We start from the raw sequence: 61,287 nt of genomic DNA on the forward strand, positions 1-61,287 counted from the left end.
GAGCAGTTTTAGAGCTCCAACAGCTGTGGATTCAATACTGGCTGGATAGGGCCCTAAATACATATTTCCAAGACAGTGAGAAGTGCAACTAAGAATTAAAGGTTTTATAACACAGTAGTTTTCTACAATACAGGAGATATTAATTGGTTGACATAACCATAAAAACCTTCCTTGCAGGATGTGTATGTGTTCATAACAGAAAACAGTAACATTGTATGAATAAGCAAATGATATTCAATCACGAGCACTGCAATTAACCATCTGTTCACATTTTCTAATGTAGTGTTGTTGCTGAACGATTTAAAATGGCGGTTTAACAGATGGCTGTCTTATTCATAGACACGTTTTATGTTATTCCGAACATGTAAAGCATATTTAAAATTAAATCTGAATGTTCAATTATTCTAAGAATGTCTTTTAAAAGTACAGGTGATTGTCCCTGATTAGGTGCACTGCTTTGCACATTAAAGTACATATTTAATAATACTGCATTAGGTTCCTGCATTATTTAACATACATTTTATGATTATATTATTTTTTCACTTTCCTTTTTAAGTGAGTTCATTTTACCCTTTGCTTGGCTGAATTCTAATGAGATAATATTTTAACATGTTGGTAATTGTTTTCTTTTCTCTTTTATAAAAACAAAAAAGAGGCATTGTATCTTTTCACAGAGACATAGGAATTGTAATAATGTAACAGACCAATGATCCAGCCAGTCCATTATTTTGTCTGACAGTGGCAAATGCTTGTGCATCAGCGAAATATTTTGTTAAAAAGCAGGATTTGGTAACTAAGTGTGCCATAATATACCATATCCACTCCTCAAGGACCTCTCCTTGACCATCACCTTTACACTTTATTCCTAGACAACTTCATCCAGTCATTACAGTGACTGTGCTGATGACTCACAGAACTACTTATCCACCTCTAATATTTTCTTCTCTTCAAAAACGCCCTCTGTGTATCTCTTTGACCTCTCTTCCTGGATGTCCCACCTACAATTCATACTCAACATGTCAAAAGCTGGAATAATCTTTTCTCCCAAACCCCTGGTGCAATCACGTGAAAAAGGTTGGGTTGGGCTGGGAGAGAGGGAGGGAAAGGAATGAGAATAGGTAGGATAGTAAAATGTTGGTGGAGAGATGTCATTCATTCCCCTCAGTGGTTGCACTTCCCCTACCTTCTCCATTAACTGCTGACAACTCCACTTTTCTCACTGTCCCACAGCTTCACCACCTATCAGTTTGTTTTTATCATTCTTTATTATTTGTATGATGGTAGTGCCTAGAGACCTCAACCAAGATCAAGCCCATTGTGCTAGGCACTGTACAGACACAGCAAGAGACAATCCCCACCAATAACAGTTTACAGTCCTAATAGAAGAGACAGATAAAGGAAGTATTATTTCCATTTAACAGATAGGGAGCTGAGGCACAGAGAGATTAAATGACTTGCTTAAGGTCTGCAGCAGAGATAGGAATTGAACACAAATCTCCTGAGTCCAGGCTGCTGTCTTAAACACAGAAACATCCTTCCTCTCTTCAACTCTTCTTCCTTCCACCCTGCCACATTGATGCTGTTACTAAAATCTACCACAACATCTCCAAAATCTGTCCCTTCTTGTCTGCTTTTACTTTTCTCCTTTCTGCTTTTTCTCTCATTTTTTGGCTCCCATACCTGTTTCCCACTCACCAGAAGGCTGCATGCTGCTTGGGGTGGAGGATGTGTCATGTAATATTCTCCACCCCTTCTGCTCTTTTCCTTTCCCCTCCTCCCATCACCCAGCATGCTGAAAAACACAGATAAACTCTGAAGCATGAAGATTGATAGTCTTTGCAATTTTATTTTAATTTGTGTAACTGCAAGTTTATCCTAGACAGATAAATAAGTACTCCTTTAAAAATCTTACTAAACTATTTGTCTAAAGATATCCTGTAGCAATGAATTCTATGTTATATAGACCAACTAAACATATAATTCCTTTTATCTATTTCAGATTTTCTGCCTTTGATTGATTGATTGTCTTTTTGTACTTGCATTATGGGAAAGGTAAAATAGGAATACCCAATTAGTCTTCTTTACACATGATTCTATATAACTCAGTCATATTTATTTCTTCGTCTTCCGATATTAAGAAAACAATTGTCTGATTTCTACTTTGAGGTTTTTATTTTTCAAGCTATTTTTTTCTAAAAATTGAGTTCTCTACTGAATGTTTTTTGGGTACAAAAAGGAAAGAGAAAGAAAATCAGAACTTTATAGAAAGGGATACTCATACATTATTGTTCCATTATATTGACTACAATAGCCTTGCAGTATCTATTTTCCCTTTTCACTCCTTTTGTTTCACCACTTGTTTCTAATTGTTTTTAGCTTATTTTCTCTCTCCTTCAATATTTGACTCTTTTTTGGTTTTGATAGTTCTTATTCTTTCATTTGTACTATAGTTTCTTCTTTCTTGAGCATGTGTCAGATTATACCTTCATTTCTATTTGGTCTCTTTTGTTCAGCCTCCAATAACAATAACTTATTTTATATCACCATCTTGAATGATCCCAGTGTATGATACAGATTGCTGCATATACATGGATCAGTCATCAGTACTGAAATGCAGCCCCCCCATGGGGTTAAGTATGAATGCCATCCTGCGTCAATAACTCAACATGACAATTTTCTGGAGGACAAGTAAACAGAAGTTTGCAAATTGAAGTTACAGGGGAAATTTTAGGTAACCAGAAAGTAGTTATCCATTGCCTTGATTATTTTTGGCTCTTTGGCCTCTGTTTTTGTGTCTTCTCTGTGTTTTGCTCACTCTTTGATTTTGGTCTCTTTCTGCCTCAGCCTTTTAAAAGACATTGATTTTTTTGTCCTTGCATATATTATTCCCCCCCCCCCGCCTACACTGATGCTCTCAGCTTCCCCACTTTTGTATTGTCAGATTTCCCCTTTCTTTCTGTATCTTTTTATATAATCATTTTATCATTTTCCAGATAAAGGAGACATCAGTTGTAGAGGACACTTCTGCTCAGTACACAAATTCTAAAGTCTTAATTCATATTTTACTCAAAAAAATCCTATTGAAGTCAACAAACTAAGCACTGAGATGAGTTATTTTTTGCCTGAGTAATGACTGAATTAAACCTAAGTAAAGATTACATGATTTGGCCCACAGAACCAGATTTTTAAAGGTATTGAGGCCCCTAAAGATGCAGAGGTGCCTAGTGGGATTTTCAAAAATGTCTAGGAGGTAAGCTCCCTTTGAAATCATAACGACTAACAGCCATAGACTGGGTTTATTTTTTAGAAAATGCCTTGAATTATTTGAATTAGATTAAGATTTTAATACTGGAGAAATATTTTATTTGTACTTGAGGACCACCATTAGTGATGCATCTGCCTACTCTTTCTATGTAGCTGAGATAGCCCTATCCACAAGTTGCCACCCCAGTGCCTCTCCTTGTAGCAAAGCATAGTGCTGGAGGCTCTCTGCCTCAGTTTACCCAACAAGTATTTCCTGTTTGCTCTGGTGGTTTATGTGGCTCAGCCATCCATAAGGTCACCACAAAAATTCAATCCCAGCCCAAACTAACAGGCAAAAACAACAACCACGGCCAAAGAAACTCATCCCCCCCCCATACTCTAAGTAGAGGAGCCTTTGCCACACCTGGTCTTAATTATTAGCATTTCTGAGGTCATTCATCCTCTTGGTTTAGCTCTCCACCCCCCTCCTGTCAGGACACTATTTGCCATAGCTTGGCTTAAGACCACCCGCAACGCTTGTGTACATCCAAATAGTCCCCTATCAAGGTCTACCTTCCCTTTAGAGAGGCTTAAACAGGCAGCAATCCTACTCAACCTTGGATTCCAACCCACCTTTTCTCCACATGGAAGCTGTTCCTCTTCACTGCTTCCTAACCAGCCTCCTACTGACTGAATTCTCCTCTTTTGAGTCCCACCCTTCCTGCCTAACATCCACTACAGAAGGAGGAGGGCTAATTAGGCTCACAACAGTACCTTCAGATTTTGTAAACCCTATCTATCAGAGTCCCTGAGAGCAAAATTTAGGGTTTTTTTTCTCATCTTCTATCATTTATTTCTTATTAAATGCTGAGAAGTGAGAGTACCCATCTGGCTAGATAGTTGCCCTTTGATATCCTTTTCCCTTCTTTGTCAAGTCCTTTTGCTTCCTTTATTATGAGATGAAAAATCCATTGTTTTTACTTATAGAATTCCTCAGATATTTTATGATACCCGGTAAAAGTTTATGAAGTTGTAAATATATGGGATTTAAAGATTTTTATTATAAAGTACTTTCTGAAAATATGTATTTGTAACTAGAATGGGTATTTGTACAAGGTATTTTTTTATGACTGTTAGAAGATAAAAGTATTTTCAATAATGTGGTGATTTTATAAACTTGTAACAGCATGCATTTTTGGAAAATGGGCATCAAGAAAAGAACACATGGACTACTGTTTACAAACACAATCCCTGCAGACCACTCTGATAAAAGAAAGGAACCACTGATCTAAGAGGACGGGAGTCCTCTTGCCAACTATGCCACCTCCATTCTCCAAGGATCATCAACAACATTTATCTAGAAAATCTTGCTTGGCCCATACTCTTTTTCAAAATGTACCCCTTCCCTTATACACACTCACTCTCACTCTCTCAAACATAAGCAGCATTTTGCTGTTGATTGCATCCCATTCCTCTCATCTCAGGACATCCCAGAAGCTGTAGGAATATTATGTAATGCTGTATTGTATGGAATGTAACTGTATATTTGTTTTTAATAAATGGGAGTGAGGAAGAACATGCAATGTAACTCTTAAACCAAAGAGAGAATGGGGGAAGGAGGAAAGAAATGAAACATGTACTGTTGACTCTTCATTCTGAAGGTGCATGGACACACAATTTTTTTTCCATTTTCTTTCCCAGGAAGGGTGTGGGGAGAGGGGGTATTAGTCTCTGAAGCAGAGCTATCAAGCAAGGCCAATTCTGTCATATACAATAGGTAGTTCAGGTAGGTGAGATGCCTCTAAAAGACAGCAAAGTACTGGAAGGTAGCAAAATATGTAAAGTCTGTTCATTGATTGAGTGATTGCCTGACTCTCTCTCTCTCCTCTCTCTCTCTCTCTGAGGGAGAGAGAGTATATGGTTTAGCAAGAAACCTGGTTTCAGTTTTAAATATGAATTTATGACTGACACAACTCTCTCTCTGTCTCCCGGGGAAGAGGATGGGCACTTTCCAGTCACTCCAGTGTGTATATAGAGCAGAAAAGGAAACTGCAGGCAGTAGTAAATATCAAGGCACAAGGACATTTTTTTGTTAACAGATAAATCTGAATAGATATCATTTACCCATGTCCTGCTCCTATTTTTTTAAAATCCCCCGTAACAGCCCAAAATGCTTCAGCATGCAAATGTTAGTGAACTGTTTTGTGGCAATAGCTGTATAATACTGTAGTCTTTATTTACAAGGGCTAAATCCTGCAGTGGGATGTGGCAGTCTCATGAAAGGAGATGTGAGAGTTGTGATGACACAGTTTAAGGTGGAAAAGGTGTGTTAGAGACAGTTCATAGGTGTGGCAGTGTTTGGGGGTGGGGGAGAAGTGTGCTGGAGGGTGATGGTATTCAAGAGAGGGAATGTGTAGGTGTGTGCAATGGTGATTGGATTGTGTCCATGAGGTGAAGATGACTGTGCTGGAAGGGGGCAAGTGACTGTGTCTGTTGTGGGACAGTGCTAGGGGCGGGGAGAGGGAGGACTGTTTGTCTGTCTGCTTGGGAAAGACGGATAGTGTTGGAAGGGGGCTGATTATTTATGAGGGAGAAATAATGACGTTGCAATGGATGATTTTGGGGGGGGGGGGGAATAATTTTTGAAGGGGGCAAGCATGTATGTGTGAGGAGTTTTAAGGGGAACAGATGATTGTCCAGGGAAGGAAGGTGAGTATGTTGGAAAGGGGGAGCAGCTGTTTGTGTAGTAGGTGGGGAAGTGATAGACTGTTGCAAAAGGCAAGTGACAATGTTTGGGGGAAGGTGACTGGAGCCATAGGGGAAGATCACTGTGTGGAAGCGGGCAGGTGAGTGTGTGCATGGAAGGTGATGGTGTTGGAAGCGACTGTTTGAATATGAACATTTTTCCAGTAGGGGGGAGGTGACAGTGTCCTTGGTGTGTGGGGTATGTGCCTAGGTGTGTGCAGAGGGGTAGGGCTGCCACCTGTCCAGGTTTTCCCAGGATCACCCCGTGGCTGAGGCAGCTGTCCTGGGCAATCTGAAGGGTGCTCAGTGACCCGCGCCAGCTATGCAGTTGTGTGGGCTCAGGATCATGCCCGATGGACCTCAGAGGTGGCCGCCCCGGTGTGTGTGAGTGGGGGGGGGGGAGGAGGAGGGGGGTGACTGTGACCCTGCTACGCGATGGTGACAGTGCCCCGGTGGGGGCGGGGGCGCAAGGGTGACACCCCGCGGGAGCGAGGGCGGGGGCGGGGGCGGGGGCGGGGGGAGGCGTCTCGGTGTCTGTGCCGCGTGGCGGTCGCAGTGACTGTCTCGCGCTCGCGGCCCCGCCCGGCTCGCGCCGGGTAACGGTCGCTCGCTGGCTCGGTTCGGAGGCGGCTGTTGGCGTCTGGAGCCGGACCGGCGCGAGCCGCCCTGACCGCGGGACCCCGCCCCCGCCCCGGTCCCCTTCCCGGCTGCTCTGAGGGCGCAGAGCGGGGTCCCCGCCCCCGGGTCCGGCTCGGGCCAGCGGGTGTCCCGGCGGGAGGGCCGGGTCGGCGGGGGGCGGGAGGGGGGGATGAGCTGCGGCGGGGCGAGCAGCATCCCCGGCCCCGGCGAGCCGCAGCGAGACCCCGCCGCCGCCGCCCCGCTGGAGCTGCCGGGCGCGGAGGAGAGCGCGGGGCTGCGGCGGCTGCAGCCCCAGGCGGAGCCGGCGGCCGACGACCCCACCGAGGCGGGGCAGAGCAGCGGCTCCGGCGGGACCCCCCCGGGCCCCTCCGCGATGAGAAGGGGCGGCTCGGCCAGAGCCCGGGGGCAGGCGGGGGCCGTGGGCGGCGACAAAGCCGAGACCGGCTCCGTGTGCGGCAGCGACAGCGGCAGCGACAGCAACCCCGGCGGCGCCGGCCCCATCTGCAAGATCTGCTTCCAGGGCGCCGAGCAGGTGAGAGCCGGCCGGAGAGACCCGGCGGGGGCGGGGGACGGACGGACCCAGCCCCTCCGGCCAGACAGACACCGCACCGGCGCCGCCTGCCTCTCTCCGGCGCGCGCGGGCCGGGGCAGGTTGCTGGAGGCTGCGGGTCCCAGCCCGCCGCGGTCAGCACCCTGGACAGGGCTCTGAGGCCGACCCCGCGCTTCGACTCTCTGGAAAACGAGCCCCGAAGCGGCCGAGTCGAGCAGCTTCAGCTTCGTCAGGCCGCCCTGGGGTGGCTCGTCACTCAGCAACAGCCGGGGGGCCAAGGCGATCGCGGGCCGGTGCACTGGGCACAAGAGCGGGGGGTTGCCCCACGCCTCTGGGAAGAGCTTTGCCCGCCTCCACGGCCAGCCCGGAGAGGCAGGGAACTACTGGTCTAGTGGCGTAGGGTGCAGCCTCTCCCCTCGAAGACTTCAAGGGGAAACCCACGTTCTCCAAGCGTCTCGTCTTCTACCTCTTAATTAGCCATTGCGAGTTTCCCAATACTTTGATGAAGAAAACCTAGGGAAAGATTTCACGATTGGTCATTATCATAATATCGGAGCCGGACACTTCCGCGAGCATTTTACTCTATACCTGGCAGCTTAGTCGGCCAGCTCCCTCTCGGGGCCATTATGACTTTATAAACGGGGGAGTGGGTTGGTTATACTTTATTTTCTCTATTAAAAAGCAAGAAAATGGAAGAAAGAAAGAAAGAAAGAAAGAAAGATATTATGGGTATGGTGCAGTTAGACTTTAATATACGAGTCTACTAGCTTTGTGTTTTATTTTAGAACACAGATGAGGGCAAGTGTCAGTATGTGAGGTAGAACGATTACATTTTTGAAGGAATGACAGCTTTCACAGTAGCAGCCGTGTTAGTCTCTTTTCTCAAAAAGAAAAGGAGGACTTGGGGCACCTTAGAGACTAACAAATTTATTAGAGCATAAGCTTTCGTGAGCTACAGCTCACTTCATCGGATGCATTGGGTGGAAAAATCCGATGAAGTGAGCTGTAGCTCACGAAAGCTTATGCTCTAATAAATTTGTTAGTCTCTACGGTGCCACAAGTCCTCCTTTTCTTTTTATTTTTGAAGTAGCATCACAGAACTAAGAAAGCTTCAGCCAACCCCACAGTCATTCATGTATTTGTTATAGGATGTAATTCTGATAGGAAAGACAGATTTAGATTATTTTTTAAGTGTTCATTTTGTAGAGAATTTTTATGGTGTAATTGCATACAGTACAAATGCTACTGTAAGCGCCCAGTTCACTATGATGTCATACATTTCTTTCTTATCCATGATTAAGAATTACTGTATTTTCTCTACATCTAACCATCCATCTAAAAGTTACTCAAAAGAGATAATAAGGTGACCATTGGCATAATAATTACAGATGCAGTGAGTTACCTGTTGTTTGTAATGTGGTAGAATATTTAAGGTGGAAATGATATCTTTAAAAGAGCTCTAACTTTTGAGTTTTATTCTAGCCAAAAATATAAGATAGTGACTAAAACAAACTCATTGTTCCAGAACAGATAACATGAAATATTGTATAAGAAAACCAAATAAATCCCCGCCATTTATTTTTGTCTTGTTTCAGGGCGAATTGTTAAATCCTTGCCGATGTGATGGGTCAGTACGGTACACACATCAATTGTGCCTCTTAAAGTGGATCAGTGAAAGAGGGTCATGGACCTGTGAACTCTGCTGTTACAGATACCATGTTATAGCAATTAAAATGAAAAAACCTTGCCAGGTAACATTTTTACATACTTACAGACCAAAAATGTTACTTAGTGTCTATATTTCAGAGACTTGCAAATGTTAATTTATGGCACACGGGCAGATTTTATAAAATATTGGTTTATTCTCCTCCTTGACATTGTCTCAACAGATCACCTCTGTGAGATTGCATACCCTGTTGTGAGACACTGGACCCCATTTCAATGTGCTTAGTCCCTGGGGAAGAGTACACATCAGAGTAGGATCCAGTCATTTGGTAGGGGGAGGCTCTTCTGGCCTAAGACTACTTACAGAAAAAGTTCTTGCCTCTACCCTGACAAGACCTGTTTGGATCTCTCGCCTGTAAGCAGAGCAGCGAGGTCCTCTAAGGACTCGGGGTGCACCTTTGATCCATCTTCTTCAGCAACATGCAGGAAGTGTTAGGGTTAAACTGTTATCCAGTAATATGCATTAGTTCTCTGGATCTGGTAAAGACAAAGATTGGCTCCACTTATGTCCTACCATTATAGATTCAGAAATCATCAGGCCTCCTTGGACCTAAGCCAATCTTATCCTTTGGGTCCATATTTCAGACAGGCTAAATACTCCTTGAAGTTCCTGTACAACCAGGAGCCAATGCCCTCCTACCAAAGAGGTAGCATATTCTCCAGTGTCTTCGTAGTCATGTGCTGATTGCATCTTTGCAGATTTCAACAATCTGAAATTTGATTAATACCTTTACAAAATTTTCAATATTGAGTCCAGTTCAGATGAGATACTTCATTTGGGAGAGGTGTATTTCAGTCATACGTCAATTAGCACTATTCTTCAACCCACCTCCTGAGAAGCGTCACTACTATCTAATCTCTCACAGATGGGATCTGGATAGATAGTGTCATGAGAGAAAAAGATGGCTTATTTACCCACATAACTTTTGTTCTCAAATGTATTGCCTCTACAGAGCCACACCAATCTTCCCTTTCCCCTTCGACTTCAGAGATTTACAGGATGTGCCCAGAATTAGAGAGGAAAAATTAGGAGTTGGGTTTTTTGTAACCCTTAGTTCCAGAATGTTAAAACAGCCAGCCACGAGAACATTTCTCCTAGCATCCAACTGCTTTGTATGGTTTCTTTTGCTGCATGGCATGTAATCTCAAAGTGGGCCTCTATGGAGGCAGTAGATTCAGGGAACAATATTTATGTTGGTAACCTCTTTTTCAGTATATTTTGTCATGGTGCATACCTAACCACATGCCAGCTAACTACCATCAAGGGGCCCACTCCTGGAAATATGCAACATGTTGACAGGATTAGGCACGAAAGCATAATTACGAACTGAGAAAATTCATATTTACTTTTATTATCATCCAACTGGTTTGCTGTCAGTGGGAGATGTAGATTAACTGGAGAGATGCAAGTTGTGCATTTTTCCCCAGCATCCTGTCCTTTCAGTGAGCCAGATGTAAACAAGCATAACTCTAATAGTAAATGTTAAAGTCAGTGGAATTGCTCCTTATTACAGCAGGGAAGAATTTGTCCCAGTTCTGATGCTTGCTTTGTCTCTGCTCCAATGATTCTTTCATATTTATCATCCAGTGGAGCGGGGGTGTGGGTGTTGATACATGCATGAGAATGACTCTGTAGCCTGGTGGTTATAACATGGATGTGGGAGACCCAGGATCTAGTCCTCCTGCTCCAATGACTTTAAAAATTATCCAGAGTGGAACAGCTTCAATAGGAGATATTAAGGGAGCCCCACATCAGAGTATCCCATAGCCCAGAGTCTAGAGTACCTACCTGAGAAGGAGTGGGTATCAGTTTAAATCCCTTCTTCCCATTCAGGTAGAGGGGAAACTTGAACTAGGCATCTCCTACATGTCAGGTGAGTACCCTAACCACTGGGATAAACATTATGAGGGAGGGTCTCCTCTCTTGCATTTTGTGTAAGCTTCTCTATAGGGGCCTGATCTTATAGGCAAGCCCTGAGCATACTTACTGGATTGGGCCCTGCAGGCAATTAGATGGAGGAGTGCCCATCTTCCCCTAGTTTGTATGTTGCTTTGGGGCTATAAAAGAGAACAGGCGGCTACTTTTTCTAAAATGTTTTATATTTTAAACTGTTATGCATGATCATAGAATCATCATTTGTGGATGGAAATGCAAGAAATATCAGTCAGTTAACATTATAATTTGTTAGTTTTCAAGAAAGAGGAGTCCTAGTGGTAAATTAATTTAGAAGCTGATTTAATGTTAAATTGAGGAAAACATCTTAAATGTTATGCAGAAAGAACCAGCAAGATATTTTAGACATAGCCTGAATGTGAGGACATAAAGCTAGATCTGAGTTGAAGATGATTCCCAGGTTACATGCCTGAGTCACAGGCAGGATGGTGGTGATATTCAAAGGAGGTCGGTGTGGTTGGTTGGGAGAAGAGAGAGATTAAGTACTCTGTTTTAGCCATGTTGAGCTTGAGCTGATGATTAGACATCCATGAGGGCATGTCTCTCTGACACCACAACATTTTAGTTCAGATAGAAGACAATAGGTCTGGAGCAGAAAGGTAGATTGTGAGTGATCAGCATTGGGATGGAATTGAATTTATGTCTGCAGATGAAATTACCAGAGATAAGCTATAGAGGGAGAGCAGCAGGAGACTTAGGACAGAGCCCAATGGAACCCCTCACAAAAAAATTGGAGGTCAGGGAATTTTCCAAAGGACAGGCAGAAGAAGAGATTAAATAGGTAGGAGGAGAACATGGAAGAAGGACAGAGACATGGAAGCCAAAGGTAGGCAAGATTTCAATAAGAATATGGTTGACAGTGTTAAAAGGGGCTGAAAGGATGAGGAGGAGGAGGAGAATAGAGTACCGATTCTGAACTTTGGTTAGGAAGAAGTCAGAGACTTTGTAGAGAGCAAGGGAGTGGAGTGCAAGGGGCAGAAGCCAGATTGGAGAGGCAAGGGGTGCTGCAGATGGAAACCACATATTTGGTGTTTGTTATTACTACTTCAAATCAGGGGGTGCAGTAGCATCATCCCCAGCACCATTAGTTCCAGCACAACTGGTCTAAAATGAAACTGGAGAAGGGGAACTCTAGATAGTGAATGTAAACAGTATGCTCAGTGATCTTAGAGATGAAAGGGAGAAGGGGCAGTAGTTGAAGAGGCAAGTGGGTCAAAGTTAGGGTGTTTTTAAGATGAGAAAGACTAAAGCATGCTTGTGTTGCCAGAGGAGAGTAAGAAATTAAGGAGAAGAGTAAGGGAGGGGATGAGAGGTCATGAGGGAGATCAGGAGATGGGATGGGGTCACTGGGGCAAGTGGAGCCAGGACATCTTTGTGGCACTCACCACATCATCTCATATGGACAGCTAAGTGGCTGGATCACTTTGTGATTCTCTGTTCTATTAATTTCCTCTGGGGCACCTGGCATTGGCCACTGTCAGAAGACAGGATACTGGGCTAGATAGACCTTTGGTCTGACCCAGTATGGCTGTTTTAGGTTCAACACAATGGTTGAGGGGAGCCCACTAGCTTGTGTCTGACTAAAAGCACAGCGTGTGTTTGTCTAAAGCATATCTTCCAGAAAGGCATCCAATTTTTATTTGAAGACATCAAAAGATGGAGACTCCACCACCACTTCTCTTGATAGTTTATTCCAGTGGGTAATCACCCTCACTGTTCAAATGTGTGTCTAATTTGGCTTTGCCTGGTTTCAGCTTCCATCCATTGGTTCTTGTTATGCCTTTCCCTATGAAACTATAGAGCCGTTTAGTACCCAGCATTTTCTCCACATGCTACTTATACATTATGAACAGTCACCTCTCAATCATTTTGATGAGCTAAATTGATAGAACTCTTTAAGGGTGTGTCTAAGCTGCAGTCAGCAGATATGGCTGCAGCACTTTTAGATGCACCTTAGTAGATTTGATCTTGTGAGATAACAATAGCAGTGAGGCCACAGCAGCACAGGTGGCTGCATGGGCTAGCCCCACCTGCTTAGGATCCTGGGTACATACTTGAGTGGCTGCCACCCATGCTGCTGTGGCATCACTGCTGTTTAATCTAGCTAGCTCAAGTATGTCTACACATCCTGTAGTCACATCTCCCAATTGCAGTGCAGACATACCTAAGTCTCACATTGTAAGGCTAGCCGTGTTAGTCTGTGTCAGCAAAAAGAACGAGGTGTACTTGTGGCACCTTAGAGACTAACAAATTTATTTCAGCTTTTAAAGTTTTGCCTAGAGGGAAATCCTCTGTGTTTTTGAATCTTTTGTTACCTGATTCCTTCCCCACTCTGAATTCTGGGGTACAGATGTGGGGACCCACATGAAAGACCTCCTAAGCTTATTCTTACCAGCTTAGGTTAAAACTTCCCAAGGCACAGATTCTTTTCTTGCCTTGGGATCGCTGTCACCACCAAGTGATTTAACAAACAAACAATCAGGGAAAGGACCACTTTTAGTCCTATTCCCCCAAGCCTACACCCCCTTTCCTGGGGAAGGTTTGAGCATATATCCTCACCAATTGGTTACAAAGGGACTACAGACCCAAACCCCTGGGTCTTAGAACAATGGAAAAATCAGACCGGTTCTTAAAAAGAAGGATTTTATGTAAAGAGAAAAGGTAAAAGAATCACCTCTGTAAACTTAGGCTGATAGTTAACCTTACAGAGTAGCAGAAAATTCAAAGAACACAGAGGAACCCCCTCTAGCCTTAGTTTCAAAGTTACAACAAAACAGGGATAAACCTCCCTCTAGCAAAGGGAAAATTCACAAGTTGAGAAAACAAAGATCAACTAATATACCTTGCCTGGCTGTTACTTACAAGTTTGAAATGAGAGACTTGTTCAGAAAGATTTGGAGAACATGGATTTATGTTCGGTCCCTCTTAGTCCCAAGAGCGAATGGCCACAGAAAACAAAAACCCAAAACAAAACTTCTCCCCACCCAGATTTGAAAGTATCTTTGGTCCCCATTGGTTCCTTTGGTCAGGTACCAACCAGGTTACTTGAGCTTCTTAACCCCTTACAGGTAAGGAGGAATTTAGGTTACCCCTATAGTTATGACACCCTGTAAAGTTATTTTCCATCATGATTTTACAGAGGTGATTTTTACCTTTTTAAAAAAAATAAAATCCTTCTTTTAAGAACCTGACTGATTTCTCTATTGTCCTAAGACCCAGGGGTTTGGGTCTGTAATCACTTTGTAACCAATTGGTTAGGATATTATTCTCAAGCCTCCCCAGGAAAGGAGGTGTAAGGGCTTGGGGGGATATTTTGGGGGAATAGGAACTCCAAGTGGTCCTTTCCCTGATTTTTTGGTAAATCACGTGGTGGTGGCAGCGTACCCTCCAAGAACAAAGAATTTGTGCCTTGGGGAAGTTTTAACCTAAGCTGGTAGAAATAAGCTTAGGGGGTTTTTCATGCTTTCTTTTAAAAGCTTATGCTCAAATAAATTTGTTAGTCTCTAAGGTGCCATAAGTACTCCTTGTTCTTTTTATTGTAAGGCATTGTATCCAACCCTTGAATCTTTTTTGGCTGTTTTCTGCACTTCTGGTGTCTAATTTTTTAAGAGTGCTAAAAAACTGAACTGTACACAGTATTCCAGTACTGGTCTTACCAATGCTGTATACAAAGGTAAAAATCATCTCCCTATTCCTCCTTACATCTAAGGAGCATGTTAGCCCTTTTTGTCACAGAATCACAATGGAAGCTTATATTCAGTTGCTTGTCTACCGTGACCCCTAAATCCTTTTCAGAGTCACTGCTTTCCAGTATACAGTCACACATTCTGTGGTTATGGCCTGCATTCCTTGTTTGTAAATGTATAACTTTGCATTTGGCTGAATGGGCCCAGTTTATCAAGCAATTCAGATAGCACTGTAAGTTTTTCCCTTCAGTGGATTGACATGAATCCTGTTAGTGATCTTTCCATAGATTCATATACAGTAACCTTGCCATGACTGACTTCCTTTAGAAAATCAAGTTCAGTGTCTTCATTGTTTTGCCAGGAATGTGACCTACCTGAGCAGCAATGATCTGTTCCTTTAGTCAGTTTCCAATTTAGCTTTCCAAGTCACTTTTAAAAGAAAGTTACCCAGAATGGAACAGTTCTTTCAATCATCTCCATGCCCTCCTCTCATCCCATACCTGCCATGTTTCAGAGAATGTTCTCAAGGGCAGATCAGTCGCACCAAAGTCAATATTACTGCTGCAGCTTGCAACAAAGGAAATTTTCATTGTTTCAATAATATTTCACTTATATTGATGCCTTTTATCCTATAATTTCACAGCAAACCAATAATCCTCCAAACACCTCTGAGGAACAAACAAGTATTAATATATCCATTTAACATACAGGTGAACTGAGGCACAGAAAAGTTAAGAAATTACTCAAAATCAAATGAGCTAATAGTTTGGTAAAACTCCGAGGTAAAAGTTCTTCTTTCAAATATACGTATTCAGCTAAACTGACTTTAAAGTGTTACACATACATATACCGCTACAGCTCTGGGGGCAGAATTTGGTCCTAGTAGTTTAATAGGGGACTCTTACCAAAATGGTAAAAAAAGAATAGGAATTAGGTACAATATCAACTTGCTACAAATGAAACTTGGGAAGAGGCACTTAGTTTCATGTGCTTTTATGCTTTCAGAATGTTAAGTGTTAGATGGTACCTGTCCCTGTTCAGGTGTGCTAAGTGAGTAGAGGGCACAAGGTTTTCCTCTCCTTATGTCCTTCCAAGGGTAGATACAATCAATCAATCATAATCCTTGTGCTCAGGGTGGGGAACCATGGGAGTCTTAATGCCTCCAGCAGCACTAGATCCCAAAAGTGGGCAGGAAGCTCCTCTTCCACACAGACCCGCAAAACTGAGCGTACACTACCCTTTTCAGGGAAGCCACAATCTCTCTGAAATCAGGTGGTAGCATGCCTCACTACCAGCGCCAATGTGGCCTGCAACAGAAGAATCACAATTTGTCCCTAAGTTATTAACCTCTTCCCAAAAAATAGTCCTTATCATGGATCTGCTTGGAATCCTAAAATATTTGTTATGAAGAATTTAGATCAGATTTTAAAGATGGTATACTATTCTGCTTTAAAGTTCATGTTATGGATCATTTTAATAGCAAAGAGATGAAACAGAAGCCACCTTAAATGAGTATACCCAGCTGACAAAATAACCCAAATGACTCATCCAGTCTTGAGAATATTGATATCCAATTGGCATGTAAAATCAGTTTTTTCCCCGTTTAGACTTTTAGTAATATAGTGTAACTATAATGGTACTTTTTCTAGATTTGTCAAACTGTTGTGCAGCAGTTTCACTTGTTAGTTTCCTCTGTCCATTATGATCATATAATTCATTTTCCAATTCATCTTCTTTATCATACCATAGTTGTGCATAAGGGTTCTATCCAATTCATACATAACGTAGTGGAAAGGCTCCCATTGACTTCAGTGGGAGCTGGATCATGTCCACATGACTGACATTTATATAATGTTATAGGTGTGCATAGCTCTTGTTACAAGGATTTAGGTCTCTGGCCAAGAGAGCACTTAAGCACATGTTTAGTTCTGTTTATGTATTTGGCATATATGACTCATCCTCAAAAGTGACGACTTAGTGTTCTACAGTATCCATGTACAAATATAATTTACAAATAGAAAATACTAAAGTAATGAATTAATCTTTATTGTGCTGCAAGCAGCAATAAGTGCAGTAAAAGGGGCATTTAGATATGTGCCAGCATTGTCAGTACATATGCAGATGAATTGATGCTATTGATTTTTTAAGGGTTTGGAGCTACATCTTTGGTGGAGAAGTGAAAGATTTGTGAGGTTCCTGTGTGGAGCTTATATTCAAAATCACAGTGGTACCTACACCCAACATTTTGGTGCCATGGGCATTCACAAAACCTCTGCGTAGCACTGCTTAACCCTATGGTACTTAAGTTTCCACTGAAAGTCCCCATGGCACCTAAATTTCTGCTGGTGGACATAGAATCATAGAATATCAGGGTTGGAAGGGACCCCAGAAGGTCATCTAGTCCAACCCCCTGCTCAAAGCAGGACCAAGTCCCAGTTAAATCATCCTAGCCAGGGCTTTGTCAAGCCTGACCTTAAAAACCTCTAAGGAAGGAGATTCTACCACCTCCCTAGGTAACGCATTCCAGTGTTTCACCACCCTCTTAGTGAAAAAGTTTTTCCTAATATCCAATCTAAACCTCCCCCATTGCAACTTGACATGTACGCAGCTGCCTTACTCCTGATACTGCCAAGCAGCTTGACACCTAACTCACAGCTAAACACTGACAGGATTCACAAAGAAGGGTCTTCTCCACCTGTGGGGCCTGATCCAGTAGATTTGCTGAGGTACTGCTTTAAAGCACATCTACCGACCCAAGCCCTACATAGAACATTGGTGGTGGTGCTGCCATTTCCTCTTATACGCAATAGTCTGCTGATTGTTCCAACTGGGAAAGTGAGCAAAACTGATAAATTTAATGGTAATAAGTCGTAGGACCAGATGGTATTCACCCCAGAGTTCCTTCAGAACTGCTTCTCTGACACCTCAGTCTAGGACAGTTCCTCAGGTTTATTTCCTAAAGAGAATGGCTCAGGTGTGGGAATCTCCCTCACATCCTTCACAGTGAAGACTGATGCAAAGAATTATTTAGCTTCTCCACAAGAGCCTTGTCTTCCTTGAGTGCTCCTTTAGCACCTCAATTGTCCAGTGGCCCCACTGACCGTTTGGCAGGCATCCTGCTTCTGATGTACATAAACTAACAGAAAAAAAAAGTTTGTCTTTAGCTAGCTGCTCTTCAAATTCTTTGATACACTAAGACACCTGGACTCCTCTAGGGGAAAGCAGCTCACAAAGCCCATGCATACTAAAATGAAGTGAGAGTACTAGAAACAAGTTTTCACTAGCTGAACCTCCATCATTTGGAACAACCTTTTGGAGAATGTCTGGCTTATGCAGAATCTGACCACTTTCAGACCACACTGCGAAAATATCACCTATAGTGAAATAGGGAAGGGGGTGGGGTGGGGGGAACCTTTATACATGTAGGCCATTATTGTCCACTAATCCATCTGTATTCAGTTGTAGAGGAGAGCAGCAGCCCCAGGGAGATGGTTATAATCCCTGATTCTGAGCTGCCCAGCCCTGGCAGAAACTAGAGCAGCTGGGAGGCTAATCTAGCTTTCATTACTGGCATGTGCTGCTCAATCATACTTCCCTCCTCCTAAGTCAGGCACAAGGGGTAAGTCACAGTTGGCACACATTTTAAAGCTTTTCTCTGAGATTTTGACCATCACAAGAGAAGACCTTAACAACTATCTTTGACAATTTCAAGGCCATGGTGCAAAGTGGCTATAACAGAGTGGAGAATGCCACCCATATATTTAAAGGAGACCCTCCTTTACCAAAATATGGCAGAAGAACAGAAGATTCATGAAGTCAGCTAATAACGTCTTGCTGCACAGTTCTCATTTGCCTGGAAATCACTTAGATAGCACAGAAAATCGTAACATTGATAAACAGAAAAAAACGAGGAATTCTTGTGGCACCTTAGAGACTAAAATTTATTTGGGCATAAGATTTTGTGGGCTAAATCCACTTCATCAGATGCATGGAGTGGAAAATACAGAGGCAGGTATAAATACATAACTCATGAAAAGATGGGAGTTGCCTTACCAAGTGGGGGGTCAGTGCTAACGAGCCAATTCAATTAGAGTGGAAACAGGTAGACAGGCGTTGATTTATTTGCCATGTGACCTTGGGTAAATTGCTTAACTTCTGCATCTCACTTTCCTCATATGTAAAATGGGAATAGTGACACTTGTCAACATTTGCAAAGTGCTTTGAGATCTATAGATGAAAAATGCTAAATGAGTACAAAGTAGCATAGGCGGTGCTGGTATTGATGTATATGTATAAATAAGGCTGTCTAACACTTTCCATTGTAAGGTTCTATTTTCAGTTGCTTATAGTTTTGTCAAATGTTAATCATATGGGCTAAAGTTTTCCATGCTGGGTCAGCAAAAATGGTTGAGCCATTTCCAACCATTTCACTGATGAGCTCTAGCATCTGTATGCTTTGAAGCAAAGACTTGAAGTTTGACAGGGGCTTCATTCTGATTTTAGGGATGCCTCTTGTTATTTCCATGAAAATCTATTCAGGTTTGGTCAAGTTATAAACTTCTGCAAAAAAGACCACAGTTCACATATGCTCCATAGACATTTGTTAGAGGCTGTCAGCTTTATTTGCTGAAGAGTATACCTTCAATAACCCTATTCCATCCCAACACAGCTCCTACCTACTGACTGGATTGTGCATGTGGCATCCTCCATGGAGGAACTGAGCATGCTCCATCCTGGTGATGCAGAGGCTGAGCACAGCTTTTTCTGCAACTACTTCTCCCAGCTGCCCAGGACCCTGTGACACAAACTGACAGCAGCAAGACTGTTTCTCCTGAACTCTTAATTCCTTCCTGCTAGTGCCCAGGCAGATTGAACTGTGGTGCTACAGAAGGACATCTCCAGAGGATCTGAACTAGTATCTAGAGCATTCAACCCAATAATACTAAGTGAGCATTACCTCTACATTTAAAAAAAAAACAAAAAACAAACCAACCACCAACTAGAACCTAATAATCTAGATTTGAAATAAGTGAGATTCTATCATTCCAGCAAATAGAACACTTAAATCTTCTGAGTGGGAAGAGAGTCTCTTTATGATTTTATTTTAGTATAGTAGTAGTCACTAACTGGACAAAACCACACTAGTGCCAGGCTAACTGCTTGCAGAAAACATTTCACATTAGCACTGGTTTCAGTTGTGAGATGACAAATTTTCATGTGTCTATATTGTCAGTAGAGAACATATTCCATTTTTTCTGCTGAATATTATAACATTAATGGCTGTCAGTGATTATACCAAAGTAGCAAAAGTTGAAGATTTTACTCTTAGCTTTGCCATTGTCTTTGTGGCCACCTCTATCTAAGGCTAAGAAACAATAGATGAATATTAGTTAGCTATCTAGCAATTTGAAATCAGATTCCCTGATAAAATTAAGAGTGTGAGGGGAGCAGAATTTTGTTATACGATTGTACTCTTCTACAGTTACATACATGCTGAGGTAAATGTGAGGTATTCATTTTCAAATTAAGGACATTAAACATACTTCATGGTACCAAAATAAAAAAACTCAACCTCTGACATTTGTTGTGATTCATATCTGATGTCCTTGTAGATACCAGAGATCACAGTAAAGTTTCCTGTAGGCACCACACAGCTTCTGAAGACTTGTAGTGCAGACTTGGCTTATGGGGTAGCAGAAATTTTCAAAGACTGCTTCACGAACCAGTGCATTTCAGCAAACAAAAAGGGCTGATTCTCTATTCTGCCTGAGGTATGTTTGGTACATGAATGTAAGGGAGCAAACATAACTGACACCTTTAGACTTCCCTGACTGTTTTGGTCTGACTTCAGGACTGCTCTAACTTATGCTCAACTGCAGTGGACCTTGGGCCATTCCAGAGCTCAGAATAACCAGCCCCTTTTGCAGCTCTATGCTGCATTGGCTATTATACCAAAGGTATTCACTAAGGGCTGGTTCTGATACCTTAAGTTTTTTTACTCCACCAGAACAGTATAAAAAGGCTGTAGCAGAACAGAAATAGCTCCAGAACCTCCAAAATTACATCAGTGTTCTAGCTTGAAGGTAAGGAACAAAGTAGGACATAATTTGTCACTACAGGGCTGATAAGGAATACATAAGCAAATCTAGCAGTGCTCTGCATAATAAATCTATGGGGGACAAAAGATAGGGTGCCCATTATTAACTAGAAGCATCCTGCATTTTCATGTTTAATCAAAATGTACAGGCATCAAAGCCAAAGTCTGCACTGACATAAATGTGCTTGCTTCTAGACAAAGATATATCCTATAATTTAAAATACAGAAGAAACTTGTGTTTAAAAATACATTTGCTTGCCAACATGTAATCTATTTGGTCATTAAGTTAGCAACATGTGTATTGTACATTCTCTACATAGGAAATCATGCATATGAAACATTGTGATTGTTGCTATGAATCTGAGAAAGTGGCTTCTCTGAATGTTTATTCATATTTTCCATTAAAAATACAAGGAATTACACATGTATTTCCAAAACATCTGTTGAGTTCACAAAAATGTTGGGTTCTTTTTTGCTTGTCTAAGAATCTTACATTTATACAAACAGGTTGCAAATTCTATTTTGCATAATGAATACCATGGTTAACATTTATTTCTTGGAACAGTCTGGAACTGGCAATCAGAGCAGGGAAAAAAGCCTTTATGTCTTCCAGTTGGTATCTGTTCAGCTTAGTCATAGTATTTAGAGGTGAACAGCAAATTGGCTTTATAAAAACTTTCCTCAGCTGTAGCAATACATGGTCAACGCCCACATAGCCAGGCTAAGAGGGAGATTTAACACATTGTTAAAAAATAATTTGCTTCTTCTCCTTAGATCCAGTAACATGTCCAGTTGCCAGCACCTACTCTGACGTGACACATCAACATCCATTATGCTATAAGTTATCACAAAATCTCCCCTGAGCATAGAGCTGCCTGTGGGTTAAAGGGAAGTCAGGTAGGTACTGCTTTTGTAGTACATTGTGTGGTTTTGCAGATTGTAGGTATTCTAAATAATCATTGAAATAAAAGAATCTAACATTTTGCAAAACTGCACAATATATTCAACGAAATGCTTGTTTAATCTCCATAACATGGCTCTATGTCTGGTCGGGTTCCCCGGTAGCTCTTATTTCTCCAGCATAGGAACAGTGGAATTGTCATGCTGGATCAGAGAAGTAGCTAACAGTTGGTATTTCAGAGGAAGATTAAAGAACCTTGCAGAAGGCACTTAGAAAATGTGGGACCCAGTAATTCCATTTCTAACCCCCCCCCATTAGGTAGAGGTTGGTTTATGTCCTGAAGCAAAAAAAGTTTCTAGCTATGCCAATTTTTTTAAAAAAATCCTTACAATCATAATTTTAGATGTAGTGTTTTAGAAGGATTACAAGAGCATCTACAGACTTCTTGGTTTCTTGTTATAATTTTGCACAACTCTGTTAATGAACTTCTTGAATGCAATGCATTCATCTTTGGTGGCTTCTTGTCTGTCCGCTACTTCCATTCCTTCAATTGATACGCTCATTAGTTCATTCACATGATCAGGCAGAAGGTGACTTCTTTCAAAACACAAATTTCTATTCAATGATGAAAAAGAATGCTCAGCTGTTGCGACTGGGAGTAGCAAGAGATGAATTCCTCTTCTTTCAGCCTAGGAAACATAGGATAAAGGTCGGGTCAAGCCACTAGTGATGATAAAAAAATAAATTGAAGTCAAATCTTCATTCATTCGTCGTATGATATTCCACTCTATGTTCAAATTCTCTATTCTGTCCTGAGCACATGGCAGCCCCATTGCTGGTAGTGCCACACTCCACTCAACTGTCGGTGTTTTATAAAACAGAGATCTGTAAAAGCTATGTAGAGGTTGAGTAGAATCTAGAAGTCGCTGTTGTAGATTTTTAAGAATCAAGTCTGTGTACTTTTTCAGTTGTCTTAACAAACACTTCTTGTCCTCTTCACTTAAGGATTCAATATAAATGCCTTCATCAGTCAACTTCTGGACTGAAGTCTTTGCTTCTTCCAGTACTTTTTCAATGGATAGCTCTCTGATTGATCCAAATGTAGCTTCTATTGATGGACAAAGATCTACTACTGTTGTAGCAGATGCCTGGATGGCATTGTTTAATGACCCAAGTGGTTTCAATAGTAGACTTACAAGAGAGAGAATGGCAATAGTCTTCTCTGAATGTAGTAGCAAAAGTAATCCACCAGCCTCACTACTTAGATCCATCCCATCTTGGTACATGCTTTCCAAAGCCAGTAATAATGGCTGGAGTAATTTTAAGACAACAGCCAAGGATCGCTCATGAGAAAGCCAGAGGGTTTTCCCAGGTTGGACTAATTTGAACTTCAGCCCCCGTGTATCTTCTATATTTTCCAAGATATTCAGTCTTTTTGGACTCTTGCTGAAAAAAGAATATAATGAAGACATTAAATTTATAGCTTTTTAATGTCTTTTGAAGAGTCTGCAGCTTGTACAAGCACTAGTTGGAGTAGAAAGAAAAGTAGTAATTGTGGCACCTTAGAGACTAACAAATTTATTTGAGCATAAGCTTTTGTGAGCTATAACTCACTTCATCGGATGCATTCAGTGGAAAATACAGTGGGGAGATGATTTATATACACAGAGAACATGAAATAATGGGTGTTATCATACACACTGTAAGGAGAGTGATCACTTAAGATGAGCTATTACCAGCGGGGGGGGGGGGGAAGGAGAGACTAGGGTTACACTTTTCTCTGAGCAAAGCTTGTGCTCCACCATATCTTCCAGAGAAGTTTGCCGCTCCATCAAATGCACAAGCAACCATCTGTTTGGGGTCCCATTGACAAGCATTTAACTCTTCTAAGATGTGGGTTGTCACAGATGCAGCCAATCTGTCTTCTATAACTTGACCTAGAAATGCATCTACTGGCCTACCACTGACAAAGATTAATGTACACAATGACTTAATATTTGATGACCATTTGCATTGGTGCATTCATCAGCCATGTACCAAATTTTTTGAATGTGGTGAGAGAGTTCACTTTTTCACCACATGCGTCTAGCCAGTCAGTTGAGTTTCTTGCAGAAAGATAGTGAGCATTTGCTGGTCTTGTTCAGAACCAGTGTTCAACTTCAGGATGAACAAGTGACAATGCACTTAACATTGGCCTCCAATTTGTAGTGTGTGGTATCTCTTGCTTAAATAAAAAGTATGATGCCATAGCTATGTTTGTTCTCATGAATTGTGTTATGTCTCCAACATTCTTAACAGCCTCATTAACTCTCACCTGTGTTGTCTTTGGTTAGTGGAGACTTTCAGAGGTGCTTTCATGTGAGTTCATCTCCCAGGTGAGGAGCAAGAAGGCACCTTGCTCATTCCTTCAGCTGCTCACTGTTTGCTCTGGCCACTGTTGTTCATTGTGCCACCGTTCACTCCATCGCTCTGTTGCCAATGGCCCTGCGCCATCACCTTCTGCTACCACCTGCCACTGTGACCTCTGAGAATTGGTCTCTTGAGGTTCCACCCACCTCTCAGTGATTTTAGCTGAGCTCTCAGTGTGGGAACCTCGCTGCTAGTGCGGACTGGGCCATCTCTTTCACAGAAACACTGTCCCACAGCAGGTCTAAGCACTTAGACCTGATTATCAGTGATTTCAACTGTAGTGATCACTTAACAAAACAAAGACTATCTATGGAGCCTAATCAGCTCTGTCTTTAAACAGTGGAGAGGGGCAGGTCTAATAGTATTTGTGACTCAGGCAGACCATCAAGCATCTGTCCCCACCCTCTCTCTCTATGCCCTCAATCAGCACAGGCTAAGTACAGTTCTACTGCCCTTTACTCATACAATAAGAACAACAACATTTCTTTACCTCCCACAATCAAGTGATTTGTAACCCACCCTAGCCAAAATCTATCGCTTGGGCAACACAGCTCTCTTTGCTGGATATCTAGGTAGAGGAGGTGTGAATGTAAATACAATCTGGTCCTGAAGCCTTTCCCCCCAGACCCCAGCTAATAACTAGCTGTCAGGGAGAGCTCATTTAGACTTTGCTTATAAATCATGATTTGAAATTATTAGGTTGGCCAACAATCATTGAAATGAATGCACTGACATTGTCATAAAAAACAACAGCTGTATAAGGAAGCTAGTCTATGTTCATACTTTTCAAATCCATTATACTTTTTCAGATATACGTATTTTATTATACATTGTATATGCTTTTAAAGTGTGTATTAATGTTTCAATTTCAGTTCAAATTTCCAAACAATCACAAAATTGGCAACACTGCATGTAACTAGTTCACAAAACTGGGGGGGGGGGGTGTTGGGGAAATTCAGGGAGGTAAACATCCTCATGGGGGGGTGTACAGAAATCCCTGCCCAAAAGGATGGGACCCTGGCCTTAAACCCTCTAAATCAGCCACCTGAACAGGCCGACTGCAGAAGGGAATGCATATTGTATCATCTTTAGGAGATTAGCAGTGGCATACTCCCCCTGTGAGCTGTACGGTGTGCTCCAGAGAACGCTGGGAGGTTTCTATCCTTGAGGTAGGATGGCTCCTGGATGTTCTGCTGAGGTGGTGTAGCTCTGCATTACCTTCAGCTTAGGGCTGTGCCTATGAGGCATATTTGAGCCATTCACCTTTAGTCTGCACATATATTCCATTTCTGTTTGGAAAGACAACTTTTCCCCCCCAGTCTTTAAGTGTATTGGATTCATAGGGTCCTCAGCTGCTGTAATCAGCTACATTTACTTTAACATAATGATGCTAATTTATACCATTTGCAGATCTGGCCCATGTTTTTAAAATGACAAATTAAAACTATCCAGCATTAACTGAGTCACAACTTAGAGAAGGAAAGTGGTATGGTTTTCACTTAACACAATATAGTATTTTTTCCTTACACACTTGTAACAGCTTTTGTAGCCTTCTATTTCATTACCTGTTGCTTATTTTCAAAGAGAATGGTTATAGATCTCTAGACTACTAGTTAAATAATACTAGATATAGGTAGGTCCTATCCTATTTCATTTTTGGGGCCATAAGGTATACTCCAAAGTTTATTATAAAGGATGCACAAAAAGACACCCCCCCTCCACCCCCAACAACCAAACAGACTACAAATCGCCAAAACCCCAGTTTCACTGTGGAGGTGGTTTTTTGTGTGTGTTATGTTGTATTCCACATATAATTTCTGTTCTCACTCAGTGAATTTTTTAGGTTATTTTTGAACCTTACATCTTGCACAAACAAGTGGACTTTTACAAGCTTCATCATAACAGAGGAAGAAATAAATACACTGATCAGAAAGACTAATTAGTTAACCAGTCAAAGAATATGAGGCTGATATATAGGTGCAACCCAGAAGATAAAAGATGTTTATTCATAAAAATCTCTCTTCTCTTCTTAGAGGTATAGACATAGTTGAATCAACCTAATTCTTTAATTAGATAATTAGAACTTCTGAGCTATAGAATTACATTTATGAAGAGTCTGAACTTTTTAAAAGAGTTTGCAAATTCTGCACTATTTCTCCTTATGGAAGGATAAGAGACATATGCCATCCCCATATGCCCCCCTGCAACCAGCTGTGGCACTGCAGGAGCACCCTGTCTGAAGTGAGCTGTAGCTCACGAAAGCTTATGCTCAAATAAATTTGTTAGTCTCTAAGGTGCCACAAGTACTCCTTTTCTTTTTGGAGATACAGACTAACACGGCTGCTACTCTGAAACCTTAATTTTTCCAGTTTAGGTTATCAATAAATTCAGCAAGGCTTTTATGTATCAAACAGCACACCTTCACCTGCCCACCCTTCTGAGAGTCTCATTTGTTAAAAGGAAAGATCAACAGGAGCACAAGAAAGAGCTTCACCAAGGCTTCTTAGCAGGGAGACAAACTCCATCTTAGTTTCAGTCCCACATCCAGGTGCTTTGCCCACAAGGTACTGAACCTTGATTCCTTCCTTGGAGCCAGGACCTACCTGCCAGCTGTAACTCTTCTCTAGGTAGCATGCAGCTCCTTGCAAGCTACACCTACTGCAGCTATCTAGGAAAGCCCTCTCTAAGACGCTTTCCTTAGGATCCTCCTCTTTCTGGGAGTACCTCTTCTTTAACTGCATTCTGATAGTCTTATCAAGTCAGGTGCGCATTAGCCAATCAGATACCAACCAGCAGTTAATTACTTACAGGTGAGCGGAGATGGGCTCACTCTTTGAATGAAGCCTATCACTGGCAGACTGGACCCTGACTCCTCTTAAAGGGGCCAGATATTTTGAAAAATAACCAGACAACTTAAATAGAGGAACAGTGCATCTGGGGGTCAGAGTTAGAGATATGACTTGCCACTGATACACGAGTAAAACTCCCATATAATTCAAAGAGAGTTCTACATGAGGCTAAGGCCTTTAGTGAATAAGCAAAGCAAAATATCTAAGCGGATCTTCAAAAACATTAACATAAATGTAGAGCGATATGTGATTTGTTTTCAAAGGAAAGCAGGAAGAACGTTATAGTACAATCTCCATGCGGATTAGTGTAACAGTGTCTCTGATGAATATAAGGAATCCAGTTCCTCAATGCCTTTTACTTTGTGTAGTCTTATATACCTGGCTAAGTGCGTGTAAAATGATACCAAATCAGAATTCTGCACTTGCACATTGTTTTCTCTATAAGGGCTATATCTACAATGGAGATATTAGCCAAAGTGAAGCAGCTGCATGAGTGCAGTCTAGTAGTGTAGACTCTGTGCACACATGTAAATTGTGGAATGCACTGGCACAACTTACCCAACAGCCCTCTCCCATGGATTGGAATGCTCTTATTCAAAGATTTTGACATGGCAAATATTTTTCTGGCTAAACCAAAAATTAGAGTTAAAATAGTTAGCAGACAGGTTTAATAAGGTTCAGAGACTATAAACAATTTTATATATAGTTAATATATAGAGTTACATTTAATGACGATTTCTTATCAATAAAATTTATTTTTCAGGGTATTTTTCCTCTACCTTCTTCGCATATGTCTATATTGAAAAAAGCATCTTTAAAATTTTTGATTTACTGACTGTACATTCCCTAATTAGAAAGATCATTTTAGCAGAGTGCTTTGTAAGTTAAAAAAATCTAGAGATAAAGGGAACAATTTATATTCACGTTTTATAACTCCTTATTTAGACAAGTTACCAAATTAAGAAAATGAGAAATATTTGTTGCAAATAGTTTGAATTAGAATTAAATTTAGTTATTGAAATGAAAAATGTATTTGCTTTTGAATGTTAAATCAGTTTATAAAATGCTTAGTGCAGCCTCTCAACATTAACTTTCATTAAAAGATTAAGAAACAGCAACGATCACACTGACAAAACTTGCTAATAGTAAGTAATTCATGTGCTGTTGCAATCACTTAATCTTTTAACAGCATGCAACATGGTGTGTAGTAAAGAGCTATAAATAGTCATAGCCAATTAGACAAAGCTTAAATAGTTTTTGATTCCATAAAATGAATCTTGTTCTTACAACAAAAAGTTTCTTAGCTAGTGGCTGCCTACAAGAAGGGGCTTAGTCATATGAAATTACTATAACTTTCTATTTCAGATAAGTTTCAGAAAAACTAACTTTAATGCTAGTTGTGCTTTGTGATTGGTGGAAATAGACTTTCTTTTGTGCATATTTATGAAATCTCATTTCTGTGAGAATGTATTCTAGTGTGTCATAAAGAATGCCGATGCAGAAGGGTCATTTTTGGATTAAAGTCCAGGGCTCAGCAACCTTTCAGATGTGGTGTGCTGAGTCTTCATTTAGTCACTCTAATTTAAGGTTTTGCGTGCCAATAATACGTTAACATTTTTAGAAGGTTTCTTTCTATAAGTCTATAATATATAACTACACTATTGTTGTATGTAAAGTAAATAAGGTTTTTAAAATATTTAAGAAGCTTCCTTTAAAATTAAATTAAAATGCAGAGCTGCCTGGACCGGTGGCCAGGACCCGGGCAGTGTGAATGCCACTGACAATCAGCTCACGTGCTGCCTTTGGCATGCATGCCATAAGTTGCCTACGTCTGGATTAAACTAAAAACAAGTATTTTTGCTACAAGAAGTTACTATACCTACTTCTAAATCCTATCAGTTCACAATAACTGGCTACTAACTAAAAGCTGACATATAAACAGAATCACTGGAAATCTTATGTCTGGTTCAAAGCTTTCATTTGGAGATTTTTGGGGTCCTTTCACAATTTTGGCTGAAGTATTCAAAAATTTTTACAATGCAGGGAAATACAAAATTTGGGCCCCACACTATAAACTTTTCACACATGCAACTCACAAAACAGAATCTCTATGTACAGAGCTTTCAAAATTAGACTCTGTATGAGAAGTTAGTATTTACAGCTTGTGCACTTCTGTAATGCAAAGCTTTTGATTTGGTGGGCAGGATCGTATACTGGATTGTATCCAGTTCTTTACCGGATTTTGCAGGATCTTGCAAGGACAATGAAGTGCCAGCCTGGACTCAATAAGTATCTATTCATTAAAAAAATACACCCATTTTAAAATTCAAGAGGGAAATTTCTCAGATAAAACATGACAAATTGGTAAAGGCAGTTTCTTCAACTGGGCTGATGGAAAATGGTAAAATGCTATTATATTAGAGTGTAAAAATGAGTATGGTGATATTACGATCAGTTTTCTAGCCAAATCATCCATCTGTCCAATGGGGGGAGACAACATTGGCATTTAAAAAAAATGCAGGATTTTTTAGTTGCAGATAGACAGATGTCTATCTAATTAATTATATTTCTAAGGTAGCTATCAGTGTATCATCTAAGCACTGAGTTGTGGGTCTACCACACTTTTGAGATGGATGAACAGCATCCCCTCTTATGCCCCCCATCCTTAAGCTAGCACATTAAGAATACAGTGTAGCTGCAGCAGCATGAGTGGTGGGAGGACCTAGCTGCCCTGATCCACCCAAGACCATAGGCAAGTACTTGGGGCAGCTAACTCCTCCTCCCACTCACATTACCCCACTATACTATTTTTAACAAGCTAGGTAGATCAGAACTAGCACAGGTATGTCTCCTCAAGCTGGAAATCACATCCCCAGCTCAAAGTTTAGACATACCCAAACAGTAGCTACATTAAACATTAAGTAGCTACTTCCCGCATCCAAACTTTTGAACACCAGTTAGTCTGCTGATACTAAGATTTAAATAAAAATCTCAGCTAGCAACAGAGAATTTAAAAATTATGCATTCCTTATTCTTCCTTTTCCAGGATAGGTTGTCCATTTGCTTTCTATTTCACTAAACGTGACTTTCCTACCACATCATTTCCAATGTCAAAAAGGAATTGTGCCTACAGACAAATTTTTGTTTAAATTAACTCCTAGTACACTTAGGATAGATTGCTGTGAAGCTACAGGACTAGATCATAATCTGGTATAAATCAGCAAATTATGACAATTGATCTGAGGATTTGGTCATAATCCAGTCTTCTGAGAGTCAGCTAATTCTCCTCAGTACCCTAATTCCCACAGGCCTACTGAATGGAAGCCAATCCATTCTTGAATTATGTCTACCTTCATTACCACACTAAACCATATATGGAGAACTTGAGCCATTTTTAATTCAAATAATATATTCATTTATCTTTTAAATTCTAAATACATGCTCAGTGAAATATTGCAGGGAAATTCTAAAGTATTTCTAATGTGAACAGTTTTCATTTTTAAAAGTATTAAAATACAGCAAAATGCTTCAGTTGAATGAATTACAAAAATGGTTAAGCATAATTCCTGATGTGGTTTTGGTAGATCTACAAGGTTTTATACCTGTCTACATTTTCGTTTCAGTAATTATACTGAGAAGTGGCTTTTCTTTAAAGCTTGTGTAAAATAGATTACTAGAAACAATGGCACAAAGTAATACATATATGATTTTGGTCCAATAAGTTTAACTCCTAATGACTTCAATGGATATTATATTGGTGTAACTAAAAATAGAGTTACACCAGTTTTAGAATTCTTAGATGGGAGGCAAAAAGTCTAAATAGAATGTCAAAATTTTATGTTGATTTCTTTTGACTTTTATCATAGTGTCCCTTAAATGCAAGTTGTCCCCCCTTATAGCCTTATGTACAAAAACAATCCCTAGGTTGATAACAGTTTTTGTTAAGTTACACAGTATAATATGTACAATTCTTCCCTGGCCCCCAACATCCAGATAATTGTCAATGAAAAAATATTGTTCAGAAGACAGTTAAATATCTTTTTTTGTTCTTACAATATTACACTGGCCTTCTACACAAATTATTGCAGAAACCAGTGTTGCTGTAACATGCTCCCAACCATTTCATATGCAGAATGGATAGAAATTTAAATATCTTCATGCACTGCCAAATAGTATATGAACGTTAGTCACTGTGGGCTAGGTCTGCAAACGAACTTGGGCATTGCAACACTGAAACACCTAACCCTTAGACATCCTGCTGCCCAATGAAATTCTCAGTTAAATGACCAGGCATCCTATACAATACATGGGGAAGAGTTGGGTACCCAAGAAAAGCAACTGAACAGAGATCCACCTAAGCTAGCCCACAGGAAATGCTGTGGAGGGGACAGAATTTAAATCCTGCACCTCAAAGGCACTTCCCTCCACCTAAGATTCACAACAATGTTACCTCTCTTAGAATTAGGTAACAAAGCCAGTGTCAGTCATTTCTAACAACACAAAACCCAAAGATCCTGTCATATAATTGGACCCCCTACAAGCATGACAGAATTCTGAACTCACCCAGCCTTTGGTCTTCCATTTCCAAGCAGCCAAAGGTACAACTCTGGTTTTGGGAGATTAAACCCTCCAACTGAATCTGTAGAAGTCCACCCCTTCCAGGGCTATCAAAGATCAAAGGCAAACCAAACACAAATGAACTAACACAATTTCAGGACAATTCCTTCAGACAGCTGCAGATAGGCCATAACCCAGTTTGTTACTTGCAGGCAAGTCTCTAGTAATAGTCCCAAAATACTGGTTCAGACTCAAGCTCTCCATTGTCTTGACAAGGGCTTCAAAATGTTACCCAAGCAGCTCCTGCCTTCAGCCAGGCACTTTAGGGCTGAAGAGCAAAGGTGTGTTTCCCTCCCAGATCTCGCATTAGCGAAGCTTCTGCCTTTTTATCTTCTCTCTAGGCCTGACATGCCTTACAGGTGTGGTGGGGCAGGGCTGCTTGAGGCCAGAGAAGTTCATTAACCCTTACCTTGTTGGTATGGGGTTTATGCACCCCCTTCACAGACTCCCCCCACTCCATGACATCTGATAGCCTAGTGATTAGGGTACTCATCTGGGATGTAAGAGATCTGTTTTCAAATCCCTGTTCTGCCTGAGTTAGAGAAGGAACTTGAACTCAGTTCTTGTATCCTTCAGATGAGTGCTTTAATTTCTGGATTATAGAATAATTTTCATTCTCTTTCTGGACCAATGAATATTTCATTAGTTATACAAAATGGAACTACTTCAACAGGAGAGATTGAAAGAGGCCCATGCAGAATAGCTGGGTGGTTAGTGCACTTACCTGGGCGACATGGGTCTAAGTCCCTGCTCCAAATCAAGCAGTGCACCTGTTGAATTCTGGGTCTCCCACATCCCAGGTGAGTGCTTTTACCACAGGGCTGATGGAGATAATGGGACTTGCTCTCTCTAACCCCCAGCTGTCTTTGATGAGTAGGCATGCTAAGAGTATGGCGACCAGATCAGCTCATGTAATAGGCAAGGGAACATCTAGTTTGTGAATCTCAGCAGGGATTAGACATGAGCTGGAATACGAGCAGCTCAGCGGCATCAGGACTTAGGTGGTATTGCGCATGCCCACTGGCAGAAATTCTGGCACCTAGGGAACTTTACTGGTAGAAACTTAGGTCCCTAAGACCTGTCCAAGGATTTGTATCTAACACCTACATTTCTGCTTTCAATAGCAAAGAGTAGATAAAGGGTTACCAGCCATCCTGGAAATGAAGGTAGCCAATTATCAAATGATATTGGCAAAATACAATTTACTCACTTATGAAAAGCAGTTGTCCCTGCTCCTTTCCCAGTTATGAATGTCATTCTTAATCCAAATGGAAACCATTGATGTAGTCCCGCAATAATTCAGGGAGTCCTGTAATCTTTGTCCCAAACCAAACACTTGCATTCCCTCTCCACTCAAGAGTGAAACCTTTAATGATGATATCTTCACCAAAAATTTTAACAGGCAATTAATTTTTTTTTAAATTAAACATACCAAAACCCAAAACCCAGGTCAAGTTCATATGACCATAAGTTTATTTAAAAAGGAACCTCAAACTTGCCAAAATTGCACTGTGAAGGTTTTATTTATCAGCTTATCACTAACCTTTTCCACATATTTTAAACAATCTAATATTTATTCTTAACAATTATATGTCACATGAAAATTAATTTTTATTACATTTAAGAGTGTTGTTTTGATTCCTAATATTTAGCACAAAGTTATTCTGGTTCTGTCTCACTTTGGTAAATGTGAGAAGAGAAGAACACAAATGTCTGTAACTGATAGCATTACAGAGCACAAAACTGCCAAAGGTGCTATATGGCTGTATCTGAGAAGTATGAAATGATTTTGCTATTGAATACATGTCCTTAATAAAATCCAAATATAGTTCTACAGATTTTAAATACTGATAAAATGTATTGTATATGTATAGTTCCTTAATTGTAGGAAACAAACTATTCCTTCATAATATGCTACTTGTGACTGGATTTCCATTAGGCCATCTTCTGCAAATCCATCCTCTTGCTATAAGGTTTATTTTAAACAATTTTTGCCTGTGAAGTTTATTACTTGGACTCCCATTCTGTATGAAGCCCACTAAGGTACACAGTCTTTCGCGGGTCTGTGACCTAAGGCTTTGATATTGTCCTTCCCACAGTGTCTTGATGCTACTTATTATATAGATGTGAAAGGCAAGCTGCATTTCCGGATGCTGAATATTTTTGTCTAATGTATTCATAGCAGGATTGAAATAATTGTAAATCTTCCAATGTACATTTCTAGATAGTGATATGGGCAACAACATTAAAAAAAACCTTAACATAACCAGTTTCTATACTATTAGTCTGTCTTTTTTTCCTTCATAAATTGTAGTGTCAAAAATATTAGCAAAGATCTATGAAGATTTGTATGAATATTAAAATGATTTCTGGTTTCAGGAGAAAACTGGAGTTGAATGTAAGTCTTCAAAAAGTAATATTTTATCTTACGCTACTTTGTTTCTTTTCTAGTGGCAAAGCATTACAATAACACTGGTTGAAAAAGTGCAGATGATTGCTGTAATCCTAGGATCTCTGTTCTTAGTAGCAAGTGTGACTTGGCTTCTATGGTCAGCCTTCAGCCCCTATGCAGTATGGCAAAGAAAGGACATCCTTTTTCAAATCTGCTATGGAATGTATGGTTTTATGGATCTAGTGTGCATAGGTAAGCTCAAAACATTAATCAGTAAAGATTGTGGTTTAAGAGTGTAACTATGGATCAAACTTCCTCAGCTTTTCAATTCTCTAATTATTTATTCTTAGCTGACATATTTCGCAAACACTTGACTTTTATAAAAGTAGAGACACTGTGAGAGAGGAATCAAACAAAAACGTAAGCCTCAGACTGATCAGATCACTTTCCCTAAATGTTAAATCCCAGAATCACAATCAATTTTGCCTACTTTGAAATCTAAAAGGATGGTAAAATGTAGGAGGGTCAATAGGTCAAATTATAACAAAAATTTGATGAAAAGGACTAATGAGAGTTCTGTTCTCTCAACTCTTCCTTTGTTGCTAATCAGAGTTAGTTATTTACATCAAGGATAAAATAGGTCCCTGAAGGATTTTCTTGTAGATCTACATAGCTAGAACTACACTGAACACAGTTGTGTGACTCACTATGTTAGAAATAGAGTATAATGGATAGGCTGCACTGCTGCAGTGAGATGAAGGAACTAATTCAAGAGTTCTGGTGACATCCTAAACAGATAAAAAACACTATATAAGTGCTAAGTATTTTAATTTATTAATTATTCTATGAAAGCAGAGCTCAAGTGGTTTATGATGCCATCAGAACTCTTAAAAAGTGAAGATGCAACTTTCTGAAAGCGTGTGTGTGTGCGCGTGCGCACTTCCTTTAATATATTGATCCCAAAATGTCTAAATAAAAACTTTTAAATAGTTAGTAAAGCAACTATGAGCTGAATGTGAAAGAGGTTACACTAAAATAAAAATAAAGGGATTTTAGTCACTCTTAGGGTAAGTAACGCATAGTAATTTGAATTAAGCTTTCCAGAATATTTATATCAATAACATGATGAAATGCTGTATAATGCTTTTTATTAAAAATAAAAATCTCAAAATCCTTTTCAAATGTTGCTAACAACTCAATTTTATATATGGGGAAGCTCAGGGAAAGAGTGGTGACTTGTATACATAGTAAGACAATGATAGAGTCAGAAACAGAACGTGGAATTCCTGACTCAGAGTCTTCTGCTCTACATGAAACCACATTGCCTCTTATTATATCATGTATACATTATCATACAGTTCAGTTGACAACATAGTTATTTGAAACTAATTGTGTTAATTTAATTTTTTCACTGGTTTAATTTGTTACAAAAAATCAAACTCTTAACAGTTCAAAATTTATTGCTTATTATCTGTAGACAGATAAAAATACATTAGTGTATTTATCTATAGAACTAAATGTATCAATGGAACAGGGTTGTGGATGTACTAATGAGGAAATTCAATTCTAAGAAAGGACTGCTAAGAGTTATAAAGTAGTCACTGGAATGTCCAATGTGAATTTTCATATCTAGGTTTAAAACAATATACAGTAGTGATACTTGGAAACTTGCCAGTGGCCTTAGATCTAAATATATGCATAACACTACAGTCTTATAATTAATACTAATAGCATTAATTAGCAACTCTAGCTACATTTTTGTAACTATACTTTCCTTAGTTGAACATTAACTTTTAATTAATGGTAACAAGCTTAGTATGTAGGGTTTTTTTTTAACCATTATATTACCTAATAACTTTAAGTTACCAAACTTGTGTCTGGGAATTAAGAAATAACTGATTAGCTGTTTTGGTAATTGTGCAGCATTTCTGTACTTCTGATCAGCTCAGACTATTCAAGTTCAATATACTTTCAAGTAATCTTCTGCAGCCTATTGTATTTTAAACATGTGTATCCCAGACCACTTATACATTTTTAAAACATCTATTAACATCTCCAACTTTACTCTGTGTTAGAGGTGTCTGTTATTGTAACTTCTATAGGGTAAAGGACTTTAATCTGAGTAGTTGTTTTAACTGAAAATATTTGAATTAAATTCCTTGGAATGCAAGCGTTGTTTAGGTTTCTGAATGATCTAAAAAAAAGCCACAAGACAATCTGGTAACAAATATAACTTTCCAACAGCAGTTCAGTGGGCAATGATTTTATTACATTAGAAAGTTTTTGTCTTACTCTTTAATTCTTACCCACTACCTCTAAATTATGTAAAAGGACTAACAAGTAGATGTATGCTATACTCTGTTCCTCACACACGATGACCTTTGCAGTGTTGATGCAACTAACAGAAGTGTTATGAAGCACAAGTCTAAAAGTTAAAGTTAAGTGCCCCATCCCTTTATTTGTGATCATCCATTATTTTGTCATGTCTCAATGAGACCCTACTCCTGCAATAAACTCCCTGTGGATGGGTCCCTGCATCCATGCAAAGCCTCACTGATTTCAGTGAGGATTTGCATAGGCACAAGGGTGCGCTCATGGATAGTTAATTTCAGGGTCAGGGCCGGAGTTGTAAACTCCATGACTAAAGACCTATTCCAGTTGTCTAAAGCAGTGGTCTCCAAAGTGGGGTGCATGCGACGATTGAGTGGGGGGTGCAGCAGGAGGAGTGCCGCCGGAGCAAAAGGGCTGCGTGGCAGGATGAGCACTGCCAGAGGGAAAAAAAGAAAAAAAGAAAAAAAAAAGGGGGGCAGCCCTGAGTCCTCCAGCCCGCTTCTCTCCGGCCGGCTTTAAAGGGGAAAGTGCCGCTTCTTTCCAGCCGCTGGCTGTGCAGCTACCCCTGCTCCTCCTGAGTCCTCCGGCCCATGCTCTCAGGTCAGATTCCGAAAGGGGCTTTAGAGCTGCAGGCCAAGGCCCCGGGGCCCCCTTAGCTCAGGGCCTTAAAGCCCCTGCGTTCCGGGTGGCCCTGCCTGCCGGGGGTTGGGGGGAGCAGCTCCCAGAATTGCGGCTCCCAGCATCATGGCCATGGGGATCTGCACACCCTCTGCACCAAACAGGAGCTGCCTCAGGTAAGTGCTCTGCACCTCCTGTCCGCCCCAGCCCTGAGCCTCCTCCCGCACCCCCACCCTGAGCGCCCTCCCACACCCTGACTCCCTCCCAGACCCCGCACCCCCACCTGGAGCACCCTCCCACACCCTAACTCCCTCTCAGACCCTGTACCCCCACCCTAAGCGCCCTCCCACACCATAACTCCCTCCCAGACCCCGCACCCTAACTCCCTCCCAGACCCTGCACCACACCCTGAGCGCTCGCTGTATCGCAAAGTGTTAAACCAAGATTTTCAAAAATAATAAAGCATATTCAATCACATTGCTCTCACTAAAAATATTATTATTAATAATATATTTTTAGTGAGAGCAAAAAGGCTTTTTGTACTTTTAATAAATATTTTTTTTTAAAAAAATATTGTTTATTTCATCTTTATCTCATCTTTTTTATTTCTATTTTTTGTGTATGTTTTATAATTTACACAATATATTAGTACAGTAGTACATGTATATAATTTATACATAAATAAATATACATATATTGGGGGTGCGTGCTCAAAAAATTTTTACTGATAGGGATGCGCCATCAAAAAAGTTTGGAGATCACTGGTCTAAAGTTATGCACATCTATGGCTCTGCATAAACAATAAAATGTTTTCAGCCACCTGAGAAATGTAAATATCTGGACTGCTTGAAGTGTTATTGTTTTTATAATTTTGAAATGAAGTTCAATAATTGGCTAGTGAGAACTGTACAGTTATATTAAAAACCTGCACATTTAGAAAATTTAACAGATTATTTTTAGTATTTTTCCATTAAATCTGATCTCATTGCATCAATCCACACTCCTATCCAGTAAGTAATATTAAAAAATGTCTCATACATTTTAATCTGCCAGCCTTGTCATTCATTTGTACCAAGAGAAAACTGTCAAAGCTTACAGCTCACCAGTATGCCACCTACTAAATAACTTATGTGGATTCTCTGATCAATTCCATTTGCAGCCTATCCAGTTTTACAGGAAGTCCACTTTTGTAACATTTAACAAAGAATAAAGACTTTAACAAAACTATTCTTACTGTCTATTCACGGAATAGAGTTCTATCAACATCAATTTAACAAACATTTTAACATATAGGTTAAATTTGTATCCATTGTTCTCTTCATCCTCTTCTGATCTTCCCCAGGAATTCTGGGTCCCTCCTTACAGTACCCCTTTCTAGTCACTTCAGTGTCAAATATGGCAATTCTCTATGCAATTCTGCATCTGAACTGGGCAAGAAGTTCTTAAAGGAAAACTTCCAGAGCATGCAAGATTTGTAGAGAAGTCTTTCACATTTGACCTAAATGGAACTGTGACCAATCAAAGTTGTACACATTGATATCGCCAGAGATTAGTCCCTCCTTGTTGGGATTATGAGAAAGAGAGAGAGCGAGAGAGCACAAGGAGTTTACATTAAAGGAATTTAGGATTCAAAAACTTTAAGGATTCCTTGAGGAATAGTACATTAGCTTCCTGCTCTTCCATTGCTTGGACTTGGCTGCTCTCCTTCATCACATTGCCTCCACATAGTCACACTATTGGGGAAGAATGACTAAGATTGTGATAATGGAACCTTTTTGAAGTAGTAAGTTGTCAGTCAGTGTGTACAATTCCCCATCTCCAACATTCTATAAATGGTATAAATAACCTCCCCCTCTAACTGTACTGCAGTATCTTTCTATTCATTAGCTCTTTTTCCTTCATGTTAGACAAATCTAGTTATAAGTGGTTTTTGAAATAGTTGTATTGTTAAAGTTAGATTTATTTATATTTCATGTTAATTGTTTGATCAATTCATACATTTTTGTGGGCCCATCTAAACAATAGTTTTAAGGGGTTTTCCTTTTGTCCTGTGATGGTCCCCACTTGAGGCAATTTATTCCATAGGGAAGAGCACTTAGCTAAAAGTTGTCATGCCTGCAAGGCCAACTCAAAAAGGGCCCACAAGGACTAAGACTTTGCTCCAGAACCTGCTCCTCCAAGAGGCATGATTCTGGGAGACCTTCTTCTGGAAGATGTCCTCAGGCATGAGTAGCATGGCAACTAGAGCTGGACAAAATATTTCAACTGAAATGTTTTACAGCAAAAAAAATGCAGATTTAGTGATGCTGAAATATTTCATGTTTTTATGTCAATTTTGCTGAATTCTTTAAGTAAAAAAAGACGTTAAAACTCTGAAAAAAATCATTTCAACATTTTTAAAGTGAATGTTTAGCTTTTTGATTCAAAAGTATTTTCAAAATTTGCATTAATTTTATTTTAAAAAATCAAAGCATTTAGAAATGATCAAAATCAAAATGAAACATTTTGTTCAACCAGAAATGAATTGTAGACTTTTTGATTTGCCAAACATTTTGGAAAATTTTGGTTTTGGTTTGACCCAAAATGATTTTTTTGAGGAGTGGGGAGGAGTAGGGGAAGAGGTAATTGCTAATGAACTGAAAAATCCATTGATCATACAGCTTTTGTGTTGACAAAGCCAGTTTTGGTGCTGTAGCTTGATGCCAAATCACAGATTGAAAAGGATTGTCTTTGTAAAGGTGTTTGCAGGGGCTTTTGAAATTTGTTCCACTGGCTCAGGATCCAGATTCTTTGTATAGAGCCAAGGAAAGATCTTCTTACAGTGGTACTATTTCTGAAAGACATCACAATAAGAAGAAAAGGTTCTCCTACTGTTGGATCTGGCCAATCTGTTTGCTTAAATCTTAGAGATCCTGAGGGTACGGTTTTCTTGCATCCTGCCAGGTCAGATCCATCTGGCCAAAACTCCCTAGAAAGTGTCCTGAAAAGAAGGTCAAGACACCAATGAGGATCCCTTCACCCCCTTCACCTAAGCCCCTGGGATCAGTAGTTGTGCCAGACGTAGAGTCAGACTCAGTGTTAGGGGAGGAAATGGTGGGAAACTCTTCAGAGGTTGCCCCTTCTATCTCATCTACTGTTGCCAGATCTGTTTTATTGCAAGTCTTGTAGTATTTAGTGTTTTATTTAAACCAACAGCTCCTTGAGACAAGTGAGTATATGAGAATATCTGCTTTCATTTAAAAAAGTTTTTAGCCCTTATGGTTTCAGAGAAAAGTTTGTAAATGTAATGTGAGTGAACCCTAATGGTTTAAAAACAAGAAGGCAAATGAAGAGACCCAACAGAGTTGCAGGCCCTTAAAATAATTTAAATTACAGTACCACCTAAAGGCCTAATCAAGGATTATGGCCCAATTATGTTCATACAGTGCCAAGGATGTACTAAAGAGAGATTCCTTGCCGTAAATAGCTATGGCCTACAGATCTTATACGGTACAACATAAAGATATGATTGTATTTAGGAATCACTTCAAATTTCTGGTAAGAATTGTGTTGGATTTCGATCTCAGTCAGTTTATATCACTATTTGTCTTCACCTCACCAGAATGTCTTGAGCTTTGGAAGGAAAAGATGTACACCCTATATATCCACAGAGCTAGTACTTGGACAGGACTAAGCAATTTAGAAAGTAAAAGAGATCATCTGTGGCCTTTGTAGAAAGTTAAACCATCTCAGGTCAAAAACTAAGTGGATATGACTATACAACCAGTCATTATGAATGAGCTGAAGCTCAGGATTCACTCAACTTAGGAGGATGGCAGCTTTGATATCATATATCCACAGTGTGCCCTTACCTGAAGTCTTTATGGCTGCTACAGGAAATCACAAATCACTCTTTCCTAAAATGGCATCAAGGGCAGAAACTGGCTTTGAGAGGGCAGTGGTTCAAGTCATTGTTTAGCTAGCAGGACTTCCAGCTGTCCTCAGGGAATCAGTACTAAATAGTCTCCTACAGTGCGGTCCTGGGGAGGTAGTGTCAGAAGGAGAAACCACAACTCTTTGTTCTCAAACATATTCCCTCCATAGAGCAACACAGACCTTTTCTTCTTCTTTGGATCCCAAGTACAATAGGGCTTCTGGAGGTAAAGGGAATTGAAGGATAGTTAGAGGGTACCAGATATTTGTGTCCTTTATTTATGAATGTTGGGATAAAGGGAATAATATGAACTCTCAAAAGCAAGCTACTATTCTCAAATATTTTTGTAGCTTCCTGCCTAAACACACAACTCCTACAATTAGACTCTATGAAAACAATACATACAGAAATCCATTACTGTTAACACCTTCTCTCTCCCTCCCTGGTATCCTATACCCTAAGTGCATAGAATCATAGAATCATAGAATCATAGAATATCAGGGTTGGAAGGGACCCCAGAAGGTCATCTAGTCCAACCCCCTGCTCAAAGCAGGACCAAGTCCCAGTTAAATCATCCCAGCTAGGGCTTTGTCAAGCCTGACCTTAAAAACCTCTAAGGAAGGAGATTCTACCACCTCCCTAGGTAACGCATTCCAGTGTTTCACCACCCTCTTAGTGAAAAAGTTTTTCCTAATATCCAATCTAAACCTCCCCCATTGCAACTTGAGACCATTACTCCTCGTTCTGTCATCTGCTACCATTGAGAACAGTCTAGAGCCATCCTCTTTGAAACCCCCTTTCAGGTAGTTGAAAGCAGCTATCAAATCCCCCCTCATTCTTCTCTTCTGCAGACTAAACAATCCCAGCTCCCTCAGCCTCTCCTCATAAGTCATGTGCTCTAGACCCCTAATCATTTTCGTTGCCCTTCGTTGTACTCTTTCCAATTTATCCACATCCTTCCTGTAGTGTGGGGCCCAAAACTGGACACAGTACTCCAGATGAGGCCTCAGCAGTGTCGAATAGAGGGGAACGATCACGTCCCTCGATCTGCTCGCTATGCCCCTACTTATACAACCCAAAATGCCATTGGCCTTCTTGGCAACAAGGGCACACTGCTGACTCATATCCAGCTTCTCGTCCACTGTCACCCCTAGGTCCTTTTCCGCAGAACTGCTGCCGAGCCATTCGGTCCCTAGTCTGTAGCGGTGCATTGGATTCTTCCATCCTAAGTGCAGGACCCTGCATTTATCCTTATTGAACCTCATTAGATTTCTTTTGGCCCAATCCTCCAATTTGTCTAGGTCCTTCTGTATCCTATCCCTCCCCTCCAGCGTATCTACCACTCCTCCCAGTTTAGTATCATCCGCAAATTTGCTGAGAGTGCAATCCACACCATCCTCCAGATCATTTATGAAGATATTGAACAAAACGGGCCCCAGGACCGACCCCTGGGGCACTCCACTTGACACCGGCTGCCAACTAGACATGGAGCCATTGATCACTACCCGTTGAGCCCGACAATCTAGCCAGCTTTCTACCCACCTTATAGTGCATTCATCCAGCCCATACTTCCTTAACTTGCTGACAAGAATGCTGTGGGAGACCGTGTCAAAAGCTTTGCTAAAGTCAAGAAACAATACATCCACTGCTTTCCCTTCATCCACAGAACCAGTAATCTCATCATAAAAGGCGATTAGATTAGTCAGGCATGACCTTCCCTTGGTGAATCCATGCTGACTGTTCCTGATCACTTTCCTCTCCTCTAAGTGCTTCAGGATTGATTCTTTGAGGACCTGCTCCATGATTTTTCCAGGGCATGTTTTTCACTAAGAAAATGACAGAAAAAGGCTCTGAATCTTCAGTGCCAGGATTTTCCACTTGTCCTTTTGCCTCACACTTTTGATGCTGGGCTTGACACCATTATTCAATTATACATCTAATGATTGGCTACACAGTAACAGCTCTACGATTTTACTACTGGGAAACAACTTAGCTTTTTCTTTATTAAATCCAGTGAATTGCATACTTCCTAATGATTCAGGCAAGCAATACGCATTGAGGTCTGGCTATCCTACAAAGCAATCAATTGCATTTTCTATCCATCTGTTTATGTCCTGGATCATCTCTTGATGAAAAAGCATCCATCCATGAACTAATCCATCTATGGTGGTCTTCAGTCATTGTATTGTACAGATAATTTTTCATATGGACAAGAGTGGATAAGGAATATTTCCTAGAAGCTATAGTCACAAACAGAGTAGCAAAAATCTTAGAGACATTTTAATATTGATGAAAAATAGAGTTACATTAAGCAAGTATTTCAGTAATTAAATTTGGTATCTTTTCCTTGCCAGTAATTCCTTCACTGATGATAATCAGAATCCTGATCATTATCAGGTAACTATGGCAATAAGTGGCTATTCATGTTCATTATAGTTCAATTTCCTAATACACAGGCAGCAGGTTTAACATGAAGCAATTTTATTGCAAGCTAAAAATATATCATTTAGCTACATGAAAAAAACAGCCATAGTTGAGAGAAGTAGGGAACATCTAGCTGGCTTTGTTGATATTGACAAAATGAGGCATTAACCATTTTAGGACATCACATCCCATTTGTTTTTTTCTTTACAGAAAGTTTGAAAAAGAAAAAACTCATGGTGACACACTACAAGTTTCCCTTTTCAAAACCAAAAAAATCCTAGTTGGAACCAACCAAATTTTTAATTGAAATATAGAGCTAGCAACCTTTAAAAAATCCATCTCTCAAAACAAAAATACCTTAATTTTCTCTATTAAGATTTGCCAGTGCTTATTAAAAATTGCTAAAGTTTTCTATTTTTTGGTTTTCATTTAAGAAGAAAAGGAAAAACTAAGGTTTCTCTCTGATAATTATTTCTTTTCAGTCACTGGTGTTACTCATTGGAGATGACTTGGCTGAAGCCTCCAGATCTATTTTCTCATTTTTGATGAACTACTATTCTGATAGGCCTTGATCCTACAAACAGAATCCAGCCAATGATCCCAGCAATAAGCATTATTAGTAAAGGCCCGATATTGTAAACACTTAAACACATGCTTAGCTTTGAACATATGAATAAGTCCACTGAAGTCAATGGAACAAGTCATATACTGACAATTAAGCATATATGTAAATATGTGCTGGATGGGAGCCTAAGAGTAAGTCAGTCTATACACGAAATCAAATGAGCCATGTTTCCATTGAGGGATACTTAAAAAGATTCTCTGGATCTCTGCAAATCTCAAGAATGGATTCCTGTTCTCTGGCCTTCTGAGATTTGAACAGAAAGAATAAAGTCCACCACTCCAAACCCTGCTTGTGAAGTAACAGTTAATATTGACATCTCAGTTATTTTCCTGAGACAATTTTCAGAGTTAATGCCACATTGAAGTAATAGGGGAAATTCATACTTATTACAACTGTTGTTTCAGGCTGTGTCAGGCTATAGGTTCACAGAGAAGAACTAGAATGTGGAGGATGCTCTTAAATCTGTTTGCGTGCCTTATAGCAGTTTAGATAAGCCACTCAAACTAATTTAAGAATATCCACAGAAGGAGGTTGCACTAATTTGTATGACGACGAGGTCTCTAGTAAAAATCCCGAATATAGAAGCATTTAAGCTAAACTTAAATCAGTGTAAGCAAGGGTTAACTCAGTGTCAGTTGGTAATTTACTAATGCAATGGAATGATTGATTTTTATGTCAATTTAGTTAAATCAATGCACTCGTCTAGTATTGACAAGGCCTCAGATAACATTGATTATGTTCAGTTCACATACAGAAGGTTTCCTTAATAACCATAAAGGCTAGAAACTTTCATTTAAAAATTTAGATTCTCATTACACTGACGATAAGGAGGAGGGGTAAAATTATGATGTACACTCCGAGTGGACCTAAAATTTACCTCAGATAGTTTAGATAAATTATTGGCTGATTGTATAAGTCTTCTGTATCTTTTATGGACAGTTATTTGTATTATTAGAGTTAAGATACTCACAGGAATCCTCATCTTAATTTGATAGGCACCTGCCAGTTGCAATGTGATAAATGTGGTTAAGTTTACATCTTTATTCATTCCCTCTTAAAATGGAGTCCAAGATTATTGTGTAGTAACTAATCATTCTTTCCTTAAATTTCAGGACTAATTGTACATGAAGGTGCGTCAGTTTACAGAGTGTTTAAGCGCTGGAGGGCTGTTAATCTTCACTGGGATGTATTGAATTATGATAAAGCTACAGACATAGAAGAGAGCAATCGAGGAGCGTCTTCACCGGGTAGGACATTGTGGTTACCACTAACTGCATTTAGAAACAGAAATTTAATTCATCCAACACAGCTAACCTCTCCAAGATTTCAGTGTGGCTATGTATTGCTGCATCTGTTCAATCGAATGAGACCTCATGAGGATTCATCAGAAGATAACAGTTCTGGAGAGGTTGTGATGAGAGTGACATCAGTGTAAAGATAACGCTCACTGTGCTACACAAATAAGGATAATGTGCCCTGGACTTTACAGTACTCCAGAATGTAGTTGCAGTGAATGCTGATACCATAGCACTTCTAAAAATATTTACAACTTTTAAAACATTTAATGCTTTTTATATGATCAGTTGAATTGCAAATACATTTTTCTGAAAAAGTTTTTGCTTGCTTTTTTATAGTCTGGTATATTACATAGTTTGGTCAATTTGTACTTGAAATTTATAAAAATATAATTTAACTCTCATTGCCTTGAATAACGAGGAAACCAATCTTTTAAGCCAAAAATATCTGTCATAGCGTTAAGTGTATTTTTTCAATCTATATAGTTTTTCAAATGCATAAGTTGAGGAAAATAATGACTGGTATCTCTGTGACTAACTCTAGGTATACATAAGTGTGTCATTTAATATATTAACTATGTAACGGTTCAGTCACATTTCAGAAAGATGATATATAGGGCCTTGTAGAAGATGGACTCACTGTTCATGTGCCCCCTTTGTTTCTGAGCATAGCGTAGCAGGCTCTCCCCATCTAGTGTCCTCTGCCACTGCCAGTGCAGCCCTGGAGCAGTCTTTTCTTTATGTGATGTAACCCTCTAGCCAGGTGATTTATAGTCCTACTCTTCTGGGGTAAGAAAACAAGTCCAACAGCCTCATGCTGAGTTTGTGGTCCAAATCCAGACATACTAGTCCTTTGACCCATGACCTCCAGGGTCCTGGCACTGTTTTTGGAGGGCCTGTAGGGGAATCTAGGCTCTCCCTCTCCTTTGGGTTTTAGCCCAGGAACCCTATAGTGAGCATGCAAGGTCTGTTTATTCAGACCTTCCCATCCCCTGCTCCCCCCCAGGCTTCTTCCTACCTCAACCTATCAGCATGCCTTTTCTACAGCCCCTTCCTTGGCCCACTGTGTACCTGTATTCCTCTCAGGCACTACAATGTCTCAGACATCACTTTTTCTTCAGAGTTGTGGCTCACAGGAGTCTTCTCTGGAGTTCTCCAAAAAAACTGAAACCAAAAATATAAACTTAAACTACTTCCACCTTTCCTTGGCTTGAACTTTAGTCCTTCACCACTGTACCTCAAATAGTCTACTCCTCAGCTGAACACGAAACACCCCGTGTCTGCCTCCCTGGAATCATAGCTCCTGTGGTGGGCCTCAAAGTGGAGCTAACTCCCTTCCTGTGGATTTTCCCAGTTCTCCTATCTCTTAACTTCTATCAGACCACCCTCAGAGAGAAGGAACTCCCAAACTCCTGTCATTTGGGTCTCTTAATATGACTGGGAAAAGGTACTAATATATTTGCAATTGCACAGAGGGTTTTTTGAGGAGTAAACTATATGTCCTATGAAGTGTCATTAACACTCAAAGGGAAGCTAATAGATCAGCCTGCTGAAATGCTATGAATGAATGTGATTCTTTCATCCTGGAAGCACTCACATACTATGATGATGGCCAACTTATAAACATCTGCAGCTTGTAATTCCTCTTCTTTTTACATATGTAAAAGTCACAAAACAATTTTAATGTCATTTGTAATCATTAACTGAATAAGTCATCTAGTCTATCTCCCCCATCCCTGTGCTGAAGCCCAGACCATCCCTGACAGATATTTGTCTAACCTGTTCTTAAAAACCTCTAAAGACAGGGATTCTACAACCCTACACCATTTCGTTTTCCCAGTTTTGTACATGCCAGTTGAGAGGTATCTAATGGAAAAATCTGAATTAAAAAATGTGTAATGTCTCCTAAAGCACATTTTCAATGGTTCTCTCACAATTTACTAAAAAGTAAACAAAAAATTATAAAGAAATATTTCTTGGTGAGATTAAACTTTATTCAGTCATATTTGAGTCAAGAGTCAACAAGTTAAGAGAGATGAGCAGGTAACACACTACCCCTTTAGATTTGTTTTAAATTCTATTATGCATATAACTCAATATATTAAATTTTCTTTTAAGAATTGACTGACATTGCAAAGTTATGGATTTTCTACAAAAGAGCATAAGAGTCCTTATAGGGAGATGGTTCCTTGGTGCCCCTGTGCAAGCTAAGAAAGGGGACTGAAAAACTCCAGAATAGAAATTAAATGGGAGAGAGAGAAGATTCTATTGAACATGATATAGTCTCTGAAATTTGTATATACTTATGCAGTAAAGCAAGTTTGTTATAAAATTACATTTAAAAGGCCAACTTTTGTACAGTGAAATGTATTATGGCTGTTTTCACTGCATCGCTGAATAAGATATATCCATCATACAAAGTTTAGAGCTTGAGTCATGTCCGTGTTAGTCTGTATCAGCAAAAACAATGAGGAGTCCTTGTGGCACCTTAGAGACTAACAAATTTATTTGGGCATAAGCTTTTGTGGTCTATAACCCACTTCATCAGATGCATGGAGTGAAAAAAGTAGGCAGGTATAAATATACAACACATAAAAGATGGGAGTTGCCTTACTGAGTGGGGGTCAGTGCTAACGAAACAAATTCAATTAGTGTGGATGTGGCCCATTCCCAACAGTTGACAAGAAGGGGTGAATATCAACAGAGGGAAAATTACTTTTTGTAGTGCTAACGAGGCCAATTCAATCATGCTGGATGTGGCCCATTCCCAACAGTTGACAAGAAGGTGTGAGTATCAACAGAGGTAAAATTATTTTTTTTAGTGTCCCAGCCGCTTCCAGTCTTTACTCAGGCCTAATTTGATGGTGTCAAGTTTGAAAATTCATTCCAGTTCTGCAGTTTCTCACTGAAGTCTGTTTTTGAAGTTTTTTTGTTGAAGAATGGCCACTGAGTTCTGACCTGAATTAAGATCCTAAACAGAGTTTTTTCAAAATTAAAGCAAGCTTTACAGACACTTGGTTCCAGCTTTAATTGGTTTTAGCCAGTCATCCCCTTCTACCTCAATGTATGTTTTCTTCTTCTTTCTTTATGCCATTTTTCCTGGCAAGAGTTGCAGTAGCAGCAGGAAGAGTAGGGAGGACCAGACCTCCTTTTCTTCTGCAACAAGTTCCAGCTCCTCCTCAGGGATTCCCCAGCGTTCCTAGGCCAACTGGGAGAGATAATCCCTTCAGTGTGTCCTGGGTTGGCCCGAGGGCTTCCTCCCAATGGGACATGCCCGGTGGCATCCTTATCAGCTGCCTAAACCACCTCAGCTGGCTATTCTCGATCCAGAGGAGTAGTGGCACCATGCCGAGGCTCTCCTGAATAGCCGAGCCCCTCACCCTGTGTAGGAGAGTAAGCCCAGCCCACCCTGCAGAGAAACCTCATTTCTGCTGTTTACACCTGTGATGTCATCCTTTCGGTCATTACACAAAGTGCATGATCATAGGTGAGGATGGGAATACAATTCCCCCCAATGTACTCTCTTTTTTTTAACTTTTCTTTTTCTGGTCGGGAAAGTATTGGGCTACCACTAACAAACCGCCTAAAGCCAACTAATATGTAGGACTTTTCCCATTCTCTAGAGGAAACTGAAGTGCTTCTTTCCTAACACCAGATAATTATAAATTGCACTTAGAAGCCCCTTCTCATGGTCCATATTGGAGACCAGTGGTCTGCAGCATGCACTGTGGCTTCTCCTGGACTTAGGAAATACACTACCAAAAGATTCCGATAGGCAACAATCCCCAAATTTCTACTCTCTAAAATAAGAACAAATGGAAGAAAGATGAGGCCTGCTCTGTAGTGTATACCCTGCAGTAGGATTTTTCTCCTCTTTTCCTTGTAAATTTACATATAACTCAATTTAACTTTAATACAAGTACCACACGTTGTTAAATTAATCCTTTCACAGATCTGCTTCTTGGATTTCCATATTGTCTACGGTGGCTTGTTTGGATGCATAAATCAAATACAGTAACATAATTCCAGCTGCCCTGGAAATAGATAGGAAGCACTTTAGCTGTGGTTTGCCAGCCTAATTATGCTCCAGATATATCCATAACAGTTCCATGGAAGTCCCGAAATTGCTTGGACTGAGCTTGTGTGGTATTGTTGAATCCCTCATTATTACAGAGGAATCTGTTTCTAGTTCTTCAGCAATTGCTTTATAGCATGGAACTCAGTTGCAACAGGGATCTTCCTGTGGAAAGAAAATAATTAATTTGATGTTCACTGCTATTTTATTAATATTTTTTGCACCAGTTTAGTTCTGTCTTTTAAAGTACAATATGTCCTAATATGTTGAATCGGTATGCCATAAATCTAATAACCTTGGGCTAGTTATCAAATTAAACTTTTCCATGAATATCATCATCTTATTTTACTTCACAAACATAGAATAGGAGTAAAAAATTCATCTAACATATTGTGACGGGGCAAGGCCAGATGGCTATAGGAAAGTAGTGAGAAATAGGTATGTTAGCCCCAGGCTAAACAAATCCCTGTTACCATGGTAACCAAATGGCAGTTGCTCCAGGTTAATCAAGACACCTGGGGCCAATTAAGATCCTTCCAGAAAGCAGTGGAGACAGCTAGGTTGATTGGGACACCTGAAGCCCAACAGGGGCTGGCTGAAACTAGTCAAAAGCCTCCCACTTAGTCAGGTGGGGGCGTGTGTCAGGAGTGTAGAAGGGAGCCACCCTGCTGGAGAAATGGAGCAGTACAAACCTTATCAGGCACAAGAAAGGAGGCCCTGAGAGTAAGGGTGATGTCGATATTGAGGAAGTGGGGGCTGCTGTGCGGAAGTGGCCCAGGGAATCATACTTGTCCTGTTTCCAAAAAGTCAGCTACCCAGAGCTGCTGCTATCAGGGTCCCTGGGCTGGATCCCAGAGCAGAGGGCAGGCCTGATCTCCCCCCTCCCCTTCCCAGCTAATCACTAAGACTGGGAGATAACAGAGAATGTGCGAGGGAAGATAGCTTCTCCTCACCTCCCTTGTTGGCTTATGATGAAAATGGTTCAGTAGACTGTGACCCTTGTCTCTAGAGAAAGAAGGGTTATGTGGAGGGTCACAGTGAGCCTCTGAGGCTAGCGTAATCTGCCTGGAAGCGTGGGACTCACTGAGACAAGGTTGGAGCTTTGTCACAATATGTTTTAAGAAATATATTTAAATGCATTAAACTAATGCTTCATAGCATATCTTTAAGAGTCTTTTCACATATCATCAGAGTGTCTGATGCATTCAGCTGTGCTACACCATTCTCTCAGACTAAAAACACAAGAGACACTTTAAAGATAACTGAAGATAAAGTTTCTAATAGAAACACCATTTTAATAATTCCTTTTGTAGCTGTCAGACCTATGGCTTCAGTCATTACATTCTAATATAGATGTAAATTTTCTTTTGGAGTTGGGGAAAGTTTTAAATGTCATAATGATTTCCAGAGAGAAAGTGAGTCATTCATCTCTAGCACATTTAATCTTTATTGTTTGCCTTATATCAAGCAATCTTTTCAGACAGCTTTCATAAAATATGATTGTTACTGTTTTATAAGAAATATAGCATAGATTCTATATAAAAAGGAAACACAATAATGTTTATAAGGAAGAATTAATCTCGCACTCTGGAGAGGACCAGGGCTGACAAAAGGAGGCAACTGTACCAGGGCCCCAAGCTCAAGGGGACCCAACATGTATGTAGCCTCTGGGTAAATAAAATGAGATGGGATGGGGTGGGGCCCCTTTGAACATGATGTATCGGGCCTCAATTTTCCCTTAATGGGCCTGGAGAAAACACTGAGAAATCAGCTAAAAACAATCAACACTTGAATTCTCTCATTTTTAATAAGAAAAAACACTTGGACTCTATGACAGGGTGCACTCACCTCTCCTGCAGTGAGCACCTCCTGTCAGCTGGGTGTGTATCTGCACTCTCTCTTTGCTCACAGAGCCCCCTGTCAGCTGTTGCCCTTGTCAGGTGGGTTCAGGTGGTTCTTCAGTGACTGACCCTCAGGCTGTCACATAGTCTCAAATGGATGAACCCTTGCCAGAGTAACAAATGTCCAGCAAATGGTTGGACCTCTGCAGGGCCTTCAGCCCCATCCATAAGGCCTTTAAATTCCAGCCCTGTGCTTGAGCTTCCAAATGAAGCTTGTCCCCTTCTCAGGGCTTTGGCCACCCTTCCAGTGGGGGAACCCAAAGCGCATCTACAGCCCTTACAAATAGCAGTCACATGCTTCTTTCTTTAATAGTAGCTGCTGCTGCATTCCCTGAGCTGCTTCCCACTCTGTTCCATCACTGTCCTCCATTACCTTAGGGTTACAGTCCTTGGGTCTGTCTGTTACCTGTTTGCGCAGTCTCTCCCAGGCCTCCTTGTCTGGAGAGTCCCTCTGTCTTAGCCCTTCTGGTCCCAGCCAGAAAATGACCTGCTCAGTGGCTCCTTTTAACTGAGCCTGCTGTGCTGACTGGCTGTTTTCTTGCAGTCCTTCTAGGCAGACCTGAAGGACCCACCTTTACTGCTCCTTTCCTGAGGCAGGGTGTGGTAGAACCGTGAGGTCCTTCAACATCTTGAATTAAATCACATGGATATGACTTCGATTTTTCCCTGCGGTTAACAGATTATAGGACAGAATGTGGATTACAGCCATGCCATGGAGTAAGTCTTCCAAGAAGTGTAGAGATGCCACATTTTGTGTACACTCTAGATGGAGTTTTTGATTTCTGATGACACTTCCTGTTGAGGCAGAAACAAAGCAGCCCAGGTTCTAGGTACACAGAAAAGTAGGAAGTTGGTTACCTTATTTGTGCATATAGTTTCTGTTCATAATCAAGTGTTTATCTTGATACCAGCCTGCTTGCTAATAAGATACTGTAATAGCCAGGCCCAGCGTTAGTGGTGGTGTGGTGCTGCCTGAGAAGGGAAGCATTGGTAGACATTCTCCTAGGAAGCAGAATGTCTCTCAGAGATCTCCCACTAGCAAGGGAAAGAAAGCAATCAGCATCACATTAGAGGGTGTTGCATGTTCCTACTATGTGGCCAGTCTCCTGGCAGGTGAATAAAGGGGAGAGAGCTAAGTCTCCATCGATTTCCTACTTAAGGAAATCACTGTTACTTAGTAGGGTTGAACCCTCATTTTCCCATGGTCTCAGCATGCACTCACTCTATCCATTTACGCTGCATTTACCCTGCTTATTTACAATTTGTTCCCCTATTCAGAGGAAGTTTCACTAGTTCCTTGTGGGGACTGCCCTTGAAATAATATGACATCTTAGCTCTGGCTGCAAAGTCTGTCGTTCTAGCATCTGAAAAAGGTTTTTTCATCATATGCATACCCTGACTATAGACACAAACACAACTTGCTTTGGAATCTTTCCAAACAAATTTTTTTTTACAAAAATCCCAGTTAGTAAGTCAGTTATGAACCAATTCTGTTGTAAAATGGGGAGTTTTCAGGACACTAAATTGTTATCAGCCACAGATGGAAACCAGAAAGGATGGAGGTGACACCAGTGTCTGAAGCCTCTGCAATGGCAGGAAACTAGTGTCAGACAGGCCAAAATGATCCTAACTGATGACTCCTGTTCAATGTTGAAGAGGAAGGTGTAAAGCTAAGGTCTTGGCCAGTCCGATCTGGAGGAAAATTCCTTCCTAACTCTAAATCTGGTGATTGGTTTAACCATAAGCATGAGAACAAAAGTGGCACAGCTAAGCAGCTAGGGCCACAGGATTTGTTGAACTGCATCAGACCATTGGTGCCACCTAGCCTGGTGTCCTGCTTCCAGCTGCAGATGATATCTGGTATTTCAGAGGGAGTTGAAAAAAATCCCCATAATTCATCAGGCCAGTTTTGAACTAGGGGAGAAAAATTTTCTTTCTTGCCCCTGTGCAGATCAGTTGAAGCCCTGAAGCATGAGATTAGATTGTTCTGATCTCAGCTACATAGAGTGTTCACATTATGTGAGCAAAACACAGGTTCATTTTCTTTCCATGGTGCGGAAGCGATTAATTGTGCCACTCTTACTCACGTTGAGTAGTACCTTAGTCCACAAGTTGTACCATTCATTTCAATAGCAGCTGCTTTGGAGTAAGGCACTACTCAGCCGGAATAAGGGTGGCACATGGGGACCTTTATGGAACATAGCAAATGTGTACAAATACATGCCCAAGACCTGGCCCTCCCCAAATAAACAAAGGGCCAGACTCTGGAGAAGTTGCTTACCATGGTGAGCTCGCTCTTATTAGCAGTTCCACTGAAGACAGTGGTTCTATCTGAGTGGGACTACGTTTCACAATCTGGCCTTAAATAAGAACTTCAATCTCTGCTTCTTTGCACTGTCAGGTGCAAGACCGATTCTGATCCTCATGGCATCTCCTGGTCTTCCTTGATAGTCATTCTCGTTCTCTCGGTCTTTCATCCTCTTTATTTCTCTCTCCACCTCTCTCTTTCTGTGTATGGAGTGTGGATGCTTTATGCACTGTGGGACCTATGGAAACAAATGTCATTATTAGAACTAAAATCTCTAATGTGGCACCCCACTCATACCTTCCCTTTGAACTGCTGCTGACCGGCTAAATGAGGCATTTCCTCTAAACATCTTCCCTACTACATGCTCAGCTATCATCTGAAATAATAGCAATAATTATTGTGTTAAGAGAGTGCCTAGATACCCCAATCCCACTGGGGATCCCACTGTGCTAGTTGCTATAGAAATACAGAGTAAGAAACAGTCCGTACCTTGAAGAGCTTCAAATCTAGACAGTCAAAACAAGTATGATAAAATGATGGAGAGAAGCAGAAACAACGTGACTTGTCGATGGAGATAGCAGGTCAGAGGCAGAGAGGAAAATACAACCCAGGTCGCCTGATTGCCATTCCAGAGCCCTTCAATTGGCTATTTTACTCAGCAGAGTGAGAAAAGACCATATGAGCCATTATTATATTATTTTAAAATTTACAACAATTTTCAGCCAAGTCACTGTGCAAGTATGAAAAGGGCACCAAAGGATTATCATGAGAAGATCAGAGAAGGAAAACTGCACAAGAGATAAGTAAGAAGGAAAGAGAGAAATTATTTTCCAGTCTTCTTTGAAGGATTGCACATGTCCATTCCCCTGTAGGTTTGTGTGTGCCTTGTGCATAGTTGTCAGTACCCACCAGGGGAGCATGAGTGCGCCCTGGTGCATCTCACCACTGTACACAGAAAGGGCTGTGCTGCCCCCGACCCAACCTCAGTTACTTCTTACCACCAGTTAGAGCTGCAATCTTAACTTCTTCCTATCTTCCCTCCCTTAGTGTATATAGCTCACTCAGTGTTAGTTTTAGTCTTGTATAGTAGTTCTGTAAATAGTTAGTTATTGGTATAAATTTACAATCTTTTTAGTTTGTGGTTACCAATGCCAAATTTGGAATTGGAATCGGTGCTGGAATGATGCTCCATTTTTCTGGCTTAAAGGCCTGTATTTCATGTAACAGCTCTATGCCAGTGAATAGGCCTCATCCCAGCTGCCTTAAGTGTCTGGGAGAGATGCAGGTGAGTGACCAATGTGATAAGTGTAAGCAGTTCAAACCACATTCAAAAAAGAACAGGACTGCCAGGGCTGCCTCACCAAATGGGTACTGAGCACATGAGAGTTAGGAATGCTCTTCCAGTTCTTATAGAGTCATCAGCAAGATACCTAAGATTATTACACCAATACCTAAGAAAAGACTGCATAAATCTCCTAACGACTCCATACCAGGACCTTCCAAGAGGAAGGCACCAAAGACTCATGGGGTGCCCTAAAAAGTTACATCTCCAGGAGCATTCTCTAGGCCAGGAGGGATTGTTGACTCCAGTACCCAGGAAGGGTCCACAGAGACCAATTCCCAAAGCATTGACACACCTCTCAATACCACAGGCTCAAGAACTCTTTCCGGTGCCATTAACACCCAGGCATTCAAGGAAGACAGGGAGTTACTTAATTTATTGGTACTGGCTTCTCCTGAAATTCTAGAGCGTCAGTTGGTACTGACACTGGAACCACATGCTCCTGTGGTCCCAACTCCAGAGCCAGAGCACCACCTGGAACCAGCCCCTTCTTGCCGTACCTCTGCATAGGATTGCATCTTGATTTTGCTGGTACCTCCTTCTCCAGACTCAGATCCCTGTCCCCTGATACTGATGGGTAGAGCCCTGCGTGGGACTAGTGTAGAGCCCTGCAGCAGAACTGGGATCCTGCAGGACCTCCTGGACCCACTGCCGTAATAGTGGGAGTGTGGGATTAAAGAATAGTCCCATGCAGCGCTCTACCAATGGGTTCAGCTCCCCAGTGGCTGGAGGAAATGGACTCCTGACTGGACTTGGAAGTCGGATCCATTGTGTCCTGACCTGAGGTTGCCCAACAGTCCCAAGTGCCTCTCTGCCATGATACCATCCACGGCCTCAGCATTTTAGGAGTCAGTGGCCCTCTCAGGACTGGGTCCCACCTCGGTACCAATGGCCATTCTGGACTCCTTGGGACTTCCCAGCACAGTCCAGAACATCTCTGCTCTTTTCCTGCACCTCTATGTCAACCAGGTGCCAGGAGCATCTACAGGAAGGTCACCATCCTCTTTCCTCCAGTACCGGGATTGATAATGCGCAGAGGAGACATGTGCTAAGTACTCCGCTGGAGAGGAATTGGAGGAGGGACCTCCTGGGCACCTGTTAGCCTCCTCTTCTTCATCAACTGATGAGGCAGCAGTGACTGAATCTTACTCTCCCCCTCCTTATGATTTTAGAGCTCATCAAGACTTGTTAAGAAAAGTGGCTGCAGCTCTTCTGGCTGGGTAAGAAAGGTCACACAGGATTGTGGACATTTTAGTCTCAGCAGGACTCTCTTGGGTAGCTCTCCCTATTAAAAAGGCAACCTGGAGCCTGTCAAGGTTTTAGGGCATACCTCTTCTTCCCCTGCCTCTTGCAGCCAAAAGGGTGGAGAAAAGATATTATGTCTCTTCACAGGGATTTTAGTACTTTTACAACCACCCTACTCCAGGCTCTCTAGTGGTCACAGCCACCAATGAAAAGGAGTGACAAGGATATCAAGGAAAGGAAGAGAAGAATCTAGGTTGTCTAGCAGGAAGCTTTATTTCACAGGAAGTTTACAGCTCAGGATCGCCAACCAGCAAGCTGGGTTAATAGGATTTCAGCCTGTGGAATAATATCCTGAAGTTCAAAGACAAGCTTCCTGATGACACAAAGCAGGAGTTCTCTGCTATGATGGAGGAAGGCAAATTAGTTGCCAGAATGACATTGCAGGCAAACTTGAATTTAGCGAACTCTGCAATTCGAGCTATGGCCTCAGCCATCACAATGCGGTGGCCATCTTGGTTGTAAGCACCAGATATGCAACAAATTATTCAGGACCTCCTATTTGAAGGTCCTTTGCTGTTTTCCAGTAAAACAGATGACAGTCTGCATAGACCCAAGGACTCAAGGACAATCCTGAAGTCTTTGGGGACCTATACATTGGCAGCAAAAAGAAAGCTGTTCTTCCCACAGCATTTTCAATGGTTCCAGCACTTCTTGCCATATGTTCCCAGGACTTGTCCAAAAAGAGTGGCAGGAGCTTCAAGAGACCTCCTCCTCTGCAGTATAGGTTTTTGCCTGGACTGGCAAGGTCCACCATGGCTGTGATGGCCTCAATGGCCATCACCAGTGCACTATCCAGGATATCCAATATATCTGAGGACATTTTCTTCATGGAACCTGGAAGGATTTCAATCATCCGAACAACACGACTCAGGTCGGGGACAGTTTATCAGATAGGGATGAATTAACAACCCAACCTTAATAGCTGGATCAATACTCTGGAGAAATAACATCTCCAGAAGAAAGTCTAGGGGTGACTTCAGCTTCATCGCCATCAGAAGGTGCAGTATTATTCTATGAACTAGTGAATAGAATGACAAGGACTGGACATTCCTTCAGTGACCATAGAAGAATCTATACAGCCTATATTTGACCTTTTAGATGGTTTATCTGAGCTGGCAAAGATGGTATGGGCTGCAGCTTCATCAGTTCAACCTATGTTAAAAAAGACTGATAAAGTATACCAGTTTTCCCTGGAGGTATGCCTATGTTCCACACCCTCCTTTCCCCAATTTTGTTCATGGTTGAAGCTGCAATTTAAAGATATAAAGGAGAGCAAGCTCATTCCATGCCAACTGATAAGGAAAGTAAAAGAATGGATGTAGAGGGAAGGAAAATCTTTTTGTCTGCTACTCTAGGTTTGTGAGTAAATTATCAGGCAGTGATGGCAAGATATCTGTAACATTTATGTGGGGAAATGTCACCTTATATAAATCTCCTGGAGGAGCACACGGTCAAGTTGTTAGTGTTCAAACTCTGTCTAAATGGGGAAGACTCTGCATAAAAGAAGTGCATAAAGTAGCTGCAATCCCACTTCCTGAAAGAGTTAGCCATTAGTGCATACTTTACCAGAGTGGTGGCTTTTACTAAACACATTCCTCTAGCAGAGAGCTTTGTAGAGAAGCTACATGGAGTTCAGGTCATGCTTTTATTAAGCACATAGAGTCTAAAGCAGATACTAAGTTTTGTAGGCACTCTTTCAGTCCTTAGTCAGTTAGGATTCTGTGTCCAACCTTCTTGGGTAGGATGTACTACTTGTTAGTCTATCCCATGAGTGGGAATGTGTAGAGGACACTCAAAGAAGAAATGAAGCTTACTTACCTGTAACTGGAGTTCCTTGAGATGGACTTTACCTATGCACACCTTTCCCTACTTTCTCAGACTCCTACTTGCCAAAGGACATGGGGCATGGCAGAAGAAATTGAGGTGTCTGGAGTGCTGGGCCCCTTTTATACCTCATCTTTAGTAGTAATTTACTCCACAAGTAGTGCTATTCATATCAATACAGTTCCTGTGGAGTCAGGTACTGCTCAGCCAGAGTAACAATGGCACATACTGCCCTTTATGCACAAATGTGCACAAACGCATGCCCAAGACCTGTCCCTCCCCAAATGGAAAAACGGCCAGACTGTGGACAAATTACCCTCCAAGCTGAGCGCTCTCTCATAACAGAGCCTTAACAAAGCATTTTATCGAGCGGGGTGAGCACCCCCTAGAGGCAATGCATAGAAGGGCACCCCTTCCATTTAGCACAGAGAATTTCAAACTATGAGTGTGCAGAAATCTGGGGGGTCGGGGGGGCAAGTGATCCCAACTGCCCCCCTCCCCCCCATTTTTCTGCTCCTGTGGCTTTGTGCCCTGGGTGGCCCCACCCTAGGTATGGCCCTGCACACAAGCACAGCCCCACTGGAGTCAATAGTTCTACTTCAGCAAGTAACTGCTCAGCTGTGGAAGTAAGGGGTCCATAAGTTGGACCTAAATAAGAAATGTACTGCAAATCTTTGCTTCTCAGCAAGGTATGGGATGGGAGGCAGAATCTGAGCTCTTGGGCATTCCTGATAGTCTGGTTGTCATTCTCTCTCTCTCTCTCTCTCTCTCTCATTGGATTATGGATGCTTTATGCACTGTGGCAGCAGTGGAAAGAAATGCCAGTATTAGAACTAAAACATTCTATTGTAGCTTGGTGCTGATTGTGTCAGAGCCTCTCCCAGTCTGAGCCCCATGGACAGGGACAGGAAACAAGGCACCGTCCCCAAAGTGACACCCTGGTGATACTTCACTTTGAACTGCTGCCAACCAATTACATTGAGGCAGTGCCACCAAACGACATCCCCATCCTTCTCTGACCATGGCCAACTACCATCTGAATTATTAGTAATAATTGTTGTGTCAAGAGAGTGCCTGGAGACCCCAACCCCATTGTGTTAGGTGCTTTAGAAATACAAAGTGAGACAGGCTCTGCTTTGAAATGCTTTGAATCTAAATAGTCATACCAGACATGGAAAAGGCTGGAGAGAAACAAAGGCAACATGACTGGTTTGTAGGCCAGCAGGTCAGCTGCAGAAAGGAAAATACAACCCAGGTCACCTGATTGCCAATCCAGTGCCCTGTCAATTTGTCATTTTTATTGAGCAGAGTGAGAAGATCATTATTACATTATTTTAAAATAATTTTAAAAGTCTTTAGCCAAGTCAGTTACCAAATGTGAAAATGGCAGGAAAGGCTCATCATGAGAAGGTCAGAGAAGGAAAACTGCATAAGAGCTAAGCAAGAAGAAAAAAGACAGAAACTTTGTGAAAAAGAGCCACAGAGCTCAGTCACACCCAAACCCTGGATCTAGTCACGCTCAAACTTGGGTGGGGGAGGCAGGGCTGGAATTTGGATGGAGATTTTGCTGCTCAGCCCCCTCAGCTGTGGGACTGATGACATATCACTCTGTGTGAGCTCAGGAAGACCTTTGAAACCACCTCTTTTCCCTTCAAAGAGAGCGAGAGAGAGAGGCCAGCACAGCTGGAGAGTGGACAGCTATCTGCACTACCCTCTTCCTAGTGCAGTCAGTCAACTGATTGGACTTACCTAGGGGGTGGAGATTACATATTTATGGTGGGGCTCGATTTGTGTTCTGTGTAATGTTCTCACTATATTAGCTATTAGAGATGGGCACCGACAACAACGACAGCACCCCAGATCTCTTGGAGAAGGACTGAAATCCAGATCTGGATCAGAATTCTTTGGTGTGGGCCTATCTCTAATAGCAATAGACTGTCTGGGAAAACTCTGGCAGAGCTGAGGAAGCAAGCTATTAGCTGCTTCTCTCCCTGCCTCTTTGACACTGAGGCAGAGACAGGTCCTGATAGAACATACTGGGGAGATGAAGTCATCAGCAGTGTGACATCCTATTGATGACACTGTCCTTTCTGAATTGCTGCTGGCCAATCAGGTTGCCATATTTTTGACTGATCTCACAATCCAAGTCCCAGCCCTGCTCACTGCACCAACTAGCTCTCATCTCAATGGGGCTCCTTCTGCTCTTTTTGTCCCAGTTCTTCTAGTTTCTTTATCGTGTATTTAGATGCTTTACGTGGAATGACAATCTTTTATGTTAGTGGCTTTTGTTTTTATTTTTTTTTATTTTTTCCTCAAATGAATATGAAAGCCACACCTGCTTGGTGCGGAGCTCTGCCCTCCTCTAGTGGTAGCTAGCCCAACAAGAGATGGATGATCTTGCTACAGCCATAGCTAATAGTGATAGGTCTTTTAGCTCAGATAGTAGAGGATCATGTATTAAGACCTAGAGGTACTAGGTTTGATCTCCACTGCTGATAACCCACTAAGGGTTGTTGGTGCTACAAGTGTAAATATTTCAGTAGACTCTCGCATCAGTGCATTATGACTTTGCTAGGATAATGATGTAATTATGTTTAATCCTTACGCATGTTCTGAAAGTGGGAGTAAGTAATAAAGCTGTATCTTTTAGTAGCAGTCCTATGTGTCACAGCAGTAGAGCTTTATAAACAGTGTCCACTACCCAATTGGCATGAATTGACCCCTTTATAGAATCTCAGGATAGAGAAGAAGAACTCAACAGACACTGGGATTGAATTACACTCTTTCCTCTAGACAGATTCTGCGTGTCAGGCTTGAGGCAGTACTTGGAAACTAGCCCAGCTGTTCTCTTGCTATTCCAGGTCTCTGAAGAAATAAAGGACTTCAGTTGTAAGGAGCCCTAAATCCACCCCAAATTAAAACAATAATCTATAGCGGCAACTCTTTTTATTGCATATAATCTGCAAGCAATAACCTGAGTATCTGACAGGTGCAAAGGCTTAGCAAAAGATTATGTAGTCTGTTCCTCAGGTATTTGGTAACATTTGTGCAAGACATCTAAAACTTATTTTTCAGATCAGACGCCAGGTCCTCAGTCCAGTTAAATATGCATTCCCTAATCCTACTGTGCAAAACAGAGTTAAATGGCAAGATTAAAATTTCCCCAGAACTAGGAAATTCCTGGGTGGTTTAGGGTCATCATTATAGCATCTCCTGTGCCTCTACCACTCCTGAGCCCAATGTAGGAGGTGCGGTCACAGAGAAGAGTGTGTGGCCAAGCATGCTGTTGCATGCAGCTGATTCCTATGCTGAAACAGCATCTGTTGTCCCATGGCAGGTGCTCTAAAATAGAACAGAGTTTAGAGAGACAAGGTATGTGAGGTCATAACTTTTATAGGACCAAATTCTGTTGGTGAGAGAGACAAGCTTTTGAGCTTACACGGAGCTCTTCAGGTCTGTGAAAGTTACTCAGAGTATCACAGCTAAATACAAGATGGAACAGATTGTTTAGCATAAGTA

At 41.0% G+C, this 61,287-nt stretch overlaps 1 protein-coding gene and 1 long non-coding RNA gene across 2 annotated transcripts; one reads left to right on the forward strand and one right to left on the reverse strand.

The window, feature by feature from the left end:
- Nucleotides 1–6,936: 6,936 nt before the first annotated feature.
- Nucleotides 6,937–46,164, forward strand: MARCHF11 (membrane associated ring-CH-type finger 11). The gene is made up of 4 exons (XM_038391795.2): nucleotides 6,937–7,159; nucleotides 8,773–8,928; nucleotides 33,867–34,059; nucleotides 44,831–46,164. The coding sequence occupies exons 1-4, from the start codon at nucleotides 7,001–7,003 to the stop codon at nucleotides 45,151–45,153; spliced, it is 831 nt and encodes a 276-aa protein (XP_038247723.1). The 5' UTR covers nucleotides 6,937–7,000; the 3' UTR covers nucleotides 45,154–46,164.
- A 1,706-nt stretch (nucleotides 46,165–47,870) lies between these two features.
- On the reverse strand, nucleotides 47,871–55,140 carry LOC119851511. The gene is made up of 3 exons (XR_005291274.2): nucleotides 53,271–55,140; nucleotides 50,937–51,815; nucleotides 47,871–49,253 (listed from the first exon to the last, which is right to left on the reverse strand). It is a non-coding gene; the product is annotated as an uncharacterized LOC119851511 (long non-coding RNA).
- Between the last annotated feature and the right edge of the window lie 6,147 nt (nucleotides 55,141–61,287).

The sequence above is a fragment of the Dermochelys coriacea genome, chromosome 2 (assembly GCF_009764565.3).
Source record: "Dermochelys coriacea isolate rDerCor1 chromosome 2, rDerCor1.pri.v4, whole genome shotgun sequence".
NCBI lineage: Eukaryota > Metazoa > Chordata > Testudines > Dermochelyidae > Dermochelys > Dermochelys coriacea.

Bases quoted from the DNA above. Each gene is read 5' to 3' on its own strand.
- MARCHF11 (XM_038391795.2), top strand. From the start codon at position 7,001: ATGAGAAGGGGCGGCTCGGCCAGAGCCCGGGGGCAGGCGGGGGCCGTG. The intron at 7,160-8,772 runs GTGAGAGCCGGC...GTCTTGTTTCAG, and splicing joins GCTTCCAGGGCGCCGAGCAG to GGCGAATTGTTAAATCCTTG. The intron at 8,929-33,866 runs GTAACATTTTTA...TTTCTTTTCTAG, and splicing joins AAATGAAAAAACCTTGCCAG to TGGCAAAGCATTACAATAAC.